Source organism: Sceloporus occidentalis, unplaced genomic scaffold, assembly GCF_023333645.1.
Source record: "Sceloporus occidentalis isolate IW3139 unplaced genomic scaffold, rSceOcc1.0.p SCAF_124, whole genome shotgun sequence".
NCBI classification, from domain to species: domain Eukaryota; kingdom Metazoa; phylum Chordata; class Lepidosauria; order Squamata; family Phrynosomatidae; genus Sceloporus; species Sceloporus occidentalis.
In genome coordinates this window covers 2,456,362-2,527,079 of record NW_028317104.1, presented here as the reverse complement: position 1 = coordinate 2,527,079, position 70,718 = coordinate 2,456,362, and the positions used below count along the sequence as shown (strand labels likewise).

Sequence of the window (70,718 nt, the reverse complement as noted above, 5' to 3'; positions counted from 1 at the left end):
GAAAAATGCACATGTACCAAATGTGGCCTTTTAGTTCCCCCCAAAAATGACAAACCCATGCATGTGGGGTATCACTGTACTCAGGAGATGTTGCTGAACACATATTGGGGTGTCGTGTGACAGCGGCATATACCAGGAGCTGTAAATTCATACATAAAGTAGGTGTGTGTGGGAAAAATACACACACAAAAATACTACTGCAAACTTTAAAAAAATGCTGGTGGTAAAATGTGTGCATGCAAAGAGTTAAAATACCAGCATTTAAAATACCCTGGGGTGTCTAGTTTTCAAAAATATATGGTTTTGTTGGGCACACTGAAATGGCCCGGCTCAAAGATGTACCAAATAGGGCATGGGCAGTGGATCCCCAAATGCCAAAGTTCAACATTGAAAAATGTGCATGCCCCAAATGTGGCTCTTTTGCCCCCGAACAGCCAGGCAAAATCATTCATGTGGGGTATCACTGCGCTCAGGAGATGTTGCTGAACACATATTGGGGTGTTTTGTGATAGTGACATATACGAGAACTTTTTAATTCATACCTGAAGTAAAATGTGTGTGACAAAACAAATGGAAAAAAATGACTATCACAAAGTTTGACAAAGACTGGTGGTAGATATGGTGCATGGAAAGAGTTAAAATACTAGCATTTGAAATACCCTGGGGTGTCTAGTTTTCAAAAATATATAGCTTTATTGGGCACACTGAAATGGCCCGGCTCAAAGATGTACCAAATAGGGCATGGGCAGTGGATCCCCAAATGCCAAAGTTCAACATTGAAAAATGTACATGCCCCAAATGTGGCCCTTTTGCCCCCAAACAGCCAGGCAAAATCATTCATGTGAGGTATCGCTGTACTCAGGAGATGTTGCTAAACACATATTGGGGTGTTTTTTGATAGTGACATATACCAGGACCTGTTTATTTATACCTAAAGTAAAATGTGTGTGAAAAAACAAATGCAAAAAAATTACTACCATAAAGTTTGACAAAGGCTGATGGTAGAATAAGTGCTTGGAAAGGGTTAAAATACCAGCATTTGGAATACCCTGGGCTGTCTAGTTTTCAAAAATATATGACTTGATGGGGTAAATTGCATTGGCCGGCTTCAAAGATACCCGAAATGGCACATGGGGGGAAGAATTACCAGATTTGGAAAAAATGGCTTTGAAATAGCAAAACGCTACCTGTACTTATTGCTCCATAACGTGCAGAAAAAAGCAAAAAAACATAAAAACATTGGGTATTTCTAAACTCAGGACAAATAGTAGAATCTATTTAGCAGGTTTTTTTATTACCTTTTATAGATGAGTAAAAGATTTTTCAACTAAAAGTTAGAAACAGTCATTTTTTTCTAAATTTTTCACCATATTTTATACTTTTTTAATAGTAAATAATATGATACAATCAAAACAATGTCATCTAAAGAAAGCCCTTCTTGTCCTGAAAAAACCAATATCTAATGTGTGTGGGTTCAGTAAACGGGAAAGAAGAAAATTACAGCTAAACACGAGCAGCGCAGAAATGTTAAAACGGCCATTGTCACAAAGGGTACAAAAAGTAAAATCAGCCTTTGTCACGAAGGGGCTAAACGCCGCTCGCGTCGATCTTATCTGGATAAATGCGTGAAGTTTGTGGGTTTGTTTGTAAACAGAAGGCGGGGAGATCTGTCACTCCACGCAGGGTCATGTTTTAGAAATGTCCTTCACATTCATCTAGAAAAAACTAAATTCCACAAATGTGTTTAATGAACAGTGAGTGGTGACTGTCGCTGAATACACCTCTCATAACCCTCAGCCAGTCCAAAAGTGGGAGCATCAGAACCTTTGGTTTTATTATAGCATCCTTTTAGTGATATTACTCAAAAATATTTGAGACTCCTGCATTTCATCCTGGGTGTGAATAAAACTACTCGACAACACAGGGGTCTGCAATCTGCGCTAATAATTAAACTCTATTTGTTAGGAAGTTGTTAAACGCGGCGGCTGTCACTAACCCCTTTAGTGTAGATGGCATTTTCTTAAATCCCCCCCCGATCTAGGTTATTCTGTCAATAACACAGATCTATAGATAGCAGGTATTTCTATGACCAGAATTTTTTGATAAAACTCAATTTTTGTAGTCACTTTTTTATATTTTATTTTTCTATTTTCTTAAAACTTCCTTGCAGATAATTTCCATAGTTGAAGGGTTCTGTGATGTCTCTCCCTTCTGTACCTCCTATCCGCACATTCACGACCGACGTCCCTGACTCTCGATACATTGTGACATTTCCAAATTCTGCACTCAGATAGTAACCAAGTTCCCCTGTCCTCCTGTCCCTTTCTCTCGCTGACATTGACAGCTGTATTCCAGTTGCCAATGGGGGCGCCTGTCAGGACGAGGCATGGAGCGCGTCAGTTTTTCCGTGATTGACATCTGTAGTAAGTACCCGGCCTCTTAGAGCTCAGGGAAAGCAGCAGCTGTCAAACCCAGGAGCCGTGCCAGCATGCGCTGCTCATCCGCCAGGATGCCCTTCTATCTGCCGTGTATTTTAGTTATTTGTGGCCAGCCAGACCTGTCACATTACGTTAGGAGCAGCAGACGTACCTGAGGCCGGGCTATGGGCCATCATGTGGCTCTCATCAACCCAAATGCTGCATTGTTTTTAAACCATTCACCCCCTCTCCCCCCTAGGTCTCTTATGCCCACATGGAGAGCGTTCAAAATACCCCAGTCTGTAGTCAGCCATATCTTCAGAAGAGGATGATTTGGGCCAGACACTGGGGACATTGTGCAAGGAGTGACAAAGTGGTAAAAGTAGAGCAGTCTGCAGGAATATTGGCTTATCGGTTGCTATAGAGATTTCTCCACTTTTAGAACTCAGCCCCATATTTCCCACCAATGGAACCTCAAACCTTGAGGATTTCACATGTCCTGTGGGTTTCAGGATTAGTCTTTGTGTTTAATGGAGCACTTTGCTTCCCAATTCCTATCTTAGATCCAACCACATGATGCCACCCTCTATCAGCACTGGGGCTCATCCCGTTCCAATAAACGGAGGAAGGGGAAGACCCCAAGTCTAGAGACCTGTCATGTGTGATCAGGTTAATGTTCTACACTGTGTGCTATACACTCGTAACTCTTTGTTTCCAAAGGTAATTAATAAATGCAAAGGGTTAATTAAGCATTTCCTCCTTAACGTTGATTATGCAGCAGAACTACATTCAGAGTTTGCAAAAAAGTAAGGTTAATACTCGCACCGGACGGAGCGTATTAGCACCACATTGGTGAAAATGAGCGTTATTTATCACGGTATTAGTGCTTAATCGCTCACAGACGTGTCCTCACAGCCGCCCAGCCAAACTATGAGCAACTTAAGCACTGATTTGAACAAACATAATAAACTTCAAGGCCAAAAGCTGGCAGAAATCCAGCGCCATCATCTTAAATCCACCATCTATCAACAGGTTTTCTTTACTCTCATATAGATATTAAAAAATTAGAATGGAAATTGTGTGCAGTTTATTGGCACTCGGAATTCACCTAATCTCCGCCATCACAAACAAGGACTATTCTCCTTATTGTCGTCAGATGACTTGCATTTCATCCACTTAGTGAATTTCATGTTTGGAGATTAAGTCGGAGTAAATATAGGAAACCTTCAAAGGATACGTTTCCGATGTGTTGGTTTTTTCTGGCGCTTGAAACTTTATCTGGTGGTGATGAAACAAACCACGTGTTTGTGGATCAGGTTGCTCGGAACCGCTCACTTTAAGTTTTTGGTCAAACCTGGAGTGTTGTACTTTGAAAACATCCTCTGGTTTCCTTTTTCTTATTGTTCTCTGCCCAAAATATGAAAAAAACTACAAATAAAAGAAACCCCTCTAGTTTCTGTAATGTCCATGCTTTTGTCGTAGAAGATGGACTTAACATATTCGGCATTGACCGTAGGAATGTCTTCATTAAGCAATCGTGTTTGCGGTCTGAGGATTAGATGATATTTGTCGTTGCAGGAAGCGCAAAGCATTCAGGTTAATCAGCCGAATCGCCGCGTGCTCCATTTTATTAACTTAAACCTTAATTAAACAGTAAAGCAGGCACCAGCACGATGGTTTGTTACTGCACCAATTGTATAAAGTGCTCACGATGGATAACTCTTAACACCCATGTGTCTAATTCAACTCAATGCGGGTGCTTAGCGCTAAGAGGCTCATGCACCATATCCGCTGGGGGAAGCCCACCACCGTGATGGTGGCCAGATGTGTATGTTTATTGGTAGGACCTCTGGAAAACATCTTTGATGGAAGCCAAAAACAGGAAGGAAGAAGAAACAGAAAAGATGAAGAAAGAGGACATTAGTGCTCTGTTTCCTGCCATATCCCTCGCTCTGTGTTTCTCGTTAGCTCTGCCAAATCCTCGTTGGCGTTGCAACATGTTGGAGGACTGATCTCCAGCGATGTTTGGCTCCCTACAAGATAATTATATGATCCCCAGCTGAGCGTCTTACTGTCACCATGTGTGAAACGTTAGAGGATCAGAGGGACTTTGCTGTTAACGGGATCAATCTTCCCACGTTTGGTCTCTGCAGCTGAACTGGCGTCACTTGACGTCCTTCAGAATTGGGGGGCACATTTAGATTTAGCAAACCAAATGCCTATGTGACTATTTAACTCTTTATGTTCCAGTGGTGGTGATGGTGACGGAGTGGTAGGATAACTTGGGGAGTTTAGTTACCTGTCTTGAGTGCATCAATAAAGCCTAATATTTCGTAGCACGCAATTGATCTCCCCTATAAGTTACCCCCTGAGCCGCATTTCTGCATAAGCTGTCTAAAAACATTTACCCCCGGAAGGCAGCCTTGAACAAATAGGGTCTTTAGCTGTTACTAAAAGCAGTTTCTGTAAAGGACCTGGGTCATCAACCTGCTGTGACCCCACTGAACAGAAAATCATCCCCTATAAGGTTTCATCCGCCATTATTCCTTTTCAAATGCCCTTTCAATGCAGTTATTTAAAATAATGGCAGGTTATATGAGAGACTAATACAGTACACATAGGATGGAATAATTGTATATATTGGCCTGATGATTATTTCAAAACAAAATCATTTAAAATTAGCTAAATACAGAGAATCGCTATTATTGCACCCATCCCAGACGTTAGCACCGGCCCCGGCAGGGCTGTATAATCCCCTCATAGAATATTGCACACAAAACTTATACTCGTATATACTTATATCTATCTGAGTGCAAAGATAGAAAGCAGTTTTACCAGGAAGTGAATTGCTAAATCAGTGGGTCCTTTATTTCGTTCACAACCAAAGATTACAACAAATGATATCATCAGTTTTGTGATCTGTGGGCGGATCTTTTTTTTTGGAAATCTAGAGGATTATAAGTATTAATACGAAATCCCTTGTTTGAAATGTTTGGACACACAGCTGCCTCCTCTCTGTGTGGATGCCGAGGAAATGTCGCTAGATGGGAAAGCGATGTATCAGGAGAGACAAGAATTGTGTGAAGTTCTGTAGGGTTGCTGCAGAAAACCTGATGCTTCTCCTTCAGTTGGGGTTTAGGGCTGAAGCTTCGTAAGGAACCTCTTCTAATGTCTAATTTGTACCCAACTTGACCCATCCTAATAATGGGCAACATGTTTTAAATAACCTTCTAATTTAATAGTTTTGGTGGAATTTTCAAGAAGAGAGTCACCAAGAACGTCCAGGGAGACATTAGGAACACAGAGCAAGGATGGCCTTCGAGTGGATGGACTCTGTGTTTTCCTCTCTGGAAAGTAGAGGCTTTCAAACCAGTTTGGGCTTCATTTTGAGAACATTTTTTTGTGGAAGGCTTTATGGAAAAACCTTCTTTAGAGTGTCTTCGCTGTTACGATACCACATTTTACAAGAATACAGGTGTGAACGTTGCATGGCCACCTCTTAAACTCTCCCTCCTGGAAACACAGACACAGGATGCCTAAACAATTGTGACCTATGAAAGCGACCATGTCTTCCAAAACAAGGTTAATCACGCTAATAAGTTTGTTAGAACAATCTCTGCTTCTTCCGCAGAGCTTCTAAGCAGAGGTGAATCGTAGCCCATGCACTGAGATGTCACCAACTTGACATACAAGGCGTCAGATCGAATGTGCAGCCTCTCCTCAGGATGCGCTTTGCTCCGCCGCAGGGCTTGTTGCTTCTCAGATATGTGCTGCTCAGCTGTTCTGCGTTTTAGTTCTGCATAAATGCTCGATTTTGGGGCCCAGAGGGCTTCGCCCTTAGCTGTGTCGTTTTTGGCCTTAAGGCAGATGTCTCGGTGCATCGAACATCTCATAGCGAGTGCCCAACATCATTGGATTTTCCAGGGCAGCGACGCTATTATGAGAGCGCATTTCTGTGTGAGGGAGATGTGTGTGGTGCTCAGTCACCGAGAGGCACAGAGAGGGATCGGCGTTACCACGTGGCTCCAGATTCCTTTAACAGAAATCTCTGATACTCCCCGCGCTGGAGTAACATTACATAGAATTCAACAGCCATGGAGCTGGACAGCAACAGTCCTCGGAGCTTATTATATCTGTAAATGACTGCACTTGGGTTCAGATAGCTCACCCTCGGGATGAATAGAGTACAAAACCGACTTAACACCCTAACCCAAATCTAAAGAATATGAGAGCATTATTTCCGCCTCATCGCACAGAAGCATGTAAATCTTGTACTTCATCGTTTGCGTCATTTACAGACTTTATAGTATTTAGTGTTAGATGCTGTCCTTTAAAGTGTGGCTGAAATATCATGTTTGGTGCTCAAAACCCCCACACGTAGTTTCCGAATTACGTTGATGGTTCAGAAACATGCCCCCCGAAGTCACCAACTACATTGTACCTAAAGAAGTGAGTGGGAACTTTCGGTGGAAGTGGTGATCTGGGGTCGATATTAGCTGATAAAAGCCACGTTTTGGAGACATGAGAAGATAGAAAATGTCTACACAGACCGAAGATGATCCGTGTTGAGTGAATACTTCTGGGGTCTTTCACCCCTCTATTTGTGTTCGCTGTGTATTTGCTCAGTTGTCAAATAATTTAAGGTCCGCACAGGCTCATGTCACAGATCTGCGGTGGGGCTCGCCGGACGGCCATCTGTAACGTGATTGCGAGCGTATTTTGCCCCTGCTGACAAGCGCTGACCTAATTTCAGCAAGCGATGTTTGTGAAACTGAATCGGTGCAGAAACATCTGTTTGTACATCCGATTTCTAAAGCATTTCCCAAGCTAATAAAAAATTAAGACAAACTATGCTAAATCTAGACAAATATGCAGTCCTGGGTGTAAAAACTGAGCCACTGGTTGCAATTTATATCTATATTCAGTATTTTCCTCATTTTCAATCTATTAAAATAATATTTCTTCCATTTTATTCCAGTGGTTCCCTTGATGGCGGGGGTCGACAGAAGACCAAATATCATCTGTATATTCTTGGGATAAATGTTGTATCAGCGGCTCTGTAATCGCACGTAGCACGAGACAGCTTTCTAATTAACAGATTCAATCGGGAAACTTTGCAAACACTGAATAAATTGTCTATTCTGGAAACTTGGAGAAGGCAGACTTGCTAGCGGTTAGATTGGTAACATTTTGATAATTTATGGCTGCAGGTTTTCTTTTGAAAGTTCTTTTTTTCTGTCTGAAATTTTAGGGGCAGAATGGAAATCCTCTGCCCGGTTTAAAAAAGGTGATACTGATAAAGTATTCTCTGGTAACCGTCTGGTTCATACTCGAGAACACAAACCCTTTGACAATTTATGAATAGAGGTAGGCGAGCCGGCCGTGGTGTAACCTGTAAATCGCTATCCAGATGCACCCGAGGACCAACAGACAGGAGGGATAGAGGTGTTTTGGTCAATGAGATCCCCCGCATCCCTCCTCTCCAGACAAGCTGGGCCGAACCTCCAGACCTTCGCTTGTTTGGGCGTCACATGCACCCTGGATGTTGATGGGAAGGGATTTTGTCTTTGACTATTATATTACATTTATTTATGGGGCACCCGCTCTAAAAGCCTTGATTTCATTTTCCTTGTTAGGAGAGAGCTCTCTTAGTGTAGAAAATACTTAATATTTGTCTCTGAAGGGCCAAATGTAAAGAGCTAATAATGTGTGGGTAATGCAGCCAATTATTATAAAGTGCGCTAATTGGTTTTATTAGAAATGTATCCAAATCCTTCTTCATCACATTATTGATTTTCTCCCAAGAAACGATAGATTGATAGTCTTGATGCTCTCTCTCTGGTGCTTACAGGGTTAACGGGCCCCAGCCTCTATTTTGAGATTTTGAGAAACTCTGGTTTTTTTTTTAGGGATTATTTTTTGCAACAAAGAAGTCAGCAGGCGGGTTGTGTCTGAGTGGGAATGATCACACCTGGACACGTCGCGTGGTCAGTGTCACAGTGGGGGGCCGCTGCTCGGAGTCCGTGACATATGGACTGTTGTACAGAGAAAGAGGCGACTCAGCGGAGGGTGAATAACCCACTCCCACTTTCATCAAGCGGGATTAGAGACGCCTAATTGCTAATCATTACATTTTCATTAACTCCAGGGTTTTTCTCATCCTCCAAGTGCTCGTAGCTTGCTGCGTAATATATTTCCATTGTGCAAACGTCTATCCGCAGTACTACTTAATACAACTTTAAATATAAATACCGAGAACTATGCAGTGACTCTGGTACCTCCTATCTCTCTCTCTCTCTATATATAATATAATAATATACACTGTATATTTGAGTTTGCTGGAAACGGAGACATTTGGAACATTTTGTTTCTCTTGTGCCTCGGAAACATTCTTCCTTTACACTGAGCGTCTTGTAACCGACTCACAAAGTCAAACGCAAGTGGTTTCGAGCAAGAAAGTTGCGCGATGTTTCCAAACTTGGACGTGTTGTAGTTTTCTGATGTGTATCTGGGAATTTGAGTGCATTTCTTAGTCTTTGACAAGTCTGCATTGATAAAAGTAGATTTTGGTTGTTCTGTCTGGAAATTTGTTGTCACCGTGAGCAGAGTATTGAGGTCACCTGAAGCTTCACTAGGAGCTCGAGCCGGAGATCCTTCCCCAAACCGAGATTCTGCTGCCCCGTGTTAGTCATCCATGGCTTTACGCATGACGTATCTTGAGGTTTGTAGTGCATTACGGGTCCGGCCGTGCCAGTAGTCATCTGCCGTCCTGATTTCCTCCAAAACACAGGACAGACGTTTCCACGGGCTGCGTCAGCCAAATCCTTCCCGGTCCAAGTGGAACCAACTTGGCCCATGCTCTCCGTTACAAAATAAAGAACAGTCCTTCCTCCATCTGTTCGTCTTGTGAAATGTCCAAATATTTACAGCCTCAGATGAGCAGCGCGGCGCATGTTGAGTATACTTGGAATATCCCTCGTGGAATGGACTCAAAGACCACAGGTGTGAAAGGGCGCCTTCCATGTAAACGGTCCGTCTGTGCGCTCTGAGAGAGAAAAGCACTCGATCTACGCATAGTGCTCGCCAAATTCGGAGGAACAGAGATACATTTATAACAAATTATAAAATATAGCCTGAAGTTTGCAGGATATTTTATATATATATTTTTTGGAAATAATATTTAGAAAGAAAAACAAATCATATATGAATTCCTCTAAGCATAATTTAGGTTAAATATTTTTAGTCGTTAATCTCTGTTGGCAACCGATAAAACATGACCAAGAAAAAAAGGATTTGGTGTCGCTTACATTGAAATGCAATAAAAAATGGAATAATCCGATTCTTTAAGGGCCAGTTTTTCTTAACTATCAGAGAATAGCAGATTTGAGAGCGAACTCTCAAAAATCTTCATCTTTCACCAAACTCCTGGGAACGAGAGACGACGACCCGCTCACCCCTTCCTTAAATATTGACACAATAGAAAGAAATAACTTCATCGGATGGGTGAAAGCGGGCAGAATTTAGGGACCTTTCTGGGGGCTTTTTTAAGGGGATCTGGTTGTGCCCTATTGTTGGGTATTTGTGTAACCGAGTGGGGTATATATTAGAAAAATAATGGGGTTTATTTACCCTATTTAATTTATAAAGCTGTTTGCTGCTGTTTCTATACACATTGTCGGGGCTTTTAGGGCTGTAGTGTAGCTCAGTATTTATTGGTTACCATCCTCTTGACCCCCACATGGCTTTTTGGGGCCGTGTGGGGAATCGTGGCGTCAAGTGGGACAAGTTTAAATTAAGGTATTGCATTTTTTTTTCACCAAACTTCCAAATACCCCGCTGCCCTTCCTGCCCCACACATCTCTGGCCAGGGGTGAGATTCAGCGGCTCTGGGGAACGGCTAACACAGTCCAAATTAGAGTAATCACAGAGAGTCTGAGCAATCAAACAGCGTGAGCCGCGCAGGATTCTGTACAAATACACAAAACCTTCAGCCATGTGTGACCGAGAAGCTGCAAGTTAAAGCATTAACATATGGCGTCCTGTCCCTTCATACCGGAAGCAGATTGCAGGAGCCTGGAGATGGGAGACGGGATTATTGAACGTATCCTCCTGAAATAGCAGCTGGAGACTAAACCTGGAATAAGGGTCAACCAACAAGAGCCATCAGTCCCGTCTCCTGCAGTAACGACTCAAACCGTAATCAGTTATTGGTCTCGTCTTAGATTCAGGAGCCGTATATCTATTCCATGCATGTTTAATACCCTCACTGTATTACCCTCTACCACTTCTGCTGGGAGGCTGTTTCACTTATCTACCATCAAGTCAAAAAGTCAAAGTTCCTTACGTTCCACGTAAAGAAATTGACTCCTTTTATTTCTGCTGTTTGATATTTTAATTGTGAAATCCATCTCTGCATTAAACAGCCCTTCTTATGCATCTTCCTATCTCAATAAGTCGATTGAGATTCATATGACCCTAAGAGAACACAAAGTCAATAAGTGATCTGGCCGAAGTTTCCTGTGCCGCTAACGTTTTTCTCTGGAGCCTCAAAGACCACGGTGAGGAGAGGCGGCTGCGCTCCCCGCGGGCTATGTGGATCACGCTCTTGGCCAACAGCTCCGGCTGCCACGGCGTGCCCTTCTCTGCCGGCCTGAATCTTGTTTTATAATACAGAACACATTTAGTTCCGGTTACATTAATAATCACAGCCTTGCTGGTCACAGTTTGATGTCTGTAATTAGAATGAAGTATTCAGGAAAACATGGTTATGAATATTTGGCTTTAAATATTTTATTTCAATTAAATGTGCTTTTGGGGGGGTTTGGGGGTAATCCAGCACTCTGAAACACAAAATAAGCCATTACAGCCGACTGTGACAGAGGTCAGAGGATGGAGCCGGCTTGTGGATGAACGAGAGAGAACCAGTCCCAGAGCCAAATGTTCCAAGAGCAATTTCTAAACCGCTATTTAAAAATGTCTTTGGGGCAAAAATAATAATAAAAATACTACATCCCGCACGAAAAATGCTTTTTTAGAACGCGAGACCAGAAACCCAGCTGCAGACCACGTGTGGCATCCAGCAATCCACCTCGCACAAGACGGCTGCCTCCTGGCTTTTGTTCAACCTAAAAAAGTAGGCGTTTTGGTTTTTTGAAATGAAAAATTGTGACAGTTACTTAAATATTATAATTTGTTCACTAGATGGTAAAGTTCTCTATAGATTTAGATTTTCTGTGATGCAAAATTCCAAACACACTGAATGCAGACGGTCAGATTAATCACAACGAGCAGCTTCTGTGGAGGTTTATTATAGGCGTATAATACACAAAAACTTTCAAACTTGGAATATACAAATATGCCAAAAATGTTGAATAAAAACACTCCTCTTAACTCTTCGAATGCCGAGAGGAGCCGGTGGCTGCTGCGTTAAAAGGCTGTCGACCCGTCGGGCGTGTAATCTACGCACAAATATTGCTTTTCTTTACAACATAAAACCTCAGTGCCGGGACTTTGTTAAATACCCTATCTGCGTACAATACTAAAAATCAACCGTCCCATAACCTTATGTTTAAAAAGTTTCACCAAATATGTACAAAACCCCTTAAATTACATATAAATAAATATGTACATTCAGAAAACGTTTCCCTTTAACTCCTTGAAGTTCAGAGGGGATTGGGTGAAACTGATTGTTTTCTGGGCCCCTCTGACCATGAAGGAGTTAATAGCAAATGTCTGGGTGTATTAGCGAGTTGGCTTGTGCACTCGCCCTAAGAGACGGAAGCCTGGTATATACACACACATTACATGGGATCGTATGCATGATGAGTCAGGGAACGATTACAGAGGAAAAAAAAAAAATATGGCCGAGATCTTCAGACCCAGCAATCCCACCTACAAACTGCTCATTAAAAGGGGGTCGCTTGCCCCAAGCGGGAGGTAATAAGCCGCCGCTACTGGAGCACAATATTCAGACACCGGCAAAAAGTGGTCATGATGGTGATTCAATGATAACCATGTGACACTTTGACACGCCGGAGAGAAGGGAGCGCAAGTCTCTCCTCTCACCAGGGCTACAGGTGAATGATGCATATACACCCACCGGAGACCCCCCTGACACTGCAGGGATACAAAACACTAGAACAGACCAATTTGGTGCCCAATAACAAAGCCACATTTACTAACCAGCAAACAGTTTTGATCTTTACAGAGAGGCAACAAATTCAGATTTAACCCATTAAATTTGGGGTGAGCCGTAGTGGGCATTTGGATGGTGGGCACTGGAGGGGGGGGGAGTTGGAAGCATTTTCATTAAGTTAATAGAAGTGTCCAGGCACATAAACCCTAATTTAGTTAGAAAAGTCATAACTTCCAGCAAATTATGGTCTGTTTAACACCGTATCACAGCTTGATTAAAATCCCATAACCTGAAGTGGAGTCACCGGCCAGACTGAATTCTTTTCCATATGTATAAAATTTTGTTAAAAAAAAAATATATATAAAAAGGGAGGTGATGTTGTAGCATCTGGCAACAACTGAAAAAAGTTTGTTTTTTGCTAAAATAACTGAAAATCGTATTTTACACCATAGTTTGAAGTCTGCTCGACAGTGAAATGCGTGAGTGGTAGCTGTGGAGTGTTCTCTTCCCAAGAGAAACTGGGATTCGACCATTCGGGAAAACCTCTTAGAAGAGTTACAGGCTAGGGAATCGCCCGTGGCACGCCAAAGAGCTCAAAATGCTTGTCCATTCATTGGCACGCGTCAATTGGGGCTTAGGAGGTAAATTGTTCAAACCTCGTGAACCGCTTCTAAAAAAATATACATTAAAATCTGTCCTGAGATGCAGTCAGTCACTTTCTGTGTTTTTCCATCTTCTCTAAAGTTTTATTGCCCTCTCCTGGGCTCTGGTCCCCGGCGTTCATGTACATTTTGTCGACAATCTTTAACGCCTCGTTCAAGTAATTCTGGACGGAAGTCATGGCAGCGCAAATGGCAGGGGTTCCGAAACCGTGCGTAATGAGGCTAAAGTGAGACAAACATCCTTGGATTCCAGGTTCCAAGATAGGGCTCGGTCTGGCGTTCCCAAGCGGAGTTCGGTCTTGGGTTAAGAGGTCTGTGAATTCTTTACAGATTTGTCTAGAAAGAGAAAGAAACCTTATTTGAATTTGACCGGCAATCGCATTCTTCATACATCAACATTGCAGTTTTCTACTAAACATGAGAACAAATACATAGAAGACAAAGAAGCAAATCCACTAAACCATGAACTCTACCAGGCTGCACCGACCCAGCACCCGTGGGACCAGTTCTCAGGGTACGACTGGGACCCAAAGACATAATTTCCATTAACTGCTCCTGAAGTTATACACACAGGTCGTGCTTTACATTAAGCTGCATTATGCTACTAATTGGTTTTGATCATGCGCAAACCTTTGATCGGGCTTATTGCCGTTTGTTCGAATCTCCATCTCGATATCATTAAAAAGAACCAGGTTAATTATTCAGAAGAGATAATTAAGACGCATGAGTCTAAACAGCCTCATTAAAAGCTCAGGGCACGGTTACAACGTGCTGACAAATCTCTCTCCTGAGACTTCTGCATCGGTGACCAATTTTAAAATTCATTAGGTGCTCATCTCGGGACAGATAAGAGCGACTGCAGGAAGCCGGCAGATTTCCAGAGACAGATCATGGCTTTGCGTTGGGCGTACACCTTGAATCGCTTTACTACCTGCAAAACCACAAGGTGTCTCATGACGCACTATCCTTTCCACCAGGCAGAACTTCCCAGGAGATCACCGGGGATTCAAACAAAAACAACCGTCATGCTCCCGAAACATCAGTCAACGCAAGATCGGGCAACAGGATCACTAACTATTACAGAGTCAAAGATAGCCTCGCTCCTCAAAACTCATTGAGAAGAAGAATAGAGCCTTCAAATGTGTTTTTTTTTTCTTTTTTTAGAGGCTCATAAATTGCCACACAAAACCTCAAGCAGTGGCGGATCTACCAGGGTCGCAGGGGTCGCGACTGCGACAGGGCCCCGGCGGCAGGGGGGCCCAAGCCAAGGGGCCGCCCGAAATCTTTTTTACGTTTTTTTTTTTTTAAATAAGGCAGGGGCGTCCAACATGCGGCCCGCGGGCCAAATGAGGCCCGCGAGACCTCGAGGTGCGGCCCGCGTAAGATCGGCAGCCAGGGCAACCGATCTTACACGAGCCGCACCTCAAGCCCTGCTACTTACTTGTGGGAGGGTCTTCTGGACAGCACAGAGGAAGCGGAGTTCACGTGACTTCCTACTTCCTCTGTGCTTTAGCAGAGAAGGCAGAGGGAGGCCGCGCCCCCTGCTGAAGTCTGTGAGCGGCATCGAGGGAGCTGCAGTACAGGTAAGGGGGTGGGGAGGGTGTTTGAATGAGTGTGTGTGATTGAGGGAATGAATCTGTGAATGAATGATTATATGAATAAATGTGTGTGTATGTGTGTTAGCATGGATGTGTAAGTGCTGGAACCTAGGCATGATGGGACTGTGATTGCTGTTAGCAATCACACTCCTATCATGCCAAGTCAGCCAGTACATGCTGAAACCTGGCCAGCTGCCCCCCTTGTGTAGTGATAATGCCAGCAGTATGGGGTCTGCACTTACAGCCACCCTGTACCAGCATGTACTGGCTGACTTGGCATGATAGGAGTGTGATTGCTAACAGCAATCAGAGTCCCATCATGCCTAGGTTCCAGCATTTACTGGATGGATGTGTAAGTGCTGGAACCTAGGCATGATGGGACTGTGACTACTGTTAGCAATCACACTCCTATCATGCCAAGTCAGCCAGTACATGCTGAAACCTAGCTAGCTGCCCCCCTTGTGTAGTGATGCTGCCAGCAGTATGGGGTCTGCACATCACTTACAGCCACCCTGTACCAGCATGTACTGGCTGACTTGGCATGATAGGAGTGTGATTGCTAACAGCAATCACAGCGAGCACAGTCCCATCATGCCTAGGTACCAGCATTTACTGGTTGCCTAGGCTAACAGCAATCACACTCCTATCATGCCAAGTCATATTGCTAATTTTGTCCAATTGCGTGTTACCTACTTTTATTAAACATGTGAGTTTTTATTATTATTTTTAAAGGTGGGGGTCATTTTCAGTTTTGGCTAAGTGAACCCTGAATGTTTTGGTCCAGAATTTTCATTTTAGTTCATCCCTAGAATAAATCTAGGGAATCCTGAATTTGTAGTCGCAAAACTTTCAAGGCCCAGAAATCAGTGAGAGGAAGAGTAAAGGTTTTGTGTCATTTTACTTTATTTTAATCTGCATATTTTATTAAAGGCCATATTTTTTGTCACAGTGAAAAATGAGTGTGGCCCGCGCACGTATACAATTCTGATGAAGTGGCCCACTGCAGAAAAAACTTGGACACCCCTGGATTATGCCCTTTGTACATGCGCCCCTTTTTCTTTGATTATGATTCAATATGTAAATTGAATTTGTTGAATTAGTTGAAAAAAAATTGTTGGGTAAAAATCATGTTTTTTTTGGGGGGGTGAGGGGGTGGGGGGCCCTTAACAGATTCTCGCACCCGGGCCCTGAGGCATCTAGTTACGCCCCTGACCTCAAGCTAATGCCTTCAGTCACAAAGTGTCCTCTCCTGACCAAACACATTGCAGAACTAGAAGGTCACCAAGACTCAGACACATCCTGCCCTCTCCCCATAAGGCAACTTAAATAAGTTCTTTGGAGTTTTAATTAGGGAAACCCCACGCAATACAGACGGACATCACACGAGTGTTACACAGCGAGACAACTATCCAAATTCCTGTAATATACAGACAGCTGACATCATACCCCCACATGGCGTTACGCCAAACACACAAGCACTAAAGGGCTTTACATCAACATACATTTGACATTTCCATACTGCCGAATATCAGAAAACCAAAAAGAAATGGAACAAAAAAAAATGCAACAGAGCCAAGAATTTTAATTTTTAGCATTCAAGACAACTTACTTGGCAGCGAGAAGCATGTTTTTACGATTTGCCATTTCGTTGCGTTCCATGTGCGGCCGACTTAAGTACTCTGCCACTGCTTTGGAGGGGAATTCTGTTTCGCAAATATAACCAAAGTCACGAGCGAGATGGACAGCTTCACCTAGGAGTAAGGAGAAAAAAAAAAGTTATAATATTTGTTTTACCAGAAGAAAAAGTTAAAACTTAAAGGGGATTAAATAAAATTGCCAGGGAAGCAAAGACTTCTGGATGACAACTGTAAGCAGATTTCAGAGCTGGGAACTTTTGTTGATTTCTTGAGCAATCTTTCAACAGCCTTCGGAGTCGGTTTTAACAGCTTGGAAGGAATTTACCAAATGTTTATACTGAATATTCAACTCAAATCTCTCATTTGGCGCATCATTCAACACAGAGCGTTTATTGGAAAAGGGAGTCGGATGAGAACAGTTTTGAAACTTGATCAAAAGTAATCTCTTCATACGCCCAACTCCACCAATTCTTAGATGATATTACGTGCTGGTATAACAGGGTATTAAAAAGAGGTAAATTGTAGGGGGTGATCTTATCTTTTCTGATCCTGGATCACCTGCCCCAATATGCTGCATGGGATGACAGCACTGGGTATAGCTCAACAAAGCCAGAATTTAAGGTTTGTTTCAGACTGAAACAGGTGGAGAGGACTAGAATTTGGAGTTAAGACATTGGAACCTGATACAATCATCAAGACACGAGATCTGCTCTGTATCACACGGTAAATCCGACACATTTGTGGCCCTCGAGGCTGGACTATGGCAGTTACGTTACATTATGACTGACACCACTTAACACAAAACACGAGCCAAGAAACCAACCTTCAACTAACGATGTAAGAAGAGTGACGTTGGCAGCTTTTCGTCTTCCGGCTGGGAGGTTCAGACCAATTTTCTCAAGCTTCTCACGTAATGACCTGCCTCCATTCTTTGATTTTGCTCTATCACAAAACATGGGAAAACAGAACTTTGTTATATAATCACCAACATTACAACTTACTCAGACATTTTATCAGTAGCCTTCACGCCACCACTTACACACCTTGCCGCTAAGAAAGAGATGCTGCCAGACCCCATACTTTATTACTCTAGCCTCTATTAGAGGGTCACTGGCGTTATTTTGGAAAGGTTTTTAGAACCCATTTTGGGAAGTCACAGCTCAAAGGTAAGAACAACCTTGTTCTATGAGTGGGGATCCTATGGATGGTACCCTCACCCTGTCTTAAAGAAACAGGAGCTCTCTCTCTCCCCATAAAGACCCTACTGCAGGATCCTCTTAGTCTTTAAAACAGGTAAGCAGACATGGATACACCAAACTAAACAAGTGTGCCTAAGGAAAGGGTGCATCTCATTTCCAAGAAATTTCTGACGGTGTCCTGACATCACAGGGGTCCGATGTCATCACATAGTGACTACAAGCAGATCTATGGCTCTATGGACCCCCTGCAGCAATTTCTTTGAAGACGAATGACATCTGAGGACAGACTCTCTAAACATTTGAATACAATTATCGCAACGTAAAAAGCGTGGTGGGACCGGTAGGAGAGTGGGTGTTTGCATCACTGCGGCGAAGCCAAAATTCTTGAAAATAAAGAGTTCCATTGTTTTGATGCACACAATATCACCAGCAAGTTTCTGCCTTAACAATAAAATTCAGGTCATTTGTTCACTTAAGAGAAATCATCAACAATGTTCCTGCCAATATTTCTCACAAGCACCTTTAAGCAATTTAACCAGGAACCTCTATAATAATAAATTGGGAGGCAGAAGTAAAACTGACGTTTTGTGATTTAGTTTTGTTGGCATTATTCCACCATTCCTAACCCCCCAAAAAGCAGACAACCAGAAAAATCTGCCAGTCTCCGTCTTACTAATTAATGGTAACATTTTAGGATGACAACTTTAGCTTTGGTGCAAATATGAACCCATGTAGCAATAAATAGCTATTTGTCACAAAGTTAGATCCAAGCTGAACACAGAGTTTGCTCAACTTCAAATAATTTTGTCTGAACCCCGGAAACCTTACCTCCTGAGAACTCCTCCAAGCAAGGAAGCGTTTAGACATTCAGGGGGAGAGAGTCTGCGCTGAACTTCCGCTACTGTAACTTTGTACTTTGAGGTGGAGCTCAGGAGCGAGAGTCTGCCTGGCACTGAGCAGAAGACTTCATTTGGGTTGATGACCATTCCCAGAAGACCATCCTTCTGATAAGGCATGTTCAGGTTGTTTTTGCCAATGGAAATTGGACCTGTGTGACAGAAACCATACAAATAAAGCACATCCAAGGCTAGGAAAAAAAAAAATACATGCCCAAGGGTGGCCTTGCAACAACAAAGTCCATGGCCACAGTTGGAGGAACATGTCCAAAAATTCAGTATTTTCAACTCGGTTCATGAGATGAAACATCCACAGACCCATCTGTGGTCCTTGTTCCCCCGTTACCACCATCACTGCGTGTCCCAGCGACCGGTCACTGAGTCAGCTGCTTCTCAGATCATCGGAATTTGTCATATTTTTGGGACGTTTACTGTACAGTACCGCAGATTATGGGGTACCCCAGCTAACCCTAACAACACCAAGCGAGTGGGTGCCTGTCACCCCAGAATGATTGAACTGTAGAAACTTTATATCTGGATTCATAAATCCTTTAAACAGGTCCTGAGCTGTCACAAGCATCATGGATAGATTATTCAAAAGCCAAAAGGTTACTGCCAAGCATCGCAGGGTCATGGCTGCCAACACTGTAAATTACTTGTGACCGAGCAAGCTTGGAGGGCCCTGATTCTGTATCTCGCCCCCGGACCCTCATACACACACGTATAATAAATACGGCGCATATATATATATATATATATATATATATATATATATACACACACACACACACACACATACATACACACACACACTAGATAAAGATTTTTATACTGCATGTGTATATATATATATATATATATATATATATATATACACACACACACACACACACACACACACACACACACACACACCGTATATCACATATAATAGATACAGCATTTATATACTGTGTGAATATATATATCACACACATAACACATACATACACACTATATAAACACTACAATGCTTCGGTAGCGCATTCCGCACACTGCCAGCACGTATGCACCAATGTAGCACAAACTAGATTAACGGGCAGAGACCCGATTCTAGATCAGAAGACTGGAAGGGGGGGGGGGAATCTCTAAACTCCGCTCATTAAAGCGGTGAATGGAAACCAAAAAGGATTAAATCAGCTGCGTGTGAAATGCGTTCGACCTCAAACAGAGCCAGGAGATTCTCAGATTCCCAAGAGTGAAATCTAATAGATGTTTAGCATCGATAAGTAATATCGGGAGGGAGTCACGGCGAGTGCCGGTACGGAGCCTCCAGCGGACACCCTGGGGCCGGGTCGCTTTCATACAAATCATTCAGTAATCATTTTCTCAACGACTTACACAAAAAACATTTTGAAAAACAAATTGCATTTGTAAAATATTTGATGACAAACTCATTTCTAAAATGGTATTCCAATTATTTAAAGTGTAAAAATATAGAATTAAAAATGCAAAGCAAAAAAACTTTGTGAATCTCTGCAGATAAAATTCTAAAACTCTTCTTCCCATAAAAGAAAAAAAAAAAATCTAAATATTTTTGGCATTACACAATCATGTAATCAGTTTAGTTTATAGAAAAACAGATCTGCTTCTACTCAAACATCAAGGGTTAAAGATTTTTTAAGATGAAATGTATTATTCTAAGGCTTATTGTGCTTTTTGGGGGGGGGATCAAAAGGGGAGAAATCTCCGACTAACCTCAGCTTTTTTAAACTCTCTTATAGCAACATTTTAAAACATGCTCACAAAATATTTAAGTTTCATGTTTTGAATTAAGAGAAATATATAATTTTTTCGCAACAAGGTCACGTAACAAAAAACAACATTCTTGGATACAGAAAATATCACTAAACAAGCAGCAATAAGCAAAGACTTTAAAACAAAAAAACTACTAACCTTTTTTAATAACTGTCTGGTCGTGCATTATTAAATTTTGATCTTCCAGACTCTGTGGGGGGAAAATAAAATTTTACATTTTTTAAAAAAAACAAAACACAAATGTTTTGAAAACATTTTTAAAAAATGACATTTTATCGTGGACGAATTAATTCCAATTCAGCGTGGAAGTCGACCAATTAACCAGATTATATCAAGTTTGAATGAGAAGAAATTAAGTGTTGAGATAAATCGCTCGCCCCCCTTTTACCAGAAGTAAAAACGTAATTATTCAATAAAATATAAGGTTTTTGTTTAGTTTTTTTTTTTAAACAAATACGACGTTGCCGACATTAAATCTCTTCAACCCGAGACATTTATTTTCATATTATTTTATACAAACAAAAAAAAAAAACTTCACGGCGTCAGAGTTTGCTAAATACAGACAAAGAATCTGTTTAAACTATTCTAGCTAATGCAGTCAAGGCTCATCACTCACAGCCAGCCTCAGCTAACACGTTACTTCTCAGATTCAGGACATAAACCAAAGAGCTTGGGGTCCTGAACATTTGGCCCTTAATATTGTTTGCGTGAAAAGAGAAATCATACCAGACCTTACAACTAAAAACTCCAGGTATTGTTACAGCCCCTTAACTCAAACTCCAGCCCGCACTAGCTGGATGAGGGGGCACTACATTTCTGGAAGATCCCCCTTTTCCCCCGAGCATGTAGGTTTTTGGGGATTTTTTTTTTTTTTTAGCAGAGGACGTTACCTCAACATCTTCCATTTGTTGGCTAATGTCTGCAAGACCCAGGTTGTCTGCTAGGTTTGAGGAGTCCATCCCATGAGCAGGTCCATGGTGGAGGAGAAGGTCTGGTCTCCTGTACGAGTCTCTGCCTAACCTTGAATTCCCAGCATCCAAGGAAGGAATATGGTGCATGAGGCCAGACCTGGAGTGGTGTGAAATCCCACTGTGGTCTTGGCTTTGCCTGTTTGGCCATCCCTGTTGGCTGGATGTTGGAGGGTGCGAGGGATGGACAGGGTTCAGCGAGAAGGGGTCTCCAATGTGGGCGTACGGGTCTGCAGACTGTGTGTAGGGCAGAGGTTGGTATGGAGGAGGGAAGTAGGGGGGCTGGAAATCTGAAGCTCCGGAGTGTGACAGAGGGGGAGCAGGGTTGTACAGATGCTGGCTGACGGCCGACAGATGGGGTAACCTTGGGTTACCGTTGCTGCTCCCGTCGTGACGGTCCTACGGAGAAAAAAATAAAATGATTTAAAGAGTGTAAGAAATGCAACACTTCTGATCTAAAGAGCTTACACTCTAAAGCCTGCTTGGTTATAAACCCAAGGGATTCAGAGTTAAGCTATAAAAGGGGAAAACATGAGCCACGCTCTACAACTTAATAGCCGCGCTGAACTGAGAAGCACATGATCCGTTAACATTTCCATGTGATGCTGCAAAATTTACAAGTTATTTAAAATAAAGAAAAATTTAAGTTATAAAAGTGTAGCAAGGAAAATTCTTTAAATAAGAGGGAAAAAAGGAATAAGCCGTCCAGAATTTAAATTATATAAACCCTTTTAGCTTCAAAACGCCACAAACGCGTGACATGGTAAGAACACGGCTTCATTCTGTGTAATTATATTTATTCCACACTCGCCTTTATTCCGGGTTTCACACGCCCAAAACTACAGCCCGTGTTGTTAATCTGAGCTAATCTCATCTTTACGGTTATTAAAATAACAGGACAAGCTAATGAGAGGAATAAAAGCTCGCTGCGGGGTCCGCTGCAGAAAGTCCACCCCAATAAATGCAACCTATTGATTCCAAATCACCGAGACTAATTCACAGGAGCCATGGCAAGTAGCCACACAGACCATGACCGATTCACCAAAACGGAGGAAAAGGATGAAAAATACAGAAGAATGACTTCTCTCATCAGCGAGAAAGCAACAAAAAAATATATAAAAAATATATATTTTCTTAAAAAAGAAAAAATTAAGATATGAGCCCAGGGAGAGAATCAGGTGCTAGAAGCCAACAGTCCATAAAGTCAGTGAATTGTAAATGTTACGTCCCATCGCTGCATTACCTGCTGTGTTTTTAGGAGGGTCTGAACTTTTGGACTAATAAGAATTAGTAATTTGTTATAATTAGATATTTAAAGCACGTTTCACCAAAACGTGATCCTTCAATATGAAAGCATGGAATTCAGGTTTGCAGGAAAGTGATTTTTTTATTTTGTTTTTGGGATGGCCTCTATATTTTCCAATTAACCTGAATTATTTCATGATTTTTTTTTAACCCTTATTAAGATTTAAAGAACTCTTTTAAGCAAATAACCATAATTAAATAAGTGGCCCCGGGAATGTCCCTGTCTGTAGCGCCCGCTAGTGGCAGGACCTGTAATTACAGCCATCGCTAGGAAAAGCTGGAATTCAAACACAATTTACTCAGCATTTCAGATCAAAATCACACAAACATATAATCCGACCCAAAATATCAGCAGCCTGCAGCTCACTGCAAATACAGGGAACTTAAAATGAAATGGCGACAGAACACATTACATTAGAACAACATGAATTTAACACCTACAGAGATACATAGAATGTGTGTATAGAGATATGTGTGTGATGTATATGAATACGCATATAATAACCTAAGGAACTGCCCCGGTAATTGATAATTAGCGGCTATCGGTTGCTGAAGCCCAGCCTCTCACCTCACACTCCTCTTCATACTTGACATTATCTGCTAGTTTCCAGAGCATGGTGTATCCAGAATCCAGGGGCAATAATTAATGTGACACAGAGTCCAGGGAGAGATAAATCCAGATTCAGAGCTCCCAGCTGCAGCCAGGCATGGAGGCTGAGGACTGACTGCTCACTAGTGACTGGCTGTGACTGCTCACTACTGGGACTGCTGACTGCTCAGAGCTCACTGCTGACTGCTCAGGACTCCTTTCCAAGGCAGCCTTAATGGGCAAGGACTCTAACCCCTCCCCAGGGACGGCGCTCATGCTGTGCCTGTAATTATGAAGGGGGGCTGGCTCAGCCAATCAAGGCATGCTGGAGCCACAAGCCCCGCCCGCCGAGTATTCTTGCAGTGGGGGGCAGGCTTCCCTCTTCCCTGTGAATGTGGGATGGAGGGGCAACAGGCGGTGAGAAAGTGGGGCTTAAAACACCTGCCCTAGTGATGCCCCCTCCGCATCACACACCTGTGCAAGCATGGGAGAGCTTCACAGCCAGCAAGAAAGACGTTTCAGGGAATTCTACAAAAAATCCAATTGCATTTTATATGGCTCAAGCTGCTCATACTCAGCCCATATTGTGTCTGTATCAATACATAGGAATATGAATACGGAATATGAATACGGGGTTAAATATCAGACAATCTGCTTCCCACAAAGTGTGTGTGTATATATATATTTATTTATATGTATGTGTATATGTGCGTGTGTGTGTGTGTGTATTGTATCCATTTGTATTATAAGGATCTTCGTTTATATAATAAGAAATAATAATAATTTGTACATAAATAATTATGTGATAGCCCAGATTGGTGTTCAATGGATTATATAATAATTTCATCATCTTCTATTGTGTCTCATAATAACGATAACAATAATATAACCAATATATAATAATACTACTAGTAACACTAATAATATCATAAATAAATAAAAATAATAAACAATATTAACCATTAATATCATAAATAAATAATATAACACACAATATTAATCACTAATATTATAAATAAATAAAAATAATATAACAATATTAACACTCATAATAATACTAGCAACATTAATAATACTAGTAACACTAGTAATATCATTATAAATAAATAATAAACAGCAGGAGAGGATTTTCCTGCCAGGGCTGGGGGACAGAAGCCGGGGCGACTCTGGAAAACAGGTTTATCCCTGGGTGGAAATAGTTAAATACCCCTCAGTGGGGTAATCTCTGAAACTCATAATCCTTTTGATCCAGCACCAATTACCCCTGTTAATTGGAAAAAATATAAATACAGAAAATGCTGGCAGAGCCCCCCTCCAGAGCAATATACCCGAGGGTACCACTACCACAGGTGGGCAATTCCAGTAAAAATACCCTAATGTTAGTGGGTGGGGTAAACTGAATGTTGAATGCAATATTATTAAGATATGGGGGGGGCGTATAAACCTGCATCTGGGTCCGGGCTTTCACCGGGTTAATGTCCCTCAATCTGTTCCTAGAGGTTCTGGGGGTCATCTTTTTCCTAAAATATTTATTTTTTTCAGTAAAATGGCAGGATTTTGTAACCCGGGAGCTCTCAATCCCGGTTCCAGCTAATGCTTCACTGGAATACTTGTCCCTAAACCTGCGTTAACCCTCAAATCCCCAGATGCCCTAAAAACACATTGAAATGCCGCGTGGGGCAGATTACTCCGGGCAGTAAATACCTCTGACTAAAGAAATTAAATCTTTGGGAATTATTTCTCTTTAAATGAACTAAATTGGCAAACAAATGTATCCTGTGCCAGTCATACTGTCAGTATTGCCCCACATGGGGCATTAATAAAATAATAATAATATCATTATTTATATAGTAATGTGACCCGGATTCTAATCCATTTACACGAGCCCCAAAAGCCACAAAATTAAACCATTACAGACCGAGTAACAAAAGGGTTAAAGATTTCTTTTTTTTTTTTTTTTTTAAGTAGACCAGAAAAAAAATAAAACAAAACTAATAATTTTTATATTCACGAAAGTTTCAGAAAATGTGAGGCTTTGGTGCAGCTTATCTGGGGCAGATGAATGGCAATTTATGGGGTTTTGGGGCAAATCAATTACCACCAAAGAGCGTAAGGATCCTGATCATAGTTTTTAAAACATTTTTAGTGACATTTTTGGAGTTTCACAAAACAGTTTATTCCCAAAAGGCAAATAATTGTAACCCGTGAGATGCCTGATACCGGCGGGGTCGGATTTAAAGTTAATTTATTGCAATATTTTCACCGACTCCTCCGAAGATTGATTGATTGATTTTAAAACATTTTATAATTTCTGTTCACACGAAAATCTCAGGACGGTTAGAATTAAAATTCCCATTTTACATAATGAAGCTGAAAAAAGCTTCTTTCTGCAAATAATATGGAAAATCACAATTTATAAAGAACACCTCTGATTCCAGCCAATATTAAGAGCCGAATATTAGAGAGTTTCATTCATTTCTATTTCCTATATAATATATATATATATATACACACACACATTTTATAATATTTATCATTTTTAGATAGAATTCGGTTTATGAGAAGTTGCATTTATTTGCGAATTTTATAAAAACATATTTAATTAACTGGTTGTGATAAAAAAAAAAATGTTTTTGTACATGTTGGGGTAAATTTGCTATTTTTGATATTAAATGTACATATAAGGAAAGCAGAAATCACATCCAGTATTTTCTCCATTCCGCCGGAATTCAGGCAGTTAAAGGGATCTTAGTTTGGTAATTTGATTTTCAGTAAAATGTGTTTTCTGAGTCTTAGTGAATATCCGACCTGCGGGGTCGTTCCCGATATTCCCCTTTGGATATTTGTTCTGACAGTTACAGAGATTAGGGGATTTAAAATAAATAAATAAATAAAAATAACATTTACCTCCTGCTGAGTTACAAAGAGAGAGAGAGAGAGAGCGCCGGCGATAACTGAGCGAGTTTATTAATTATAAATATATATATATATATACATACGCACATTTATTATATTCACATATTATATATACGTATAACATATTCCGCAGCGGGTTATTACATAGCGCCGGGGGCAGTAGGCGACCCCCTATCGGACTGGGATTTATTGGGTTATTTTATTAGGCAGTTTATAGTTTGTTTTTTTATTATTTCGGGACAGAAGTTTTTCCCGTTTATTTAGTTTAAGTTACTCCGTAAAATTCTATTTTTGGGGACCCGCTGGGAATGAGTTATCTGCAGACCCTTAATGAACATTTTAGGGGTAATTTAATTCGCAGATACAGCGACCCCCGGGGATCATATGAATGATTTGTAGGGGCAGATACGGATTATTTACGGAATGCTTTCTCAGTTTAATATAAAAAAATGACCCCTGGGGTGAGTCAGGTCTGGTGCCCCCCCACACACTGCACAAATTACCCCAAACTGCCACCTTTACCTGTGCTGCAGAAAAGCCCCATAAAAACAAGAAATGCCCCGAAAGCCTGTGGAGATCACTTACCTGCCAGTCTGCTCTCCCCAGTAGAGCCATGGGAGCCGGGTGCGGGGTATTACCGGCACGGATGGGAGCCGGGTGCGGGGTATTACCGGCACGGATGGGAGCCGGGTGCGGGGTATTACCGGCACGGATGGGAGCCGGGTGCGGGGTATTACCGGCGCGGATGGGAGCCGGGTGCTGGGTATTAGCGGCTGGGGCTGTTAGTGTTACCTGTATCACACAGACTACCTGCCCGGGGCTCTGCGCATGCGCACTGAATCACTCACCTGGGACGGCATTTCCAGCCCCTGCCCACACCTCCCCCTATACCCAGACCCCTCTCACTGCTAACTGCCCCTGTCATCTGCCCTATTCTGTGTAATAATACCCCACACCTCCCCCTATACCCAGACCCCTGTCACTGCTAACGGCCCCTGTCATCTGCCCTATTCTGTGTAATAATACCCCACACCTGCCCCTATACCCAGACCCCTCTTACTGCTAACTGCCCCTGCCATCTGTCCTATTCTGTGTAATAATACCCCACACCTGCCCCTATACCCAGACCCCTCTTACTGCTAACTGCCCCTGCCCTATTCTGTGTAATACTACCCCACACCTACCCCAACATGCCAGGACTGTCCCTAAACTGCCACCCAGAAAATGCAGGTCAGATGCTGGAGACTCTAATGAGCTTCTTATGCAGCAATTACCATGAAAACTTCAACAAATCAGTTTATTTACATATATGTGTATATATTACATGTTTTATATAGAACTTCAGGATTTTCTAAACCTAGTCAAATACACTTTTTTTTTTACCCAAAGATCCCCCTGGAATGGGCAGACTGGGGGCAGAGTGTTTGGCAGATGAAGGGCTCCCTGGAAACTGTCCGCAAACATCAGCTGGGTCCAAATGGCTCCATAACGCCTGTTAACTGAGCACCCTGGGGTAATAAGGCAAGTGGGGAACCCCAGCCTGCGCAAATATGGGAGACCCCGAAATCCGGGCCCCCGGGGAGCTTTCCTTCACGACAACCATTTTCTTGTTGGATTAAGTTGCATTTTCTGGTTCTTTTAAGGTCACTTTTCTAAATTATCCCTCCACCAGCCAGCAGTCTGGGGCAAAGAGGCAAAAGGAATTTGATGTTGGTAATAATGTAATTACTGACCCATCTCCTCCTCGGGATAATTCCTCTGTATTATTTATTATATTATACCACCCAGTATAAGTACCCCTGGACAGAGAATGGGGGGGGATTGGTCCGGGGGGGGTGCACCCAGAGGGTTCTCCGGTACCTGATACACTAATACATATTTCATGATCCTCATGGTAGACCATCTACCACCCGTTAAAAAGAATAAAAGCAACAAAGCGCCCAAAAGGTGTTAATCGATAAATCCTTCTACACTCTTTATGAGCGGAGCTCCAAATGCACATTATCTCGGCGTGACGTGTAAACCCCTTCAGGGGGCTGATGAAGGGAGGGACGCTCTACCTTGGCTTTCATTTACATTTTGAAGAGTGTGTGAATGTCTTTATTGCTCCTGAAATTCCCAGGTACTGGGCTAAAGTAAACCTGAGCGTCATTAGCCCTCGGAGGCCTTCATTTGCAAATGTTAAGTAAATAATCTGCTGTGTAGGACCCATGTCGGACCCCCCATGGGGGATTCACAAGGCGGCTCCTGTATTTACCCACTCATCATCCGTTAATGTCAATGAGATAATCTCATTTAACCCCTGTGATTCTCTGCATCATTGGGGACCCTTCTTTGTGTCCTGCTGAGTTTAAACAGGAGCCTCATTCAGCTGAATTCATTAGAGGGATCCGCGGAGGTGCAATAAAGCATTCCAGGGCTGAGTATCGGGGCATCAGGGTGAACACCCCACACAGACTATGGCCGCCATGATACGGTCACCACGCGGCAGCGACCTGTGCCGGGGCTTGGATGTATTGGGGGAGATTTCATGGATGCAGTTGGAATGTATTTTTTGCTTTAGAAACGCTTATTAAATGATAAAACACAGTATTCGGGACACAAGCACAGATGGGGATGATGTGATGGTGCCTGTATCCCAAAAAAACACTGTGCCACCCCGGGTGTCCTGCGCGGTAAATAAACACCATAACCCAATAAATACACCATAAAATGCAGGTTACCGGGTTATACCTCACCGCCCAGATCAGGGAACAGGGTATGTGAATAATATAACGAGGGTCGGACTTACGGGCCACAGAAACCTGCAGGTATTGAGTCTGTGCCATGGACCGCTCAGCTACGTTAAAATAGCGGGCATGCGGGACGTCCCATGCAGGACCATCCATGGATCCCCTATCAATAAATCATCCATAGAGATCTACGAGATCCCTACAGCTAATGGGCCCCCACTAAACGCTGATTCAATTCTAATTTCTTAACAAGCTGGGCAGCCTCCTTCTTGATTGTGTAGGTTATGGAGTCCAATCCATCGCTTCTCAATTTGGGATTCAATTTTTTGAAGGCTCTTTCCAGCCTCTACTCGTCAGCGTATCACCTGCCCGACATAAGCTAGTCCTCTTCATCCCGCTGTGAGTCACGCCATTCGCTACAAAGTAATTGCTAGTAGGGTATTTTGCTGTGGTTTTACTGCACCTCCTGGGCACCTTCTAAACTTGTACCCCGCAGCGTACCCTGCAGTGTTATTATTTGACAAAGTTAAAAAGAAACCTTGGATTCCCCTTTAATCCTGTTCCCTTCCTCCATAATCAGTCGCAGCATCTCGGTCGGCATTGGGTGTTTTCAAAGAGACTCCGTGATGATCCAAACAAACATGTTTCCCAACAAAATATGTCAAGCAGACATGGAGAGGACTCATTATATATTCATGCACTCGTGTCAGGGCTCGCACTCAAATTTACTCTCATTATGCGGCCGGCTCTTTCTGCTGGATTATTACATTTTGTTTCACTTAAGAGCCAGAAAACGTGCTTGGGCGTTCTGGACTATGTCCCGAGTCTCGGAGGACATTCATCGGCCTCAAGAGTCACGCAGTGTTACTCAATGACACACTGTTACCTCTCAGGAGAGAGTTTGGAGTTAAAAGCAGGAGATTCTGGTTCTCTGGGAAAGACTGAAACTGATCGGCCTTGGAGAGCTTCCCTCCGTCGCCCCTGACATTAATCGGTCATTCCCTGCCTGGTACCTCTGAGGTTCCTCCATCTCTTACCTCCTTGGGCAGTATTAGAAATAGTGCACAATCACACAAAACCATGTGATATATAATGCTAACGAGTTTGTCACCCAAGCAAGTGACCCCTCTACGGCTTCCCATGGGTTTCTCCAGGCTCTCGGCCAAAAGTTGGGTCCTGTAAACGCTAAACGGGTTGACAGCTGATTGTGAACGAGAACTACCCCCCCCCAAATAACAAGTCCATTCTGATCTCAAAGAGGAACCGACGTAGATCATCTCAGTATGGATACAATCAACATGTAGCCCGGCCGAAATATATATATATAACATGCTTTGAAGTTCTTTCCTTTGTTTTCTGTAAACTTTGCTGAAGAATACCGGCCATTTCTAGACCCTGAGAAAGAAATTAAGCGAACCACCATAATTCAGTCAGAAATCAGGTTTTACCCCCCCCAAAAATAATGATCTATTGATGCGGCTTTGGCTTTGAAACAAAACTCTTTTGTAAAAAGATATTTGCAGAACGTAGAAAATATATTGAAGAATAATACCGAGAAAAGACAATACTGAGAAAAGAGGAGAGCGACGAAGAAAGAATTCGAACAATTCTCAAGGAGGGAGAAATTTACTAAAACGTTGGCGGGCGAAATTTCCCAACAGATCATCTGCTGTGACCGACACGCCGCGGTGCCAACATACACCCCGATATACTTCTGTGTAACACGTGGGGTATATAATGCACGTTGTGTCTTTTAATCAGCTGATATTTGCGTTTCCGAGGGGGTAAAATTAATTGCTCAGCGATTTATCGCATTCCCCCCCCCCCCAGCAACTGAGGTTCCTATCATGCCATATTTCGTTAATGACGTCAAATAGGTATGTTCTCCAGCTGACGGACAGGCTGGGGTAGTTTTACAAGCTGGTTTTGTTACTTCGAGGTGTCAGCGGGACATTGTCCGAGCCGGGGCACGGAGAAACAGAAGTGGATCTAGGTGTTAATTCAAAGAGGACATCTCTGCTCTCTCTGAATACTGCCAAGTAAAAAAGAGACTAAAGAGGCTTTACTGATAATCCTCTTTCATCCAGTGGCCCTCTGGCCATCAAAGGACGTAAAAGAGGTTTCTGCATTCTGATGGTGCCAGCAGTGAAATATTTACCTGTAAAGTGGCATTTTCCTAAACTCTGGTGTACGTGTGACCCACAGTCCCACAGCCCCCAAAGAAATCAGCAAAAACTGGGATTTTCAGCAATATGGGGAAAACAATTTTTTTGCACACATCACTTCCTGTGTCACCAAAATGCTCGGAAGAGGAGGCGCAAAAAGAAATCCTTCCCCCTTGAGAAGGATTGGTGTTACAAAGCTTTATTATCTCTGGAGAAAGGTTGTATCGCCGGGCAGCGCTCTTTGTGTTCCCTGTGTATAGTACACACACTCTTTGTGTTATCTGTATATAACTCATGCATTGTGTCGTCTGCATATATAACACACACTGGATTCAGGTTCGGTGGAGACAGACGCTCGGCAGGGGTCTCTCTCCTTATGAATGACACGTTTAGGTCATTAGACCCTCAGCTTCATTGTCCCAAATAAAGCCCTTTAAACTTTCCGCTGTCCTGTGGTGTTGCCGTACCTGTCACCTATAGAGCCCACGCCGTGTCTATTCACCAACCATCATCATAACTGGGATAAATGTGGCGTTTTCGTGGGTCCAGGAATTGGGTTTTGTGGTTTGTTTTGGGGCTTCTCACCCATTAACTCACCCTCAAAAACCCTAAATCCACACAGTTAACCTCAAAGTCCTGAAGCCAAAGAGCTACCAGACGGGCCTTTGCATCCAACACTGTGATGGGAGTGAGACGTGTTTTGGCCCCTGAACTCAAATCCCTGAACCAGCACCTCGTAGCCTCGGGTTTGCCGTGTACTGAGGTCTAGGGTACTTGGCCAAGATGAAGGCAAAAAAACACCAGGAACCCTTCAGCCGAGTCCTAATACGTTGTGTCTTGTGTTCGTGGGATTCTAATGAACGACTGGATTCCATTTTTAGAACATCAGCTCAAAGTGTTTTCCATAACGATACCTCAGAGCTATCCTGGATTTCAGGCCAGAAATACTTATTTTCTTTCAATTTTTTCCATAGCGTTTGTCTCTGGCAGTGAAGAAGGAAGTAATGTCCTCCCATCTGGATGATTTTAACCTTTTAAAGTATGGAGGCAAAAAGATTGTTTTATACAATTTAGCCTAGCTGAGCATCCTGGGAGTTGTAGTCCTCAGCAGCCGAATGGCCAGACCCTTTCTTACCTTGTCCAGAGCTTTATGTTATGTGTTAACAGACCTTTAGTATGTTACCTGCAAGCACCTGAAGCGCATGGATTAGCGATAAATTAATTACCGCTAACAACGCGCTCAAGATTTACGGTTCCCAAAAAGGGTTTCAGCCCATCTTGTGTGATCTACGAACTGCAATGTATTGTATGGAGCCAAATTGGAGGGAGTATTTTGGGGGGCTTCTACGTGACGGTCACGATACCGGCCTCTCTCAGACCGGACGTGGAGGGGTTAATCTCCAGCAATGTAAGGATTGCATTATACGCCATACGCAGTGGATTCTGGGTAGTGAGATAAACCCAGAAATGTCCCCCCAACATCCCCTCAGACACCAAGTCCTGCAACCATCGTGATGAGAGGGTTTCAAATGGGACACATGAGGAGCGGGGACTGCGGGGCCCACATGGAGCCACATGTATTACCCCCAAATTTAATGATTCTCCCCAAAATCTCAACAATTTCAAAGCTGCCAGCTTCAGCCACCCGGGAGAAACCAACTAACCCATCAGAGCGGAAGCCATTCTTGCGCTTGGAAGTTGAGATAAAGATGGTGTTCGATGCCTGGTGGTACCCGATGCGTCTCAGCGGGTTGCTTGTACCCGATCCTCGTGTCTTGCCGTTTCCACTCGATGTCGCGAACGTTACCTGCAGACCCGTCAGCTCATCCGGGACCCTCGTAACCGGAGCTGCCCGCTCAGTGCCGCTGATAAAGAGGCAACACCTGTTAAGACAGAATACATGTGATAAGGCGTAATGGAGTCCTAGTCTGGAACCGTGCCTCGGGCAAAGGTTTGTCCTGCCGACCTCTGATCCTTCCTCCTGACCTCTGCAATTTAGGAGATTAACCGCAGAATATCCACAAGCCGCGGTACGCCGGCTCCCCGAGCTCACATATCAAAAGTTTCAGAGATCTTCAATCCCCTTAAAATGCCGCAATAAATCACCGATGATTTTCGAGTCATAAACGTGTTTAGGCAGCGATACAAAAATATCTCTCCGCGCAGCTTCACGTTCGGGTCTTAAAATCCTCTAATAATCTCCAAACCAACACGAAATGGAAAAAACGGATGAGCGAGACGCCGCAAAGTGATGCGTAGAGACGAGCCAACAAAAAGTAATCTCATTGGCTGCCGGAGGAAGAAGCCCATCAACGCCAGGCGTGTTATTACTGCCATGAGGACGATCTCTTCATAATTCCGACGGAGAGATAGTTTGGGGTCGGGAGACGAGATAAAAATGTTCGGCCACGAGAGGTGCAAGTGATGGCAGCGAGACGGAGTATCGTATCCCGGGAAAGATTTTGTATGAAGTTTGCCTAAATAAGGAGTTTTCTGTCTATCTGCAAACATATTCTAAGAATTGGTGTGGAAATGACAAAAATAGTACGTTTTATTTGTGAACTTTGCAGAATAAGCTTTGATTTAGAAATAAATAACGTTACTGGACATCTTAGTGCAGAGGGTCGGCCGACACTTTGGGGCATCGGATTGGGGCGCAGGAACTAGAAAGTAAACGGTGAGATGCGGCAGAATCGATGGGGTATCCAGCTTTAAAAAGAGCCAAAGAGATCGTCCTCATGGCATTAAACTCATCGTAGTAATAACACGCCTGGCGTCGATGGGCCACATCTGTATCGGATTCCTGAATAAAATACTTTAATGATCACTCAGAAATAAGCCGGAGTTCGTGTTCAATTATCTCCGGGGTCAGCTCACCTGGGTTGTCCTCTCCAGAGCAATGTCACGGTCCGGGGTCCGGCTTTGTGAGCAGACAATGCTTTTTACTTTGTTTTCACAAGTCATTTTAGTTTAGACGAGTATCAACAGATTAATCCCATAAAAGAGCCCTTGGATATTGGCATGTAAATGATGGGGGACCTCAAAGCTTCGGCTCATTAACATGTCAATGGATAAACGGCCCATTTTGTTTTTCTTACTTACTGTTTTAGACTAAAATGACCGAGCTGTAAAACTTGCTTTTTTTTGGCTCTATTGTCTCCCCAAACTGGGCTGTCAAGGTGCTTGGGTTTCAGTATTTTGGCAGATTACCATGCGTGCAAACACCTACGGGTACTGGATCCAAATAATAACCGCAATTAGTTTAGATGATACCGCCAGCTCCAAAAAGAGTTAAAGAAAATTAACAAAAATTGCCGAAAGGCATCAAAATGTGCAGCCATTTGGCGCTCCAAATACCTCTGTGCTCCGGAATATTTTGGTAAAATCAGTAAATGTTATCTAGTTTTTTGCCTGTTTCAACCTGTTTTGCGATTTTGTCGTTCTCTCCCAAAGCCAAATCTAGCCGGATGAACGGGGCCCAGAGTTCTGGGAACAAATGGGCCAAAAAAGGCATGTTATAGGGGCATTACATCATTTCTTGTTTTTAAAAAAAACCTCTGAACCCTACAGGGGGCGCCACCGACTGCACCGACGAGGGATAAGAGGGGTCACCGGACACCCCCAGAGTCCGCAGCTTGAGAGACAAATTATTATTCTCTTGGGTTCCTCATAGAGCTAAAAGTGTCCGGAGAGGAACAAGCGCACGCGTTCATCCCGCACCAACGAGCGGAGAATACATGAAAGCATTTCCTGGTCTTCGATTTTAACCCAATCCGTCCCATTTCTAGTCTGAAATAACGAGCGGCAGATGGCGGAGAGCCCTATGACATCACCGCGGCCGGTGGGGAGGACCCCATAACCCTTTCCAAGGCGAGCCGCGTAGGGACCCTCTGGCAGAGCTTCACCTGGAGGTCTAGAAACTGAAAGTTACCCCTGTCTGTATCTCACCCCTCCAGGGCAACAAGAGAGACGCTCCGCTCGATGTCATCAACGTCCAAATTACAATAAATAATCTGTTTCCTCTAATTCCATTAAATTCACCTAAAATAAATATTTATCAAACGAAATTAATGTTCCACTCTTTACCCATTTCTCTCTGAAAATATTTGAAATATCTTCTTGTTGTGCAATTGTGTTACTTTTTGAATATTTTTTGAAGCAATTTATACATTTTCAAACGTTTTCTTCTATTAAGTAATAATTACATTACAAGGAACCAAAAAAAAGGTCATTTTTGTATCGGCGAATATTTACAGTTTCACCATCAAAAGAAATTCATTGCTCTGTCGCTGGTTTTGGGTTCTTAGCCCCCCGGTTGGAGAAGGGACAGCGTTTCTTTTGCGTCGCCCGTTGGGGAATATATTTAGGTTTTTCTTGGTAGGGTTTGCATTAAATTCACGAAGTCTGAGCTCCGCTGGAGTTATTCTCCGGTCCAAAGGGCAGCTAACACCTAAACGGCTGACCCTGCCAAGCTCCATCTATCACGCACATCATGCAATTAACTCCAAACTTTCCAAGCATTCGCGACGTGTGGATACCTGCGCCCGGACTCTGTTGACAAACAGAATTTGTTGCCTAAACTGCACTCATCGGGAAACAGCCAACTGCTGCGAAGGGAAGGACAATTTAAAACGACGGCTGGAGATGCCGTGGGAGTTAATCAAGAAATCAGGACTTCAAAAATATCTAAAGGACTCTCGGCACGTTCTATCTGAGTCTCATAAACTTAGGAGAGGTAATGCTGGGTTCCAAATAATAATAAATGATAATCCTTTTTCTGTTCATATCTCTAAAAATCTGATGAATTCGGACGTAAAGAAGAAAACTACGTGTGAACTTCGGCACTTTTTAGATTCAGGATGAAATAATCTCTAAATGCACAAAAAAGGAGTAAATGTGTGAGCAATAAACACCCTCGCGATGAACTTTTACATACGGAATCGGAATGCGCTTTCATGATTTCTGCATATTTCTTAAATTCATCATCATTTAATAAAAAGAAGCTGAATAGATTAAAATCAATGTCTCCGGCTTAAAACAAGTCCCGGAGCCATCGCTCTGCATCCTCTCTACCGTCCCGTGAAACCTTTGGTTTTTAGAAAAGACTTTATTTGGCATTTTTTATGTTATTTTGCTCAAACACATTGCGTCCAGTCAAGTATCAAAAATGCATAAAACAGATGTGGAGTTTTCAGAAGATTTATTAAAAGATCTATTAATTAAAAAAAAAAATACAAAATTAAAATCACGTTCTACAAACAAAACTATTTATTCCAAAATGAACATTTCTTGGGGAAATATATATATAAATTTCTAATAGATAAATAAAAGTATCTGGAATCATTTCAGGATTTAAATGATTTGGAAAAAGAAGACTTTTTTGTAACTTTTGTAAAAAAGCCTCCAAACAAAGCCGCGTCACCTGAGAAACCGAGCGTAAACTCCAACCAAAACATAACAGTTTGCTTCTGAGAGTCGGCCCTCGGGCCGTGTCACATTCCTGACTCCGCCAAGACATAGAAAAGAACGATGTTTGCCCAGAGGACTTTTCTGATATATGGCTGTCATGCGAATGGTGGCAACGCGCGCCGGTAAAATAAAGTGCAGCGTACGCAGAAAAACACAATGTTTTTAATCATGATTATTTTTTGGTATTTTTGTTAGAACTTTGTCTTTATCGTTAGGTTTACAATTAGTGTAATTTACCATTTTTAGCCAAATATGATAGATTACGAGGACAGGTTTATTTGGAAAATGTTGTGAAAATGTATTATTTTATAGAAAATAAAAATTGGTGATCTCATGAAAGAATTTTCAGCAGCAAAAATACAGTTTTAGAATTGTAGTTCCTAACACTATTATTATAATGTATTAACTATTATTATATATTAACTATTATTATATCTTAACTATTGTTATTATATATTAACTATTATTATAATTAAATATTGATTATTATTATTATTATATATCAACTGTTGTTATTAAAGATTAACTATTATTATTAAAGATTAACTGTTATTAAATATTGATTATTATTATTATTATTTATTAACTATTATAACTACGGCTTCCGTAAAGTTATTCAATGGCTGATATTTTAAGTACCAGCCAGGAGGCAGCTCTATCTGATGTGACGAGTGGCACTTATTACCAATAATTCTATACTTGAGGTGCGAGATCCATAAACGTGTTTTTTGTCTTTTCTGTCAGATGACGGATCATTAAATATAGAAACAGATTCATTCCTCGGATCTGCAGACATTGCGTAATCCATTGTTGGGGATCTTGTGCAATTTCCTGGGAATTCCTTTCTATTATTATTATTTATTGAGTTATATAGCGCCATCATATACTGCAGCGTTGTGCATTTCTTTGCAAATTAAACTCAAATTGTAATTGAAAACTTGTGTATTAAAGTCATTCTGATGTGTTTTTAAAGTTCATTTAATTGTGTGAATTGGCTTCCTTTCTGATGTGTAAATGAACCCCCTAAACGTAAATTCCCGGGGGCACAGGATACGCGGAAGCTGCAACAAAAGACTAAATCATACATAATATATAATATAATAACATATATATATAATATATAATATAACATATACATATATATATCATATATATAACATATATATAATAAATATATATCACATATATAATATATAATAACATATATATACATAATAACCAATATAACATATTAAGGTGTTACTGCAAAGGTAAAGAGGGCTGTTGGGCGTGGAGCATTCGGAGGCCTCGGGGCACGCGGGTACATGATTTATGTTTCAGGTGAAAGGGGTTCTGGGAAACGCTTAGCGTGAGCGGCTCCCACGCAATGAGAAGAGTCAACACATCAGATAATATATTAGCATGAAAGCCGCTTCCAATATGTCGCCGCGCCGTACCTTCCAGCAGATGCTTTCCTTTCATGCTGGCCGGTTGGTAACAATAGGGACAAGATTTAAAGAGAATGTCTTCATCTGAATGAGAAATAAACACTGAAACATGCGATAATATTGCAGGGATGATACATTCATATAACCTGTATTTACGGTAGGTAGGCTGATAAACTACAATTCCCATGATCCTCTGCTGGCTACTATGTTATAAAAAGGCAAATCTCTGCTGGCTGCTATGTTATAAAAAGTCACATTTTTGAAACCCTGAGGTGTACCCCCACCCCCAAAATAAAAAAACATGGGGCGACGACCCCTGGCATATCTTGTCTTGTTTCTAATACTAAGACATTAAAAGTCAGAATTGCCCCCCACAAAAAAAACAACTTCCGAGCGGGGAGCTCCCTGACCAGGCTGTCCAATGTCAATGGCAAACTCTTCAAGCCTTTGGGGCGATGCGTTTGACTCGCAGCGAAAGTCTTTGTAACACAATGTTATTTCCTGGGGGGTCATGTATTATGGTGCGTCCTACCCCCACCAGAACATAAACATCCTGCAGCGAGCACCTGCCCCGGTCGCCTCTCCTTAGCCTCCAGCCGCGACACGTCCAAAGTCTACGGCCCGACTTGTAGACGGTTTAAGGCAAAAAGCCTGGATATTAGACAAATCGGAGCAGTCTGAAATGGGTCACATCAATGTGGAGCAATCTCCATGGAGACCGCTGGAAGGATCCCGACGATTGCTAGGTGTTGAGGATTGTCCCCCTTTTGTGTCTTCTTCGCCCTGATAAATTCCCCCCTAAGGTGGTCCCTACAGCACCTGAGACAGAATTTATCTCAAAATACATAATGTGGTTGGAATTGATGACAAAATGTTAAATTACTGGCACGGCCCACCTGATGTGCCGGGTATTCCGCGCTCCCATGCGCTAAATACCGCGCTAGGACTAACGGAATGCGATTCCTGCCCAGCCGGAGGAGGAAACCGCTTGGTCCCCAATCTGAGCATCTCCTCGGTGCCAAACATGCCGAATCGGAAAGGTGGTCTGCTATATGTTCTTTCTGCGCCTATCAAATCCCCCTAAAAGTGAGAAATGAATTGCAAGCCGTGTCCCTATAATGACTATTTATTGACTTGTATAGCGCCTCCATGCGCTGCACTTGGAACCACTCTCCCAGTACGTTAAACGCATAACCTTGGGAAGAAAAACAGAAAGCGAAGAGATCACATGTTATTTTGTGTTGTTCTCTCCTCGGGCTGTTTGGTCGCCCCAAGCCGAATAATATTGTCGTATGAAAAGCAGCCCCTTGGGATGCAGAGCTCCTGAGACGGATACGGCAGTTTATACTTCATTTGAATAAGACGATTGGCAGAAAAACAAGTCTGCAGATCTGATTGGTTAACAGAGTGGGCGGGGCTACCCCATTGACGATTACATTATTTCACGTAAACTCAGAACAGTTTTTATCTCTGAATCAAAAAGGCGACTTGGAGAAATCATGAAATAAAAGACTTTTTTTACTAGTTGGAATCCCGTGGATGCACCGTGATCAGGTGAAGGCATTGGTTGGGCTACAGGCCAATCACTGACAGCGTATCTAAACCACTAGCTGCCCAAACGCTGCAAGTCTGATAGCAAATTGCCCCGAATGCCCCAGTAATCGCTCTGTGATCCTTTGCTGCCACCTGGTGACCAATAGTGGTAATAGCGATTCTATCACACGCAGATCACGCACGGTGGGGGAAACGTCCCTTTCTCCAAAAGCAGCTGTAGTTATTCCCCCGTTAAAAAGCTTAATATCTGGAATTTGGGCGTCACACGAATTCTCTTTCTTTTGGCTTCGCGTGAAGTTATAACCCGACACTCGACCGATTCGTTTCACTTTTCAAAACACAACATCAGAAAGCTGGTTAATTTCAGACACCCCAGAATTTCCATGCTTTGACGGCGATGTCAAATAACCAGCTGCTTACATCATACATCACCAGTGCCAAGATACGTAGAAAATAAAAGACAAATTGTCAACTAATATGGGAGAGGAAATAGATTTATTTAATAACGGGTGTCAAAGCCCGAAAATTGTTTCCACGTTATTAGGAAATGCAGCTTTTACTGAATATTTTAACAGGAGGATTAAAAAAAACAGTTTTATTATTACTCGGGTTCTGGCAGTCATTAAATTGTCGCTTTGTTGAATGGGTTAAAAGCCGTGGGGTATTTTGTATTCGGAGGCGCTTGGGGCAGATGGGCTCCGGGGGATCCAAAACCTAACATTGGGGTGCGTTTAAATAAACAAAGAACGGAGCAAATCAGTAATGAAAATGTAATAAAACAGGCGGCTTCCTATCCCATCCGGCCGCGTGACCCGCGCCCCTTGCCGCCATTAGATGTAGAACGTTGACGGGGAAATCCAGTTACACGCCTGGTCCTTGGTGCGTTTGGCGGAGCTGTGGGATGAGAAGATGGACTTGTAGGCCTCAGACTTCCCTTTGTCGTCTTGTAGGGACCTCTTGCTGGTGGATGAGGAGGACCTGGACGTCTTCTCCAGAGAAACAGAACCATCGTCCGCTGCATGAGGGGACATCGACAGAAGTAAAGATATCATTCAATGACACTTTCTTACAAACATTGTCCCAATTTGACCGGATGATCAGCGCCAGGGGCATCCGCCGACAGCCCCCAACCGTCGGTGAGCTGCTCCTAGTGTATGCCAGCCAATCAGCTTTAAGCAAAACCGATTAAAAAAATCGTACCCCAATAACAGAAAATCAATGACATCATCAGAACCCGCCACAAGCTGGGCAGATGAGTCTGGGCAGGATGCCCACATTAACCCCTAGAACGGGTCAAAAACTAGAAGTTTGTAAAAGTTACCCCAGCCCCCATGTTTTGATAAAGACGATTTCTCTAGACACGGAGAAGCTTTTCACGCCTGCCTGCGGGACTCACCCGATCTCTTGGAGTTGGACCCAACATTCATCTGGTCTCCGGAGCTACTTTTTTCTCCAGTTGTAATTTCTTTGGATCCGGAAGGTTCTGGAAGGATACACAAAAGCGTCTCATTAATAACTCATCAAGGTGTTTTCTCACCAACGAGCGGTCAGGACCGTACCTTGTTCACTCTGCAGGACGGACTTTGCCGATTTTGATTTCTTTGTTTTCTATGAGACAAAAAAAAGTTTAGAGCAGTGAAGAGAAATACCTTGGAAAATGGCAGGGGGCGCATGTTGGGGCATCGAGGTAACATCAGGACCCCCTCTCTGCGGTCACAAGAGCTTACTCCTGTTGGCAGCTGATCTCCAGATACCGAGGATCCGGACTACGAGGAGTATTCTGGACGCCTCTCCACAGAACATCAGAGACTGTCAGGCTCTCCAAGTGCGAAGTTTTTGGGAAAAGGGACTGATATATATTCAGGGTTCATGCAAAAGACGGATATTACTGGGGTCTAAATCGAGATCAGCAGGGGCCGCTGTAGTGATTTGACAGGAAGAGACCGCCGAGAACCAGCCGGCCCCTGGCAGCTTAAATAGAAGCGAAAACACTCACCTTTTCCATCTTGCTCTTCAGTCTTCGCTCTTCCATCTTCCTCCTCAGTTCCTCCATCTCTTCCTTATCGCCATTAAGGAGAATGATGTCGTCCTCTTCAAACTTCTTTCCACACTTTGCAACAAAAAAAGAGGAAATCAGCGTCCGCGGAACATTAAGGGGGTGCCCCTTTAACCCCATAAAAGTGGCAATGGGGGGACACGGAGTGACTGCGTTATAACAGCTCTAGCCGAACCCCAACCCCTCCATGGTGAGCCAGAAGGTCGCGGACATTATGGAAGAATGACGCTCAATTACATCTTTTCCCAAAGCATTAGCTTTTCACATGGTTTCAGTGGTGAATTTACCCAAAATTATATGGTATATGGGGGGGGGCACAGAGCTTCCCTCGTACCCTGCCCAGGTCTCCCACTGAAATAACAGAAACCACCATTTACATAATCTGCTCAGCAGGGACGGCGCTTTGCATGGGGAAAAACAGCCGGCAACTCAGGTTCTGGCCCCAGCCTGCGCAAACGGACAGCCACCCAGCGACCGGTCTGCCGACTGAGCCGCAGCGGGTCAAGAATACGGAGCGCTGCTCCCCTACCCGAGCAGAAAACACACCACGCTACAGACCTGACAGCACCACATGGATAATTAACCATTCCACGAGCAGAGAGATTGCATCAGGTGAGCGGCAGATTTATTTTAATTAACTCCTTAAGGATTCCTGACCCCGCGAGACAAAAAACTGCAGATATAGGAAAGCAAACCCGGCAGCCGGTGAAAGCGGCCTCTCCCCACGGCTTGTGGATATCGGTTCCACGGTATCACGGCGAGACCTCCAACCAAAGAAGCGCGAGATGCCCAACATCCCGTGAGACAGCAGTGAAAGCAGTCGCAGTTGAACGCAGCGTGTCTTCCGCCGGTGTGTGAGCGATCCGGTGCCGGCATCACGTTCGGTGTAGGAGATGTTGAACACATTGGGGAAGAAGATGTGTCGCCTGGCGGCATCCAAGTCCGGGATCGCGTTTTGTATCGTCATCTGCGGCGTCTTTTTCACGTTTTACTGGATCAAGGACTTCCGGAACCAGAAATATCCCCCCCCCGAAATCAAAGAGTGTGGGTTTTACCCGGGGGAGCTTTGTGGAGCTCTGTTTGAAGGCAAACCAGCAGCTCTGGCGGTCGGGAATATTTGTCAAGCGTCTCTCCCACCGTCCCGAGACCAAAGTCCTGCGCGTTTAAGCACCAAGTCCAACTGCTCCACGATCACCAAGGAGTTAAAGTTCATAACGCGGCCCCTGTCCGGAGAGGAGGTAGATTACCCCTTGGCGTACATACTGACCATCCATAAACAGCTGGACATGTCCGTGAAGCTCCTCAGAGCCGTTTACGCTCCTCAAAACATCTACTGCATTCACGTCGACAAGAAATCCTCCCGGGATTTTAGCCGGGCGGTGCGGAAACTGGCCGGCTGCTTCCAAAACATCATCGTTCCAGCGAAGCAGGAGAGCGTGGTGTACGCGGGAATCTCCCGCCTGCGGGCCGACATTGACTGCATGGAGGAGCTGCTGGCTGCGGACACCCCCTGGAGACATGTCATCAATCTGTGCGGCCAGGATTTCCCCATAAAAACCAACCGGGAAATCATACGGTACCTGAAAAGCAAATGGAACGGAAGGAACATAACTCCCGGGGTGCTTCAGCCGCCACACATGATGTACCGCACACGCGTGAGCTACAGGGAGTTCATACACCAGGGGAGAGCTTACGTGTATCCCAGCTCGGACGTGAAAAGCGCTCCCCCCCACAACATGACACTGTTCTTCGGGACGGCTTACTACGCCCTGACCCGACACTTCGTGGAGTTTGTGCTGTCGGACGAACGCGCCGCGGATCTCCTCAGGTGGTCGGCCGACACGTACAGCCCCGACGAACATTACTGGGTGACGCTCAACAGGTTGAAAGGTAAAGACATTAATGAAGCGAAACGCGTGCGGCCGGGAACTGAATAGAAAGAAAAGCCCTGAGTGGGGCTGGGAGGGGGTTAATCCCAGAATCTACCCCTCTAGCTCAGTTACTGCTTAATGTCAGCTGGTGTCATAAATTAAACAAGAGACTTCTGTGTCTCACAGATGCTCCGGGATCCACCCCCAACACGCAGTGGGAAGGAAACATCAGAGCCATTAAATGGAGGGACCAGGAGGGCCGGACTCACACCGGCTGCCATGGTAAGTAAGAACCGGTTAAGGCCACGTCTTTCTGATAGTTTGCCGGTACCGGTACATAACGGCGAGAATCTCATCTCTCCACATACATGTCAGTCTACCCCCCACCACGGTAATCTCTCCACATACATGTCAGTCAACCCCCCACCACGGTAATCTCTCCACATACATGTCAGTCAACCCCCTGACAGTCAGTCAACCCCCTAAACTGAAAACTGGGTTTTCAGTTTAATAAGCGATTAACCCTCGCTGTGTGTGATTACCCCTCACTGTGCCTGCACAATTAAACCCTCCGCCTGTGCGATCACCCCTCGCTGTGTCTGATTAACCCCCGCTGCGCCTCTCTACCAGGACACTACGTTCGAGACATCTGCGTGTACGGATTAGGAGACCTGCAGTGGATCACGGAGTCTCCGCATCTATTTGCTAACAAGTTTGACCCGAGAGCGTACCCGCTGGTGACCGACTGCTTGGAGAGACATTTCCGGCTGAAGGTGCTGAGACAGGCCGAGGTGCCGATAGATCCGGACTGGTACCTGGAAGAGGACGACGTCAAACTGGCCAAAACCTGATAACCGAGCCGGTTCCGGCCCCCGGAGGCCTTCAGACAAGCCGAGGCAAGAGGATCGGGACAGGAGGCGCGCAGGTCACATAACGCAAACATGGAGAGGTATTCAGAGACATCACCCAATATATATGATATATATGAGAGCGCGTTCCATGCATGTGGAGAACTGTAGCAGTGGCGATGCACTATAACAATTCCACCATGTGCCGGGGAGACTCAATACAGAATAATTCATACAGCGACAAGGGCCGTGCATGCGCGTGTCACCTTCTTCCCCTAAAATGAATGTTTATTTCCGTGTTATTAAAATCCCCCCCCCCCAGCTCCAAGGGTCAGGGCCCTCTCCGTGTGTAACCCCATAAATAAACATTGTGTGATAATAACGAGTCCGTCATATCCCAGAGCTGCGGGGTAAATTACACCGACCTGCTCCAGAAACGGCCCCCCGAGAGCACCGCATGACCCCAGTGAATATAAATAAATAGTAACCGGCAGCTAAGCAACCGTCTCTGGGGCCCAAAAAGCGTCTCGCAAATAAACTGACCGGGGAGAAAAAAAGACCTGAGCAGAACAATCACAGAGCGCAAAGCTCCGGGTGCCAAGAGAAGGCATACGGGGAGCGCTACCAACCAGGAAGCGGTTGTAACTCCCAAACACGGGCAATCGGTTATAAACCAGTTATTAACCCCCAGTAACCCAGAAGCCCCAGTCGCTGGCACGATGTGAACCAGTAACCGACGGTCACCCACCTTGTGGCAAATGTCTGTCCTGATTTCTTTGAGGGCTCGCTCTGAAAACACACAGCCGCAACGTCTCAGCACGCAGAACCTAAAACAGACGCACAGCATCTCAATGAAAGCCCCCGCAGGGACGTGCAGCCCCCACATACCCAACAACCGCATCTCCGGCGCATCTCACGGTGAGCTGAGAGAGAAGCCGCCTGCCCGGCTCCTACCTGTGTCTGCCGTTCATCTCCAAGCCCACGACGGGGCAGATAAAGCGTGCCCCCCGATCCTCGTAAGCATCCCCTTTGGCGTTGCTCTTGTCTCCCGACCAGGCCGGGTTGTCGGTCAGGTTCAGTTCGATCACATTCTGCGGAGAGAGGAGGGAATCACTGGGATAAAAACTCTGAGCCGAGAATCCGAAGCCATGACATAATTCACTGAACATTCAGGTAAAAGAATAATTAAGCAGGAGAAATATGTTTAGCGCCGCGTGCCGATGACTTCCCCCCCGCATCCTGACCCCCCTCCCCAGGATACCCCTTTATCGGTTACCTTGATGCTCTTGATATGAGCCGCCGAGCCGTGGGGTCTGTCTGGCGACTTGTCCAACAGAAACTCAATCAGAGCGTCTTTATTATAAAGTCTGAAAGAGGAAAAGGCAACACAATCACAACAGCATTGCTGCAAACCCGTCCGCTGCCGCCAGTATCCATGGCAACGGCAGCCAGAGGCTCGGCATAAAGCAGTTACCTTCCCAGGTCACAGGCCACGATGGGCTTGGTGAGCCGCTCCTGGCTCAGAGAGCAGTAGTTCCAGCGCGCTGCCAGCTCAGCATTTTTATCCACCTATAGAAGGGAACAAAAAGAGTGAGTGGCAGCCCTCCATACCGTATTCACTAAACCAATCCCTCCCCACCGTCTTTGGGACCATAATGTACCCCTCACCCAGCATAACCTATACAGTTATTATACCTCTATACAGACATAATATACCCCTAACCCAGCATAACCTATAGTCAGTATACCCCCAAACAGACAATGTTCCCCTCACCCAGCATAACCTATACAGTCATACATACCCCTATACAGACATAATGTACCCCTCACCCAGCATAACCTATCTAGTCATACATACCCCCATACAGGCATAATATACCCCTCACCCAGCATAACCTATACAGTCATTATACCCCTCACCCAGCATAACCTATACTGTCATTATACCCCTCACCCAGCATAACCTATACTGTCATTATACCCCTCACCCAGCATAACCTATACAGTCATTATTTACCGCCCTCCGCCGTCTTTACCTTTTCCGCTTTTTTGGGCCCTTTCACCAGTTCGTGCCTCTTGGGGATGGTTCCTCCGTCGCACCCCATAATACCCCGAAACCCAACTAATCGCTCAGCGACCAAAACTTCCGCTTCTGCTGTCACGTGATCTGCGCACGGAAATGCGACAGACGGCGGCCATTTTGCTACACCCACAGCCCGCCTTCAATTTCCTTACACACGGTTTGCCAGCCATTGGGATACACCAATATCCGGTTCGCCATATTTCTACACCCATATCCGGTTCGCCATCTTTTTAAACCTATATCCGGTTCGCCATCTTTTTACACCCGTATCTGGTCTGTTACACAGTATTGTGTCTGCCATCTTGTTACACCCATGACGTGGAAGCCGCCTCCGGGAGCATTAGTTTATTTATTAAAAAGAGGGACGGAATCAAGTAAACCGGGACACTCGGCGGTTCTATGATTAGGTGTGTAGTGTTTCTCACCTCACAGACCCGGTGTGTTGAGGAATTGAGATAAAACACATATGCCCCGGTGGGTTGATATTAAAGGCGATTTATAGCAGGAATCTGTTAGAAAACCATGAGAATTTCCTCTATAATGTTTTATTTACTGATTTATATAGCGCTCAGTCGGTTCCGCTCTTTCTCCACAGGGTGGCAGCATATCCCACATACAGCCTGCAGTGGCGACTTTCCGCCGGCAGGTGGCGCGCAGCACTGCGTAGTGAGAGGCAGTGGGGTTGAGCTGACATTTATTGCTGTAACGCCCGCAGGTTCCGTAGCACTTTACAGCCAGAGTCGGTAGGGCACGCAATAACAATAACTGGTACACAGGAGAAGAAATCCTGAATACAGAAGCGAGAAGGCGTGCAGCGCGGGGCAAATCCTGAATATGGGAGTGAGAAGGGGTGCAGCGCGGGGCAAATCCTGAATACGGGAGCGAGAAGGGGCACAGCGCGGTGCAAATCCTGAATACGGGAGCGAGAAGGGGTACAGCGCGGTGCAAATCCTGAATACGGGAGCGAGAAGGGGTACAGGGCTGGGCAAATCCTGAATACGGGAGCGAGAAGGGGTGCAGCGCGGGGCAAATCCTGAATACAGGAGTGAGAAGGGGTACAGGGCGGGGTAAATCCTGAATACGGCAGCGAGCTTGGTCTGTCGGTTGGATGGTGGGGATGTCAGAAATGGTGGAAATGAATCGCCAGAAGCAGTCAGTGGCTGACAGGCGTTTTTATAAAAGGTATAAACTGTCTTTATTTGGATTTAAATATACAAAAGATACAGATTCTTTCTATAAAACAAAATACAAAGAGTCAGCGGCGTCTCGAGGAGTTATCAGGGATTCTGTGCGTTTTTTTTTCTAGGTTCGTCTGGTGGCGGCGCGCTTCTCACCGGCAGGTGCGAAGAAGATGAATTTAAGGTAGGATTCTGTGCTGAAGTTTTAACGGATCACCGCTAGGTTTAAAAGAAACATCAATGTTTATTTATTACATCACTTGCGCAGCCTTTCTGTCTGAGGAACGTTCCTCTAGGAGCCGGCAGTAATAAGACAAAGGCACTGAGATTCGGCTTTGTGAATAACGTCAGGTCGCTTATAACAATAATAACAATTAACCGTTTTTCTCAAAGAATCTTGTTTTTACAACATTCAAATCCTTTGTATCTGCAGCTTTGGTTACTCAAAAAATGTATTGTAGATCGTAGCCGTGAATGAAGTACGACTACTATGGTTCTTAGCCGGATCTTTATAGATCTTCAGACTGGCTCTTGCCCCAGGAATTGTCTGCTTTGGAAGGATCTTTTCGTATGATACGTAGGAGCAGATGGGAGACAGAAGCACGGGTCCTCATCACATCGCATCGTATTTGGCCAGCTGTGGTAATTAGGGGGCCGGGAAGCAGTCAGTGTTGCATTCAGAGATTATTAATAATCCCACACAACCAACCGACGTTTAAGCAATGCAGCAGCCGCAAGCGTAACGCATCCGATTTATACAGTAAAGGCGCAGTGAAAAGAATGGGACATGAGTGACATGGGTGGTCAGAGAATTGGGAGAAATAGTAGAAAACATCTATTATCTCTGTAGCTAAGGTTGATTTTGTCGTCGGAGTGAACATCCTCGGGGGACAGAAAGATTCTGTAGTTCCAGATAGAAGAGAAAGTCTTTTGCTGTAGCCGGAAACGTCATTCCACCATCGACCTGAATAGCTGTGCATAGTCCGAGAGCTCGTCCGTCCGGCGATGCGCTTCCTGCGTGGCAGCTGTATTTGGATACTGTATGGCAGCTGTCTTGGTGGCCATTGCCAAGTTCTTTAGGAGGCTGCAGAGCTCGCTACTCTTATGCAAGACATCTTTACGAGATTCGTTGTCCTTTGCGTCTTGGCATAGATAGTCCACCAGTTTTTGTCCCACCATGATGATTAACTTCCCGTGGGTGATAAAGACCTCAGGAGGTTGGTTTGTACTCAAGCTGCCTTTGAAGACTCCAATTGCCTTCTGCAGAGCTCCTAAGTAAAGGTGGCAGTGCTCAGAGAGAGGGATCTTCTTGGGCGATTCCTCTGGGGTGTCTTGTTTGGGTGACGATTCCTATGGATCAGAAAAGAGCATTAGATTTTCAGCCAAGCAGCCCAATCCGATCAGACTGATGGATCCGCTACATGCGTTATTTTGCTGGCGTTCAGGGAGGTGGGCACTCGCAGAATACAGACCCTCGACAATCAGATCTTAAACCTGTATGCTCCAGGGCAAATCCTGAACTTCCCTGTAGAGTTTAGGTGTCACATTTTGCTCTATCGGCCAAGTATGAGGATAAAGTGCACAGCGGGGAGGACTGGCTTGTTGCTGGTGATACCTCCCTACCTGCAAGTCGCCCTACGGTGGCATTTAACTCTTTGGACAGAGATGGGTGTTAGGTTGCGGTATTGCTAGATTCATGTTGTTGCATTGATTAGGTGACCCTACACATCCTCCTTTATCCCGGACCCCCTGGGACTCATCTGCTTTAATGAATCTGCTGCAGAAACATTTCCCATCAGACCCACCGCCAACAGGGGCTTCACTTTAACATCCAGACCCTTACCTTTCGGGGGTATTTTTACAGATTTGGATCTGTGCTTTTAATTAAGTGTATAAAGACAAATATAAATATCTTCAAAATCCAGATATTTCTCCCGGCCTGTTCTCTAAGTTAGCTTTTATTTTATAGATTTCTTACCTTTTTTAAGAATATTTCACTTTTCTTTTCGGTTTCCTTGGATACAGGCGGCTTGGAACCACTTTTCACAAATTCCTTTTTCTGAAACAAAAGACCATAGAAAGCGTTTAGTTTGGAGGTTGTGAGCCGATAATTCCCACACGTTTGGAACCGTCGAGTAAGAAATGTGCGTAGAACGCCATAAATTACGATGAGCCCAGAACATACTGGATCAGATGTAAGGGGCCGGGGGCCCTGTTCTCACGGGGCTTTCGGCAATTAAATGGGATAAGCACTGCCTGTCAGCCATTTCACACAACGGCTGCCCCGGAGAAAGTAAATGGACCGTTTGTGATGCTGTGACCCACATTCAATACATTGACGTAGCCCCGTTGTCGAGCAGCACCTGTGTGTATACAGCACTGTGCAAAAGTTTTAGGCAGGTGTGAAAAATGCTGTAAAATAAGAATTTTTCAAAAATAGACAAGTTAAGAGTTAATTTTTATCATTTAGTAACAAAAAAGTGAAAAATCTAAATCACATCAATATTTGGTGTGAACGCCTTCAAAACGCATTCTCAGTTCATTCACATAGTTTTTGAAGGGACTTTCCAAAGTGGCTTCTCTCTCTTCAGGTAATCCCAGATAGACTCAATGAAGTTGGGATCGGGGCTCTGTGGGGGCCAAACCATCACTTCCAGGACTCCTTGTTCTTCTTAAGCTGAAGATAATTCTTAATGACTGTAAGGAGAAATGCAGCCCCAAACATGTGAGAAACCTCCGCCACGCTTCACTGTTGCCGGCAAACACTCATCTTGTCCCGTTCTCCAGCCCTTCGGCGAACAAACTGCCTTTTTACATTTTATATTTTTTTATATTTTACATTTTGACTCATCAGTCCAGAGCACCGGCTGCCATTTTCCACGTCCCCAGTTACTGTGTTCTCGTGAATAGTCTTGGTCTTGTTTCCGCGTCAGACGTTTGGCTTTTTAGCCCCAAGATTTCAATGAAGACCACTTCTGACCAGACTTCTGATGGCTCCATCAGGGTCCCACTGCTTTCTGCCAATGCTGAGCTCCGGACATGTTCCGATTCCGAAGGGAGGTAAACATGTCTTTCATCTGCTGTTTCCTTGGCCGACCGCTGCGTCGACGGATCTCAGTATTGCCCATTTCTTTGGACAGAACATCTGGAAACCCCTGTCTGCCGGGAAGTTTCTGCCTGGGGACGCCTTGCTGACGCAGTGTAACTACTTTGTGTGTTGTTGCTGTGCTCGGTCTTGGTGCATGACTTTTGACATTAAACTCAGCAACCTCACCCTGTTAGTGAGTGAGTTTGTTCTTCACCCGGTTTTATTTCTCCTTCACAACTGTTTCTGCTTCAGTTAGTGGTTGTTTTTTAACCTACATATTAAATTGTTCACTCGCTTTGTATTTTGTTAAATGATAAAATAAACTATTAACTTGTGTGTTTTTGAAGGAATTCTTAGTTTAAAACATTTGTTTCAACACTTTTGCACAGTACTGTGTGTGTGTGTGTGTGTGTGTGTGTATGCATATGATATAAATATTTATTTTTGGGAGAACAGGCCGCTCCACCATTACCTTTTCTCCTTTATGGGTATTATTTTCATGTAGTTGATCTGAAGACAAATTCAGCATTTTTTCAAATTCTTCCTTTTTCTAAAGAAACGAAAAAAAAAGGAAGTCAGGCCAATAATAATTCGTTGAGGAACGTCTAAAATCACCGGTTGACGTTGTAAACTTTTCTATAGCACGGTCTGGTTTTAGTGAGATCGTAATAACACAATAAAGGCAGAACAGACAAAATATGATATTTACAATACAGCCAAACTGTGATATGACGGTGTCGGAGGGTTGTGCACCCTGCGCTGACCTGCAGGTGGACGTAATCACAGTCTTCGATGGCCTTTTGTCTGGGGAGCTGGGGTCTCCTCTCTTTCGTGCTCTCCCCCACTTTCGTGATGCATTCTTGAAGTACCGCAGCCTCATCCTGCGCTGCCTTCTGTAGCCTCTGCGCCGCTAAATGCTCTCTCTGAGGCTTCTTTTCCGCTTCTTGCTTCCTGAACAAAAGCTTCCCGTTTGCTATGATGATAGAAACAAACCTCTTTATGTCGTCTGGAATAGTTCGAGCCACCATGACGAAGCAGTCCAGGTCATCTGGAGTCGTGTGAGACTTGATTACAAGCTTGTGGAGTGACCAGTTGCAGAGGTTTATCTCTTCTTGGTTATGGGACAGGGTTTGTAACGAGTCTGTGAGCGTTAAGAGCTGCTGGTTAATCCGTAACTGAATGTTGCTGTCAGTTAGACGAGAGGCATTGGCCTTGATGCGTTGTGCAAAGTCCACAAACATCCCAAGTGACAGAATGATACTGTCTACGGCCTGGTGTATCTCCTCCAGGTTGGCTTCCATGTGTTCTTGTAACCTCCATTTGCTGCTCACAAAGATCATGAGGCTTGCTATGGAGGTGGACACTCGTTCCTGCAGCTGGGTTATCGTCTTGATTGCCACATCATGTTCCAGAGCCCCTTCTTTGGAGTAATCTTCTGATAATGATGATGTGAAAGACTCTTGAGAGGAGCTTGATGAAGTAGATAGGGTGCTGGTTCTGCTTTCCGAGCTTGAGACAGACCGCCTGTCACCTTCGTTGTTTGGGACAATTCGGGACAGTTTGAAGTTCCTGGGTAGTGTTGGAGGAACGTCGTAAATCCGCCTATTGCAAATAGGGCTGCTTGTCTCTCTTTTTCCGTGGGCAGGCGCCACCAGCCCTCGGGGGATATCGTAAATGTTTTCTTTGTAATCAACTTGGTCCAACTTTACCTTCCCAAAACTCGATGACGACTTCTTTAAACTCCCGTTTTGCTGCGCAGCCAGGCTCTCCCGAAAAGCTGGGACATCGTACAGCGTCTGATCAGCGGACGCCGATTTGATATGCATTGGAGGAGGGATGTCGTATATTTGGCTCGGAGAGTTGCCGTCTGGTTTGGGTTGCATGGTTCCCGAGCCATACCGTGTCGGTGGGATGTCATATACCATCCGCGTGTCGAGAGAAATCTTGCGGCTCGTATCTTTTAGGTCTTTCTTTTCTGGTGAGACTGGGATATCATAAATCCACTCAGACTTTCTGGGATTTGGCAGAGTGTTAAAATTGCCGGCCGTGGGTGGCGTCTCGCAACGTTTCTTCTGATGAAGACCACTTGGAGGGACGGCGTAGATCTGTATGTAAAATACACACCATGTTTAGAATTTATCACAAATCAGTTTAATAATATTACATTATAAAAGGACCGGCATTACAGTGCCCGGTGCAGAACGTACATTTGCGTTCTTGGGCTCCTTGAGGCTCTCCCTCCCTGGTGTATCCGGGCTGGACGGGATATCATATATCTGCTGCTGGATCCTCTCCGACGATGAGAAAACCGGGGACCGTCTATCGACTGGAGATGGAGTTTTACGGTCCTAAAAATACAAATAAAGTTTTTAGGTGAACTCTCGCTAAAGATTTGGGGCTATGAAGGTGCAGATGAAGTTCTTTGTGGTTTTTAAGATATTTTAAATATAGTGTCAGTCCTCCTGGAGCTCATCGTTTGGGATCTCAAGATGTTGGGAATATATTGAGAATAATAATACAAACAGCTGGTAAAAGTGTCATAGGGCAGCGTTCGTAGCAGGAACCTCGTTACCTGGGAGGATGTGGGGCTGCAGTGTTTGGACGGCGGGGTGTCGTACAGCTCCTGCTGGGAGAGAGTTGTGGGGTTCGAGGCACGGGTGGCCCTGGGCAGAGTAAACAGGTGCTGGAAAATAGAGAAGAATTGATAAATTATTGATATGGATAAAATGGGCTGTACTCCCGGAAGCTCCACCCACAACCTGGTAGCCCCACCCACACACCAAGAGCTCTACAGGCCCCAGGGGTCCCAGCTCCTAGCCATTATATAGATTATACATTGAGAGTGATATGTGCCCGTCCCTGGGTCAGATGACCTCTGTTTAGAGGTATTGCCCTCTGCACCCCCGAGATAATACTCAAAGGGTTAAAATAAAAGTCAGGCTGGACGATACACACGAAGCACCGCATTTCTATAAATAACACATTTCTGTGGGTTTGTGCTGTCCGCGCAGGGCCGCTCTGCTGTTTGGCTTGTTTAGGGACGGCTTCCATCTGCCGGGAACAGCTGAGCATCTTAAGAGTACAAACAGTTGCACAGCAGAAAATAGCCACCGGGATTTAAAGGGACGCTTAACCCCACGTCTGCTGCTGAAACGTGGGGTTGGATGTAGAGCTTCCCAGCTGACCCGTTAACGCATTAACCCTTTAGTAGCCCAGTATGGAGTTAATTGTCTCGTGCGCCCGTTTGTGCCCGGTTTACAGACTTTGCTGATCATTTTGTAGTTATCTTGGCTTTTACGCCCGGCAGGATGTTATACAAACCCCTGACATCCTGCCGCTGCTGCTATGGAGGCAGTTACAGTTTTTAACCCTATGTCTAACCGGCCCTTAGACTAATAGTTGTCAGACATGGCTGCTTCACTGCAGATCTGCGGAGCCCCATCATGCGGCACAGCGGTACGTGGCCAGCTAGTTACATTTAACTGCCCACGTTCAGGGCCACCGGAATCCTTACCTGATTGGATGAGCTGCACGCCTTCTCGTAGAGTATCTCGGGTGAAACGGGCGTCTGGTAGATGTCGCCCGTGTTGGGTGACGGAGGGGTGATGTAGATACTGTCCATGCGCTCGTATGCAGCCGTGTTCTCGGGTTTTGGTGCCGCGGGAACCTGGTAGATGTTCTGCGGGCTCTGCTGCCGCCTGATAGAGCCGTAGCTGGACGGAGTGAAGAGGATTTCGTTCTGCGTGGCGGTGAAGAGCTGCAGGCGGTTGGCCGGGGCTAGACCCTGCCGTCCGTGTAGGTAGCACCTCCACCAGCCCTCGCTGCCGAAGACGTTCTGCTCCAGCACGGTGAGAATGTCTCCTCTGCGGAAGGCCAGCTCGTCCGAGCACTCGGCTTTATTATCGTACAAGGCCTTGGCCAGCATGTTCTGCGGAACAAGAGGAACATAATATCAACACACGTGTGCTGTATGAAACTACACACACAGTTACACACAAACACTTCATCTTTATGTGACCCTACACTCCCCAAATAAAGCCCCGGGCAACAAGGGAGACTCTTATTTTTCCATTAATGAATCAGCTGCCATTGGAACGCTGGCAGGGGGTCCCCAAAGACCCCATTTCAGGGTCTTTGCCCTGCCGGGTGTCTCCAGTAAGCTCACACGTTGACGATGTTGCAATGCGTTTCCTGAGCCTGACATGTGCTTCGTGTTTTCTCCAGGACCCGCGGTGTTAATTCAAACCAGACGCCGACGCGCAGAGCCGTGCGAACACTACACACAAAAACACTTTGCACGCTTACAAATACTGACGATGATCGACAGCCTTTCCCTGCAGTCAGGACGCTTTACCCTCACCCACCACGGACATGGGATATAAGCTTTGTTCATTAATGATGTCATACTTCAGCATTCACAGATACGTGTGACAGGCTATGACATCATCAACCAGTTTCATGGACCCCATTAACCCCAATCCCCCCCCGGGACCGTCGGCGTGTGTCACATGCGCGTGCCATTTGGTGACACAGGGGTGTCTGTTCACTTTGTGTTTTTCATTGCCTCAGCAAGTTTCCGATTAAATTAATTATCCCAACTCATTGTGCGAGGATGCGACTGTCCTCTTTAGGGGACGCAATGTCATTAGTGCAGCCGGGAAGGGGGTCCGAGGACCGATAATCCCTTCTTTACGTGCCTCCCCTGGGAGCATCTTCAGGGCTTCACACCTTCCTTGTATTGTTTCTGCTAACATTAGAAACATGAGACGCTCGGACTGAACCGTCAGCGGATTTGTTTTTACCCCATCCTGTTATAACCCCAGAAATGGGACCCCATACGGGGCATTATTAGATTAATATGAGGTGCTGGAATTCTGTGCGACCCCCACCAGTTCTTGGTCAGGAGGTCCTGGATCTCGGGATCGGTAATAACGGGTCATGCGATACAAACCCCAGTGGGTAGGAAGGGTGCTTCACATACCCCCATGCCACACAGGGGTTAAACAGGCCGCTTATCCTGCCCCCTGAAAAATGGGAGGTAGTTTTCTGACGCTCAGAGGGGTAACTGGAACCGTATGTATTTTTATCCAGAGCATTTGTTTTACGGAGCAGCTGGTTTAAAGGGGAAAGCAGATTGTCGGCTCAGCTGATGGGGCAGTTTGTGCAGAGGGGCTCAAACAATAGCCCTTTCACTGGCCGGTGGTCTGTCAGCAGGTCCGGGAGCCCCAGCTGTCAGATACGCGCACCGGCCCCACATCTCCCACCCTTAAAGTACCAGGTTACAAATATATCTTAAACTGGAGGACGGGTATCCAGCCAATGAGCGGAGCTGTCTCTGCCGTGCTGTTCTCCCATTGGCTGCCTGGAGTTGTCATTTCTAAACTGTTTATACCGGAGAGTTTATCAACTTTGTGTTTATGATCCAGAGGAATGGAGGCCAATTCCTGGCCCCTCTTAGCAGCTAATATTCCGCAATCTGATGGCGCCGTATCAAACAACAAATAATAATAATAATTCCCCCAAACCTTGGGAGATTTTCAACATCCGAATATGAGCCTCCGGCGTGAGCCGGGGGCATCGGACCCCTCGATGTAACCCGGGATGCGCAGCCCTGGATGGGGCTCCCAGTGGACGTGCTGCCTTACCCAGAATCCTCTGCATTATAAACACCGCTTTGGAGAAAGGCCCCTTCCCTTTGATGTATGAACAAAATGTTTGGGCTCAGAATGTAAACGGGAAGAAAACATGAGTGAAGCATGATACGTGACACGTTGTCTGCGTGTACACATGGAGCCAATGTCTAACAAACACTGCACAGTGTGAGTTGGCCCCTGAAGACCCCGAGGAGCTTGCCAGGAGCCCATGGAGCTTACACTCTAATGTGTGTCTATTTTCCTGGATTTATGCTACAGGAACTATGGTCGCCTCAGCCAGGAGGACCTGGATAATGTGCCGATGCCCCAATCGCCATATAATCTCATATAGTGACCCCAGGCATGTATTGAGGTAAACCAGAAACATGCAGACTCCAATTGTTACAAAATTCTCTCTCCACCCTAGCACCGAGGGGTTAAAACCAGTAAAAAGCATGAAAAGTTAAAAATAACCCCGGCCTGTGTGTTTCTGCCCCAGCTCCTCACATGCCGTTAAGGGGCTCAAGGAGTGAAGGTCACAGCTGAGTTTGGGAGGAATCCCCTGAGCCGAGGCCGTAACGTATCACATCCTGTGTATGAGAAGGAGTGAGAGCGCTGTGGGTCCTGTGTGAAAGCTTCCTGGGAATTCCTGCCTGCGCAAGATCCCACAGCCCAAATCCCCCCCGCAAGATCCCACAGCCCAAATCCCCCCGCAAGATCCCACAGCCCAAATCCCCCCTGCGAGATCCCACAGCCTAGATCCCTCCCCCGCGAGATCCCACAGCCCAGATCCCTCCCCCCCGCAAGATCCCACAGGCCAGATCCCCCCCCTCGCGACATCCCACAGCCCAGATTCCACCCCTGCGAGATCCCACAGCCCAGATCCCCCCATTAGATCCCACATCCCAGATTCCCCTATGGCCCCTCTGGATCACAGCCCCGGTATCAGGTTCTGCTGCCTTGTGTCCCATCGTCCATTAGTGATCCTAAATAACGTTTCCTCCTGTGCATTATTATTATTATTTACTGCTTTATATATAGCGCCATCATAAGCTGCAGCGCCGTACAATTGTATGCGCTTGGCTTCCTCTTTCTGATTGGCTGTTCATTGTGTGTTCTTTAATTCTTTGTATATTACAGTCTTTCCCGATATTTAATTATCTGACGGCCAGAATCAGCGGGGGCTCCAAAACGCGTGTGACCGTATTACAGGAATGGCAGACGCCTGAAGATCAGGGGGTCCGTCTGCCCCCACTCATTGAATGGAATGTCTGAGCTCGCTGGCACCTTAAGGGTTAATTACCGGCGAGTGGCCCCTAAAGCTTTTGTCATGCGGAATCGGGGGCTGTAATCACGTTAGCGACGTGCAGGAATTCCTCTCCCCCGTAATTGGGGGGTTTGCGGCTGCAGAGAGGCACCCTGGAGATTAGGGATCCCTTCACAGAATGAGAGAAAATCAGTTGATGAGCCTCAGAGGTCTCTTCTTCAGATGTCTTATTACTGATACCTCTGAAATCTGTCACAGACGTCTTGTGACAACGTCAGAAACTAGGAATGTATTCCCGTTATTAACAGAGGAGAAGCCGGACTGCTTGGAGACGCCGCTAGATACCCCGGGGAAGAAACCCTACCGCACATGGCTAATTGCCCCAATACCTGCTGGGTCTATAGCAAGGGGTATTCGTGGCAGTAAAGGGGAGGGGGTTCTACCCTTTTACAGATCTCTGGTCAGGCTTCACTTGGAGTAGCGGGTACAGTGCTGGAGACCCCATCTATAGAAGGATATGGACATTCTGGAGAGAGTTCAAAGGAGGGAAAAAAGACAGAGAGAGAGACGGGGAGAGAAGAGAGAGCGAGACGGAGAGAGAGACGGGGAGAGAAGAGAGAGGGATAAAGGATGGGACGGAATTTATTTCAAAGGAGGAAAAAAGTTACAACAAGAGACGGGAATCTAAGACTAGAGAGTCAGAGACTGAGATGGAATGGAAGGAAGGTTTACTTTACTGAGAGGGTGGTAGGTAAGTGGAACAGCCTCCCAGCAGAAGTGGTAGAGGGTAATACAGTGAGGGTATTAAACATGCATGGGATAGACATACGGCTCCTGAATCTAAGACGAGACCGACGACTGATTTAGGTTTGAGTCGTTACAACAGGAGAAACGGCCGACGGGGGCCGATCTGCCTGCGGGATCTGGGTTTGTTGTCACCTCACACAAGGGCCCGGGACAGTTGGGTATAACCACAGGGAAAGAAAGTTCCAAGAGCTGGCCTGACCCAAAGAGCTTGCAATCTACAGGGTGTGTAGGATGAAAAACACTTTCTTTATGCCAGGAAAAAGGTGTTAGAGGATGAGGAGGATCCGCAGACTCCTAATATCCTGTCGGGTGTTTGAGATGTTAATCAGTTACAACACGTATAGAAAGCTGGCCCGCTGGGCTGACACTTCACTAAAAAAAGGCCATTTACTTATGAAAAGCACAGAACAGATCCGGTATTCACCCCGTGGGGGCAAATAGCAGCCAGAATCAGAGGGGAGTCTGCAATAAACGGGGGGCTCTGCGCCTCGTCCCCGTCTAATGCACGCAAATTCCCAGCAAATGGAACCAGTGAAACACCCCCACCCCCCCTGCACAAACTACCCCCCCAGCAAGTGACCAAGAAAACAAACAAGTATCAGGTGACATCAGCCCCCAGGGGGGACAAGCCAGGCCCTGTGACTGTGCACTACAACTCCCATCAGGCTCAGTCACTATAGACTGAATCCCCTATCATCCGCAGCACTGCCAGCAACTGGCTGACCATGGTGGGAGTTGGACTCCTGCTCACCGGATGTTCCATATATTTGTATGGCTGACCCCACTCCTGGAGGTGGCAACTGAGACCACCACGGGGGAGGGGATGCAGAACACATGATGGGGGATTTTGGGAATCACAATGCCCCCCCCCGGCTCCAGCGCCAACCCCTGTCTACCGGAGCTTGATGGGAGTTTCCACCAGCATGTTCCTGAATCAGGGACAAACAAGTGATTCTGGTGCAAAGTGTGAAAGGTGGCCTTATAACCATAGCAAGCAAGGCTCCTGCTGATTGGATCATCCCACTGGTTGCTATGGTGATAAAATCCCTTTTAAAACTTTGGACCAGAATCACCTTATATATATATATATACGTTACACAAAGTGGTGCAATCACCATAGCAACCAGTGGAATGGTCCCGCTGAATGCACCATGAACCAGAACCATTCTGCCCTTTATAGATACCCCAGAGATCATCTGATTAACCAGTTCATGTCTGCTGTAAAGCGGGACCCCTCTTAGTCCTCGACTCATCTCTCTGTACAGAGTACCAGAGGCATGAATCATGGTGACCCCGCGAGTCGCCCCGTGTTACCGGGACACATAGACCCTGGGAAAGGAAGTGGCCAGTAATAGATTCCAGCTGGAGGGGGGGGGTGTGACATCATCTCATGCAGCCCCAGGCATTTAAACATGACAGCTGAGTCTCAGGCACATGTGACACGGAACACGCCGGGATACAATGTAACAACAAACCTTTTGGACCCTCGGCACCTAAATCTATACAGCATATATATCTGCACTCACACAACTGCAATGCCAAGGGGCATCCCTTCGGCTATTGGACTGCAACTCCCATAATCCCTCATTAGTGGCGTTACAGTGCAGCAATAACTTGGGGCCGAACGCGGACAGTCCCAACCATTTATTGTGCCACAGAGGAGATGTCCCAAATGAAACCAATATTTCGGTCCAGATTTAGAAAGTAACGATAAAATAGTAACATAAACGGTAACGGTAATATAGTAACATAAACGGTAATATAGTAACATAAACGGTAACGGTAATATAATAACATAAACGGTAATATAGTAACATAAACGGTAATATAGCAACAAACGGTAATATAGTAATTTACGGTAATATAGTAACAAACGGTAACGGTAATATAGTAACATAAACGGTAATATAGCAACAAACGGTAATATAGTAATTTACGGTAATATAGTAACAAACGGTAACGGTAATATAGTAACATAAACGGTAATATAGTAACATAAACGGTAATATTATAACAAACGGTAACGGTAATATAGTAACAAAGTACTCCCTACCGATCCTTTCTGCTTCTGATCCAAAAGAAGGCAAAACCCTATTTTTTTCTGAATTTTTTCTTGATTCCTGGATTTTCTTGATCAGAAGCTCTAAATATTACTGTTTATTTTATAATTTGGAATATTTTCTAGCGAGTATTGCTGATATTTGGTCACATGATCCACAAAGAGAACTGGATACGAATCCACGGACATCATTTCTAATGGGTGCGAGAATTAATGCCCCCTGGGTGTGAGAATTAATGCCCCTCATCGGCGCAATTAAAATAAAATATCCCAATAAATGAATTAAAAAACATGGAAAAAATTAATTTCTGGGGAAAAAAATTGCAGGAAAAATCTGAAACTATCAGAATTCTGCATAAAAAGTTGGAAAATAGAATAAACCGCGTGACTTACTGTAACTTTCATTTTTTCCTCCCCAGAGTGGCTAATAGTCCATCCCAGGTATCTCCGGAATAATCCAGATCAGGGCTCAAGCAGCCAGATCACTGAGCTCTTCTTCGAAATGAATGGGGAGAAGGTCTCATAAACCCTCCCTCTGAAAGCCCTATTGGCTGAGACAATGTGTATGCAAATGAGGAGGGACAGGCCACACCTGGCAGGGGGCTGAGTGACAACCAAAGAAAATTCCAAGTAACAAATGTATCAAACCGGCCAATACTGTGACAGGGGGCTTCAGAAACAATGTATCCAATCAGATCACTGATAAGGTTGCTGAGCTCCTCCCCCACAACCTGCGCAGCTCCGCTATTTGTATTAATATGATGTCATCACAGCAACGATATATCTGCCCCTTGTTATGACCTCATCTCCTAATTACTAAAACAAATGTCAGGCCCTCTGTCTCCTACGCCGTCCAGACCGAGCCAGCCAATCAGAAGCTTTTCTTGTGGACCCCATCCACTTACTGTGTATGAATTGTCATATAGCACCATCATATTCCGCAGCTCTGTACAATGTGATGTGTTATTACCCCAATGAACAACGTTGGAATGTAACAAAGCTGGGGAGGAGACCCCACTGATAAGGCTGACATTAGTGTGTGCACACCAATGAACCCCCGGGCCCCCATGTACGGGCGATGGGGGGACCCCAAGATTTTTCACCCCCCTAACCCTCCGCACGTTTTAGCCCTGTCCTAACCCTAGCCATATTAAATGAACCCATCATCTGCCATTTCCTGTTCTTTTTGTTTTAACACATTCCTGCCCGTAATACACATTGACACAACCGGGTCCGTCTCAGGCGGGGCGCGATCACCGCTGACCTGTGTCCCCCTCACACACACTGCTTGGACCTTTTTCATTATCCCCAATAAACAAAAGCTTCTGGAAACTTCCTTCTCACAACACAAAAGGCAATTTGCAAGTGTCTGTCCGTCTGTCCCTCCAGCTGCAGGACAGGCTTAGAGGGGATTAAGGAGACCTTAACTCTTTCAGTGCCAGGAGCTTTAATCAGCCTTCATTCATATGCAGGAAGAGATGTGCTAACGAGAGACTTACTGCTCCCATTGTGTTCTACTGGGCACTACAATTCCCATCATGTCCAGACAGCACGGTCACTTCTCACTTCTTGTGGACCTCATCACCCATCACATCTGTTATATTAAGCCGTGTAATTTGTGACCCCCCCCCCATAATTCTTATTTTACCAGGGGCAGAGCAGGGGGTCAGAGAGGCATGGGGGGCACTGAGGACCCGGGGGGGTCAGAGGGGGCATGGGGTCACTGAGGGAGTGGGAGGTTACTGAGGAAACTGGACTTGGGCAGTCACTGTGGGTGCAGGGGGGTTCCTGACGGCACAGAGGGTCACCAGGGGTGCAGGGGGTCACCGAGGGCACAGGGAGTTACCTGGGCGGTGCAGAGGGTTGCTGAGGGCATCTGGGGGCACTGAGGGTGAAGGGGTCACTGGGGTTGCAGGGTGCCACTGGGGGTTCAGGGGTCACTGGGGGCACAGGATGCACTGAGGGTGCAGGGTGGCACTGGGGGTGCAGGGGTCACTGAGGGTGCAGGGGGGCGCAAGGGATTACTGAGGGCGCAAGGGGTTACCGAGGGTGCAGGGGGTCACTGAGAATACCCCCGAAACAAAAGCCGGAGTGGACACAGCCCCGTTCCCTGTTTGAAGTCTGGTATGTAGACGGCTGTATCTCGCTGCTTTGTGCTCTTATCACGGGGGGGGGGGGTCTGCGGAGATAATAATTCCGCAGATGGGAACTTCTGGAGAGCCGTGGAATTCCTCTTTCTGTGTGTGTCGCTGATAACGTCGCTTTCTGCAAAAGATCCTGGAGTGGATTACCGAGACGCATCTATCTCGCCGATCGGAAGCAGCGCCTTGATGCGTCGCATTAAATGCTCTGATATCTCTGATGTCATTGTGACTGGACTGATATCTTATTAGTGGGCTCCAGCCCGGTACCAACCCCTACCGGCTTGGTACTAATCCCCTACTTGCCCGGTACCAACCTTCATACCTGCCCAGTACCAAACTCCTACCTGTCCGGTACTAACCCCTACCCGGCCCGGTACTAACCCCCTACCTGCCCGGTACTAACCCCTACCTGTTAACCCAGGGGTCTCAACATGTCCGGCTTGGGGGAGAGAAGTGAGAGGAGGGGGGGGAGACATTTAAGCACATACACTGTATATATATATATATATATATCTTTATAGAGGGGGGCATCGCCTGCAGAAAACCACAGACAGTTCTTTTTATTTTTGCGCTTTGGCGACGTCTTCATCTCCGAAATACAGGAAGCAGCTTTACAGGAAACGGGTGATGCTAATAATAAACTTTCACCTCGTGTAGGGGCATCACGGGGGCCAGGGGTAGAGTCAGTAAAGGCTTGATTGGGGACCATGCATAGTCTCATTTGGGCTGGATCTGGACCGTCGGCCCTATCGTCCCCATCCAATGCGCCCGTATTTCCGGCTGCTTTGAGAGCAGCCTCATACCTTACTGGGCTGTTTGCCTTGTCTGTTACTCAGGGGCCGAGGGGCCAGGCAGGTTTAGGTCATCTCACCCTTCGCTCCATACTCGGGCCCTTCCCTGGAATCACGAGGGCCGAGGGCTCTGATTGGTAACGATATCGATAACTGCTAGTAATGGCGGCCCCCGCGGCAGGTGCAGGTGGGTCTGCGGCCGTTTGTGCTGGAGAATTTAGGGGTTTAGGGGGTTAAAAGTATTTTGGTCTGGGAGATAGTAATTCGTCTTACGCAGGGTTAAAAATAAATGGCTGAAACAGGTGCACGATACAGAGGGTCGTATACCAGGTAATACCCCACTCTGTTACCCCATGCCCAGGGGCAAATCTTACAGACAACTTGCCAGCAGGTCGATGCCCCTTTCAGTGTTTGGCATGGCTCGTTATGGCTGTGCATGTCTGTTGGTCTCATAAACTCGGCTACACCAAAAAATGCCTAGACATGTTGTACCCCCTTCCCTCGGTATTTGGCCCCCGCTGTTCTGTAGCCGTGGTTGCCTCGGCCATGCTGTTTGCCCATGGGCTGGGCACTTTTCCTGCGTTCGGACGTCTCTCGCTGACACTTGTAAATGGCGGCATTGGGGGGGTTAACTGGCCCCCATTCACAGCCGGACCCCTCGCTGCTCTCCGTGCCGTTTTGGGCATTTCCCTTCTTAGCACTACTTGGGGAGTTTGTGAGTCAGATGTGTGATAAAATGCCACAAATACAGGGGTGGCTAATAAACCCATAACCTGCACCCAGATACCCCGGGGCATCACACGGAGCCAGTAATGAATGGTTTATGGAGATGATCCCATATATGTGGCATTTACTGTGGATACATGGTGCCGCCCTCCAGTTGGGGTGGTACAGAATTACAGTCTGGGTTCCAAAATTTAAGTTTGTTGTGAATCTCCACATCCCTCCCCAGGGGCCACTGCTTCTCCAGCTGCTACGAGCTGCAACTCCCATCATACTCAGCCAGCCCTGGTGGTAACTGCCACAGTCACCTCGCTGCCCAGTCCCGGCCCTGAAACCAGCGACTCTTAATCTGTCGGTGGCCATCTGTCACAGAACAATGCAGGGGAGCAGATCTCCCAAACTGCTCCCATGCAGAGCATTCTGGGGTCGTTCCCACCAGGGACAAGTAACTGCCGCCTCCTGCAGCGAGATGTTTGTGCTGCGGAGATAAGAGAGTTGCTCCTGCAGAGTATCCAGGAATCTGTGGTATGAAGGGGGGGTGTCCGGCTGCTTTTCAGCCCCTGGGGGGTGTGTGTGTGTATGTATGTATGTATATGTGTGTCTGTATGTGTGCATGTGTATGTAGGGTGTGTGTATGGGGGGGTAGGGATATGTATGTGTGTGTGTGTGTGTGTAGAGGTGTGTGTGTATGTATGTATATATGTGTGTGTGTCTGTGTATGTGTGTATTTGTATGAGTGAGAGAATAAATAAATTAATCTGTAAATAATTTGTGTGAAAGAGTAAATGATTGTGTGAATAAATTGCGTGAATGAAAGTGAATTAGTGAGTGTAAAAGTGTGTGTGTGTGAATCATAGGTGTATAATTGATTTGTCAAAAAGGCAAAGAAGGTGTAAGCAGAGTGTTTAAGCACTGGGGACCAAGATGGCACAGGTAGCGTGTTTATGGGACAAAGATGGCGTACGCTCGGCTGTTTGGAGACAATGTTGACTCATGCTGGGCTGTTCGGTGACAAAGATGTGTGTTATCTGCGTGCGGGTCAGGTTCTATGTGGGCAGTGTGGGTGCCAGGGCTGGCTTTGGGGTGTGTGACCTGTGACCTATGCCTGTAATTTATGGGGTTTTGTCTATACCTTTAATGCTAAGTTTTATGTGAATTCACACGGCGTGGGTTTATCAGAGGGTCTCGCGGGCAGGACAGGTTACCGGGTGGGTTTATTGGAGGCTCTCGCAGATGGGGCAGGTTGCGGCATGGGTTTATCGGAGGGTCTCGCTGCTGGGAGGGACGGGTTACCGAGTGGCACGGGTCACGTCGTGGGTTTATCGGAGGGTCTCGCTGATGGGGCAGGTTACGGAGAGGGTTTATCGGAGGGTCTCGCTGGTGGGAGGGACAGGTTACCGGGTGGCACGGGTCACGGTGTGGGTTCATCGGAGGGGCTCGCGGGCAGGACGGGTCACGGCGTGGGTTAATGGGAGGGTCTCGTGGGCGGGACGGGTCATGGCGTGGGTTTATCGGAGGGTCTCGTGGGCGGGACAGGTTACGGCGTGTGTTTATCGGAGGGTCTCAGGGTGGGACCGGTCACGGCGCGGGTTTATCTGAGGGCCTCGCTGGCGGGACAGGTCACGCCGTGGGTTTATCGGGGGGTCTCGTGGGTGGGACAGGTCACAGCGTGGGTTTATTGGAGGGTCTTGCGGGCGGGCGGGCGGGCCAGGTCACGTAGTGGGTTTATCGGAGGGTCTCGCGGGTGGGACGGGTTTACAGCGTGTTTATCGGAGGGTCTCGCAGGCAGGCGAGATGGCTTCGGCCGTGGGTTTATCGGAGGGTCTTGCGGGGGGGGACAGGGTAAGGCGTGGGTTTATCGGAGGGTCTCGCGGGTGGGACTTGTCACAGGAGGGTCTCGTGGGTGGCACGGGTTACGCCGTGGATTTATCGGAGGGTCTCGCTGGTGGGAGGCACGGGTTACTGGGTGGGACAGGTCACGCTGTGGGTTTATCAGAGGGTCTCGGGGACGGGACACGCCATGGGTTTATCGGAGGGTCTCGCAGGCGGGACCAGTCACAGCATGGATGTAGGGAACGGGGGACCCCCAGCTGTATTCACACAGAGCTGTTGCATATCCCACCGCAGGATGAAGTCAGTCCGCAGCCGCTGGCTGAATGTTGCACAATATAAAAACATTTAACTCTTACAGATACCCCATCTGCCACATTAACAATAGCGATGTTTACCACCTCTGCCTAGAGCACCTTCTGTGTAATTCATAGAACTCTTTAAAAAATCTCAGGAGAATGCAGCCTACCTTATTCATCGTGTGCAGCAGGCAGCGCCCCCCGTCCAGCCTGCACCCTGCACGTCTCCTTCTGAGCTGTGAACGCTTCGCACCGATGCTGCACTCATCTGCAGAACATCTGGCCAAAAGCTGACAGGAAGTGACAGGCAGCAGCGTGATAAGGCAGGGAGACAGACGCTCGGGACCGAGCGTGCAGGAGAGACAGATACTCCGCAACCTGCAGCGGCAAAACCATGTTAAGCACAATTAGTGGCCGGGGGGGGCAGCTCGAGGGCAACCAGACCTCACAGGCTCAGAACATTTCTAAGAACAAGGACCTGATTTCACGGAGCGCAAACGGTTAAACTTGGATGACAATTCCCACCATCCATCACTAATCAGACACAAATAAGTGTAAGCTCATCTGGAAGGTGTAAGTTTAAGCGGTGTCTGGGGGTCCTTAAGCTGTTCCCCCCTTTCAGGCATCTACACTTTATGGGGCAGAAGCCACATTAGCCGCAAGCGCCCTGATCGATGTGTAAAGACGGTTGCTGTGTGCAACTTCCTGCCTTCTGCGTAAACACCTTGCGTGGGGAAATCTGAGCCAAACTGAGTTAAAGTACTCACATCCTGATAACTCAGTGAGTGGGGAGCGACGAGACCCTGCGCAGACCCCCCGGCACTCGGAGATCACTATGTGTACTGTATTTCTACGCGCATACATTATACTCCGCGCCGGGGTCGCAAAGCTCTGATATTTTCAAATTTTTAGGGACGCAGAAGGGGAGGGTACGCTGGAGGAGACACCAACCCCTGAAACGCGAGCGTGTGAGACATCACCCGGCACAGTGCCCCGACATACACGAGAGTTCACCAACACGCTCAAAATCATCATTCAGGATGCAGTTTATTCGCTACAAAAAATGCAAATACTTTTGACTAATTCATTAAAATTCATGGTGATGCCGTCAGCGGAGATCAGTCCGAGGTTTCCGGTAACCCAGAAAGGAGTTCAAAATAGTGTAAAAAAAAAAAACAAACGTAAGAAAAGCCAGGGGATTTGATGGCGGCGCGGACCGCACCGCAGCAACCTGGGCTCAGCGTGTCTCAGCCGGAGGGCAGCGATATCTGTCCTGAAGCACGATATTTACAAGAAGTCGCTGGTTTTCCCCCAACGTTTGCGATGGTGGCAGACCGGACACCGTCCACGCAGCACCCACAGTATCTGTGGAACGGGGGGATGGGCTTCTACATGGGCTCTTCAGTCGGTCGTTGACCTGCGATACCAGAAGCGGGCTCGGAAGTCATCGCTGCAGGTCATGAAGCCGGGGTTTGTGGGTGAATGCACGATGCAGCGGACAATGTTATTGTGACCCAGAGAGAGAAGGTTCCTGCGCTCGGCCGTCCGCGAGTCCCAGCAGCACAGGCTGATCGTCCTCTCATCGGGGAGCAAGACGTAGTCCTCTGTGTGGTTAAAGACAGCCTGGGTCCGATGCACCTGCCGGCCTCCCAGCCCTGCGCCTGCATGAACAGAGACACCGCCGGTCAGTGAGAGAAGAAAGAGACAGCGCCGATCAGCGAGAGAAGAAAGACAGCGCCGGTCAGCGAGAGAAGAAAGACAGCTCATACAATACAGTCCCCACAACTTTCCGCCTGACATCCTGCATGAACAGAGACACTGCCTGTGAAAGAGTAAAAGGGAAGAGAGACAGACCCCTGAGAGTGTAATTGTGTGGCCCCCGGCTGCTGTATCACTACTATGAATGTTAATAGACCGCTAGCTTTGCACAAATGAGCAAAACTCAGGAAAAATAAAGCCGGGGACGCGTTTCTTGGGTGTAGTCTGCCCTCTGCTGGCCTCAGGTGGCATTACAGCCGCAGCCTCTCAATGCCGAGCTGTGCCTGCCAGTAACAGGCCATTTCCTTACACAATAAGCTAAACTCGCATGTCGGTGACTCGTTGGGCGACATGGTACACAATTTACGCTCCTCTCCCCATTTTACTACAAATTGAGGCAACTCAGTTATCCAGAGCAAACTTTTAATCCCGTTAACTGCGTTGGACCAATAAACACTGATGTGAAACACTTACCTGTGTATTTGACCAGCATCCTCCCGGTGGAGATCTCCCACAGTCTGGCCACAGAGTCCTTGCCGCTGGACAGAATGTACTTGGAATTTTTGGAGAAGATGGCAGAGCACACCTCAGCGCCATCGTGCGCCTTCTCGTAGGTGGTGATGCAGCGGTTGGAGACTCCGTCCCACAGCTTGATGTTGCCGTCTTTGCTGCAGGTGACATACGTGTTGGCGCTGGGGTTGTAGTTGACGGAGCAGATGGCGTCCGTGTGCTGGTCCTGCGGGTTACAGGATACGAAGCACTGGAACGTGTTAACGTCATACAGCCGCAGCGTGGGGTGCTGTGTGCCAACGATGATGTAATCACCAGACGGGTGGAACGAGATGGACCTCAGCATTTCAGCTTCCTGGGCAGAAAGAGAAGCAAAGCATTTACCGCTGACCATGACACTATCCATCTTACATCATATGCGAGTGAACCCGGCAGCTGCTGCGCTTCAGGCGACATTTCCATTGCCCTAATTACCGTATTTGCTCAATTATAAGACGACACTGATTATAAGACGACCCTATAGGAAAAAAGTTTTACCAGTAAATGTTAATTCATGTAAACTATGGGAACAATTTTTTTTTATAAAAGCTATGATTGAGAAAAATATTTTGTTTTTATTTCCTTTTTTTTTTTTCCAACCTGCCCCCCCCCCAGTTATGCACATCTGCCCCCTGGCTTGCCACTCTGCCCCCTATATGCCACTGTGCCCCATGATATGCCTTTTAACCCTCTAAATGCCACTGTGCCCCATGATATGCCTTTTGACCCCCTATGTGCCACTCTGGCATTTAGGGGGTTAAAGGGCATATTATGGGGCAGAGTGGCATATAGGGAGCTGTAAGGCATTTCAGGAGGCAGAGTGGTGTATAGAGGGTTAAAAGGCATTTCTGGAGGCAGAGTGGCATTAAGGGGGTTAAAAGGCATTTCACAGAGTACTCTGCCTACAGAAATGCCTTATGCCCCCCATTTAACACTCCCTCCCCCTCCCTCCTCCAAACTTACCCAAGCTTCTGAGTCACCGGTGCGTAGTCCGGGCAGCATGTAGACAACTTCCGCTGCAGCCGGGAGGAGGTGCGGTTGGCAGCGGGGGTTGTCTGCGTCCATCGCGCAGACCTTCCCCGGCTGTCAGAGATCACGGGGGAACTCTGATCTCTGACAGCCGGGAAAGGTCTGCTCGATGGACGCAGACAACCCCCGCCCCTAACTGCACCTCCTCCCGGCTGCAGCGGAGGTTGTGTATGCGGAATTGCGTAGAGCATAGTCCGGGCAGCGTGTAGAGCTCTACGCGATTCACGCTGCCGGGACTAAGCACCGGGGACTCAGAAGTACTGGTAAGTGGGGTGGGTGGGGGTTAGAGAGGAGGATCCAGGTCCCCTGCATCGCTGCGGGGGATCTGGATCATTAGTCTCATAGTCAGATCTAACTGAGGTCTTATTATAAGACGACCCCGATTATAAGACAAGGGGACTTTTTCAGAGCATTTGCTCTGGAAAAAAACTTGTCTTATAATCGAGCAAATACGGTATTTTAAGTAAGAAATTAAACTTTAAAGCACCAGAAGACGGCCGCCCCGGGTCACTTCCCTGCGTATTAATGAACTGAATACAGAAAGAGAGAGAGAGGAGGAGATGGACTTGTAGTCACTCAGACATGTCCTAACAGTCACTTTGAGACCCTCAGAGCCGTAGCTAGCTCCTTTTGCGCCGAAGTAAGAATTGGAAATTGTGCCCCCCAGCTTTTTTTACAGAGGCTATTTTATTTACACTGCCCTTACACACGCATATACAAACACACACACTGCCTTTACACACACCTGCCCATAAACACACACATATACACATACACTGCCCTTACTCACCCCTGCATTTACACACACCAGCTCACAAACACAAAAATACCTACACTGCCCCTACACACACACCTGCCCATACACACACACACAAGCTTACAAACACCTCACCCTTTGTTCGGCCCTGCAGCCAGAATCCTCCACCTTGAGACAGTCACATAAATGGCATGAAAAGCACGGCTTCCAGAGACCAAATAATACAAGTGGGACCCGCATCTCCATCGCATGCTGCTTTAAACCCCAACACATGCCTGTCCCCCACCGGTGGCCCTGCATATGGGAATAGCAGGGGGGTACATGAGCTGCGCCTCTGACCTGGATGTATTTAAAGGCTCGTTTGGCCGACGGCTTGGAATAGTCGAACAGCTTCAGGGTGTAGTCTTTAGAGCCAGACGCCAGGATTTGCTCCGTTGGGTGAAAAGCCAGACAAGTGACTTCATCAACGTGATCGTACAGCG

General features: G+C 45.7%; 5 protein-coding genes across 6 annotated transcripts in view; 1 reads left to right on the top strand and 4 right to left on the bottom strand.

The window, feature by feature from the left end:
- Positions 1-13,264: 13,264 nt before the first annotated feature.
- LOC149282034 (transcription factor AP-2 gamma-like) lies at positions 13,265-26,734 on the bottom strand. Of its 2 annotated transcripts, none has more exons than XM_089498654.1 (7): positions 26,705-26,734; positions 21,232-21,708; positions 20,480-20,531; positions 18,477-18,696; positions 17,273-17,391; positions 16,422-16,563; positions 13,265-13,550 (listed from the first exon to the last, which is right to left on the bottom strand). In XM_089498654.1, the coding sequence occupies exons 1-7, from the start codon at positions 26,732-26,734 to the stop codon at positions 13,265-13,267; spliced, it is 1,326 nt and encodes a 441-aa protein (XP_089354780.1). The 2 variants fall into 2 exon arrangements, with proteins under 2 accessions (XP_089354780.1, XP_089354779.1); XM_089498653.1 differs by lacking the exon at positions 26,705-26,734 and adding an exon at positions 23,183-23,230.
- A 5,807-nt stretch (positions 26,735-32,541) lies between these two features.
- LOC149282032 (replication termination factor 2-like) lies at positions 32,542-46,346 on the bottom strand. Its single transcript, XM_089498695.1, has 11 exons — positions 46,278-46,346; positions 45,716-45,810; positions 45,518-45,608; positions 45,196-45,332; positions 44,990-45,068; positions 41,463-41,576; positions 41,026-41,074; positions 40,863-40,949; positions 40,332-40,481; positions 39,047-39,107; positions 32,542-32,899 (listed from the first exon to the last, which is right to left on the bottom strand). The coding sequence occupies exons 1-11, from the start codon at positions 46,344-46,346 to the stop codon at positions 32,542-32,544; spliced, it is 1,290 nt and encodes a 429-aa protein (XP_089354821.1).
- Positions 42,440-44,244, top strand: LOC149282033 (putative beta-1,3-galactosyl-O-glycosyl-glycoprotein beta-1,6-N-acetylglucosaminyltransferase 7). Its single transcript, XM_089498675.1, has 3 exons — positions 42,440-43,412; positions 43,580-43,675; positions 44,024-44,244. The coding sequence occupies exons 1-3, from the start codon at positions 42,440-42,442 to the stop codon at positions 44,242-44,244; spliced, it is 1,290 nt and encodes a 429-aa protein (XP_089354801.1).
- Positions 46,347-48,450: 2,104 nt separating the features above from the next.
- On the bottom strand, positions 48,451-60,761 carry LOC149282031 (cas scaffolding protein family member 4-like). Its single transcript, XM_089498694.1, has 7 exons — positions 60,750-60,761; positions 54,105-54,518; positions 53,163-53,273; positions 52,798-52,938; positions 51,355-52,695; positions 51,063-51,140; positions 48,451-48,852 (listed from the first exon to the last, which is right to left on the bottom strand). The coding sequence occupies exons 1-7, from the start codon at positions 60,759-60,761 to the stop codon at positions 48,451-48,453; spliced, it is 2,499 nt and encodes an 832-aa protein (XP_089354820.1).
- Positions 60,762-67,544: 6,783 nt separating this feature from the next.
- The window catches only part of LOC149282030 (cleavage stimulation factor subunit 1-like), a 4,793-nt gene continuing 1,619 nt past the window's right edge, over positions 67,545-70,718 (bottom strand). The window contains exons 3-5 of the mRNA XM_089498732.1: positions 70,576-70,718; positions 68,376-68,766; positions 67,545-67,804 (exon numbers count right to left, since the gene is read on the bottom strand). The exon at positions 70,576-70,718 is cut by the window's right edge and continues 55 nt beyond it. Coding sequence (XP_089354858.1) covers positions 67,545-67,804; positions 68,376-68,766; positions 70,576-70,718 — 794 coding nt within the window. The remainder of the gene's footprint in view (positions 67,805-68,375; positions 68,767-70,575) is intronic.

Excerpts from the sequence above, each read along its gene's own strand:
- LOC149282031 (XM_089498694.1), bottom strand. Across the intron at positions 53,274-54,104 it reads CGTGCAGCTCATCCAATCAG|CACCTGTTTACTCTGCCCAG; the intron begins GTAAGGATTCCG and ends TCTATTTTCCAG. Across the intron at positions 48,853-51,062 it reads ATACCCATAAAGGAGAAAAG|GAATCGTCACCCAAACAAGA; the intron begins GTAATGGTGGAG and ends TCTGATCCATAG.
- LOC149282032 (XM_089498695.1), bottom strand. The coding sequence starts at position 46,346 with ATGGGGTGCGACGGAGGAACCATCCCCAAGAGGCACGAACTGGTGAAA. Across the intron at positions 45,609-45,715 it reads GTGGCCTGTGACCTGGGAAG|ACTTTATAATAAAGACGCTC; the intron begins GTAACTGCTTTA and ends TTCCTCTTTCAG. Across the intron at positions 41,075-41,462 it reads TGAAGAGCAAGATGGAAAAG|AAAACAAAGAAATCAAAATC; the intron begins GTGAGTGTTTTC and ends TTTGTCTCATAG.
- LOC149282034 (XM_089498653.1), bottom strand. The coding sequence starts at position 23,230 with ATGCTCTGGAAACTAGCAGATAATGTCAAGTATGAAGAGGAGTGTGAG. Across the intron at positions 17,392-18,476 it reads CTTGGAGGAGTTCTCAGGAG|AGCAAAATCAAAGAATGGAG; the intron begins GTAAGGTTTCCG and ends GTTTTGTGATAG. Across the intron at positions 16,564-17,272 it reads TCTTACATCGTTAGTTGAAG|GTGAAGCTGTCCATCTCGCT; the intron begins GTTGGTTTCTTG and ends CCTTACTCCTAG.
- LOC149282033 (XM_089498675.1), top strand. The coding sequence starts at position 42,440 with ATGTGTCGCCTGGCGGCATCCAAGTCCGGGATCGCGTTTTGTATCGTC. Across the intron at positions 43,413-43,579 it reads GACGCTCAACAGGTTGAAAG|ATGCTCCGGGATCCACCCCC; the intron begins GTAAAGACATTA and ends TGTGTCTCACAG. Across the intron at positions 43,676-44,023 it reads GACTCACACCGGCTGCCATG|GACACTACGTTCGAGACATC; the intron begins GTAAGTAAGAAC and ends CCTCTCTACCAG.